A 72,089-nucleotide genomic window follows, 5' to 3' on the forward strand; every position below is an offset into this window, starting at 1 on the left:
GTGTGTGAAAGAGTGAAGAATGGGTAGTTAGGTTTGCATTTGAATTTTATAGGTTGTTATATGTGTAAGGTGAGAGTTTAAGTTAATCAAAGATTCAAATCTCAAGCTCACTTGGCCATATATATCCTTACCTTGACCCTAGCCCCATTACAACCTATGGATAAGTTCTCATGATAAATGTATGCATGAATTGAATAATTGTTGATTGTTATATGAAAAACAAATCTTAGAAAGCATGATTAGAGGAGAATTGAGTGAATCAACCCTATACACCTGAGCGACTAGAGCGGCTACACATCCGGTGAGGGTTCGATTGCTCAACTACATGTTTTCACCAGTTATTAATTTTTATCTTGCAAGTTTATAATTCTTTTCTAGGACTCAATTAAATTGTGGATTTGACTTGGTTGTGATTGCCTTAGCGCTTGTATTCATATATGTATTCTTGGAAATTGATTTATTTTGACCAAGTAGTTGCATTTAGATAATTTACTTGCATTGAATAAATGTTAATACCCCTTTTCTTGTCTTTCTTGAATTTAGCATGAGGAAATGCTAATGTTTAAGTGTGGGGAGGTTGATAAACCCCAATTTTGTGGTTTATTTTGTATTAAATTAGGTGGATTTTATCAACTTTTCTCACATTTATTCAATGAAATAGCATGGTTTTGTAATTCTCCCTAAATTGTGCTTAATGATTAAAAACATGCTTTTTAGGCCCTAAAATTGATAATTTAATTCACTTTAATTCCATTCAATACCTTGATATGTGTGTTGAGTAATTTCAGGCTTAGAAAGCAAATATTGGATTGAAGGAATGAAGAAAAAGTATGTAAAAATGAAGAATTCATGAAAAAATGAAGTTTTGGAAATCTACCATTCGAGGCGTACATGTCACTCATGCGTACGCGTGACCTAGAAATCGTAATATGACACGTACATGTGACCCACGCGTACACGTGACAAGCAACACGAGACCAATTTAATGAAACACGCTGGGGTAATTTCTGGGGCTGCAGAAGCCCAATCCATCTCATTTCTAATGTTGTTTGATGCAGAATTCAAGAGAGAATTAGGAGAGATTAATTAGGAATAGATAAAAAACATATTTTAGGTCATATTCTAGAGAGAGAAGCTCTCTCTTCTCTCTAGAATTAGGTTAGATTTAGGTTTAATTCTTGTTTTAATTTAGTTTTCCTTTCAATTTCTTGTTCTTACATCTTTGCTCTTCTAGTTTTACTTGTCATTCCCTTTATTTTGTTGCATTTATGTTTATGACTCTTGTAGCTTTCAATTTCCTTTAATACAATTGATGTTTTATGTTTCTTATTGTTTAATTGAATTGTTATTCTTACTTTTCTTGCATTGGGTAGTTGTAGGATTTACATTTCTTGCCAATTTACCATGTTTTTCTTTTATGCCTTCTAAGTATTTGATAAAATGCTTGGTTAGGTTTTAGAGTAGATTTTGGTACTCTTGGCTTGTGATTGAGGACTTAGGTCCCTTGAGATTATTGATGTCCAGTTCTATTGGTGATTTAGGGTTGTTAATTGGTTTTAGGACCAATTATGTCCACTTGACTTTCCTTCAATTGTTAGAGGATAACTAAGTGGAATTAATCCTTTGTAATCACCATGTTGTGGTCAATGATCCAAGATAGGATACCTTGACTCTTAATCCTTGCCTTGAGTAGCTTTTAGCATTTATATTTTTTTAACGGTTGGTTTTAATTTCTTGTTCATAAAACCCAAAAACCCAAAAATATACATCCCATAACCAATAATATGCACACTTCCCTGCAATTCTTTGAGAGACGACCCGAGGTTTAAATACTTTCGATTTTTATTGGGTTTGACTTAAGTGACAAACAAAATTAAACTTTGATTGAGGGTTAATTGTTGGTTTGGAACTATACTTGCAACGAAATTATTTTTGAAAATTCCTAACCGACGATTATCCCACATCAGTCCCCAAAAAAAATTAATACACAGATCAATTTCCAACATTTTTTTACGTTAGACATAATAGTCTTCTGTCCATTTTTTGGCATAATTCTAAATTTTTCAAGTATTTATTAGAAAAAGAATATTAGTAAATATTATAATCAAATTAACTTTTAAGATTAAGTTAAACCTATTTTATTTCTAATGTGGTATTTTTTTTAAAAAGAATATTATTAAACTATCCTCACTACATATCCAATTGTAAATCCAATAAAAAGAGATGTACTAAGTCTTATATTCTCTTTAATTAAAAATATATTATGGTGGATTGTTTAGTTTTATATCTTATTATTTATATGTTTTATTTTGTTATGTTGAGTATTCTCTAACTCCAAGTCAAATATATCTTTCATTAAAAAGTGGTCCAAATATTGATTATATTCATGTGGATGCACTATGTAAGATTGTAAGTAGATATATTCATACAATCATCATAATCAAATGTGCATTCAGTGACATTTATTAGTATCAATTACACCAAGTAAAAAAAATTAAATTTCTTATTATTATTATTATTAATTATAAAATAATATTGTACCATAATTTTTTGTATGATTTTAGACCAAAAAATAATAAATTTATTCATTAAATTATTATGTGTGTATTTATAATATAAAAAGAATTTTCGCATAAAATTGGCAAAAAGAATTTTCGCATATATATATATATATATATATATATATATATATATATATATATATATATATATATATATATATATATATATATATATATATATATATATATATATATATTTATTGTCACTCAATGATGATCTAAAAGAATTTTCAGCTTAAAATTATTTGATATTTTTGTATTTAATATAATTTAAATTAATGTGATAGGTAGGAATTAAATATAATCAAAGTTATTCTTTTATTTTCACTTGAATCTCAACTTGATCACCAAATCATTAATTAACTCAAAAGATAACTGAATTTCTACTTCATAATTAGACTAACTTAACATACACATCTATGTGATACATACATATTACTTTTCTTTGATTTATAATATGTGCAAAAATCATATTAACAAAAAAAAGTGTGTCAAATTTGCATTTTCTGTTGTGAGTTATATCGAAAAATAGACGGGTGATTGTTATGTCTGACAGAAAAAAATGTTAAGAATTAATCTATATATTAATTTATTTTAGGGACTAAAATGTCTATTTTTAAAATTTTTGAGTACTAATTTAAGTAATTACCCTGGCAAAAAATAAATAAAAACTGATCTATTTACCTAAATAAAATTTTAAAAATATTTTTGTGTATTAATTTTTTTGAAGACTAAAATATTTACTTTTAAATTTTTTAGGATTGATTTACATAATTACTCAAAAATATCTTTCAATGATTAATAACAATTTTTTTATACAATGCTTAGTCAACAGAGAGAGAAAAAGAGATTGATGAGTAGTTTTTAAAAATGATGCGATTATTAAACCAATAGGATTAGAGGTTCAAAAATTCAATCAAAATTATTAGAGTTAAATTAATATAATAAAATAATATATTATATATAAAATATATATTTTATTTAAAAAATTATTTTTATTTATTATTTTATACCATTAATTAATCTTTAAAAAACTCACAAATTAAACTATTTAATTATTTTACAAGTTCACCGTCAAATGGCTTTTATCTAAAATAAAATCGGTTTGATAGTCAATTTTTTATTAATTAGATCAAACTACTAATTCAATTTTATTTCCAGAACTATAACTATTGATATAATTATTTATATATTTTTTTATTTATTTAAATTTTTGAGATTATAAATTTTAAAATACATTAAAACTTACAAGATAAAGATAAGATTTTATTCTGTTCAAAATATTTATCATTAGAATAAGACAAGAGTAGATAGTTACTATTTTAATATTTTTATTTTTATTTTTTATACTTCATTTTTTTTTTTTATCTTTGACCATTATTCTGACTTTGTTGTCAAAGATGTAACTAATATAGTTTGAAGAAATTGTAATTATCCCTTTAAACACAAATGCTTTTTCCCTAAAAAATATCAATCTAGAGACAATTAAGATTGAAACAAAGTTTTCTATACTTAAAACTTGCTTAGTGTCTTGTTACACTACTACCAAACATGTAATAAACCCAAAAGGAAAGGAAAGGAAAGGAGAAGGAAGGTAAAGAAAAGTGGGAAATGGAATTGCAAGCGTGTGGGGTAGTAATTTGATGTGACTAAGATTTTGAAGGCAAAGATGAGGGACACTCAGAGAATTAGCCACGTGTGACACTCTCAACTCTCACTCACAACTTCACATTGAGGCAGCAACGCGGGGTTCGACGTGTGCAACAAACAAACCAAAATGCCTTCTCCACTCATACTCATAGTCATAGGCACCACCACCCATTACTATTCTTCAATCAAAAAAGCCCAATCTTCTTCACACCCCTCCTATTTGTTCATCTTACAACCTAATGGGCCAATAGATTACCATCGTTAAACACACACACACATACCACTCTTTTCTTTCGCCGCTTTCATTTTCTTTTACTTTTTTTTAGACCCTTTCAAGTTTCAACTCTCTCTCTCTCTCTCTCACTCTCTCTCTCTCAATCTAAATTGTTTTCTTCTATTTCCATGTTATACCAATTAATGGCCTTTATAATACTATGAATTATTAAATATATACTAATAAAGCAAAAGAAACTCAATTTAAAATTCTTGACTAATTTCTTTTATGAAAGTATTAAGTAAATTCATATCACATTATAATACCTAGGTATTAGTCCGTTAAACAAACCAAATTTACCTTGGTCTCTTGCCGTTGTTTTAATTTTATTCTCATCAATTATCACGTGTGATTGCTCTCAATTTAAGGAATTTTCCCTCTATATCATAAAGAAAAGTATAGATAAATAATTTTTAATTATTAATTTTAAATAATTATAATTAATAATTATTAATTCTATATTTTTAAAAATAAAATTTAAATAATTACTAATTAATAATAATTAATTAATATAAAATATAATTTAAAAATATTTATTAATTTGTTGTTAGTTAAATCCCTGTTAATTATCTAGTAAAATTAAGATTATAATCCTTATTGTTCCCCTTTCCTTTCTCTTGTTATTTCCACAATAAAATAAGCTTTTCTTTTGTAGTGTAGAGAGAGAAAGCGAAGTAGAGTGTTCGTGGCAGTGTATCATGCAGCTATGCCCCATATACAACCCCACCTTGTCTTGATCACTTATTGGCAATCCAACTTTTTTAATTTTCTTTTTTCTTCTTTTTTTTCATTCTCAATACTCTCTTTCCCTCAATTTCTTAATCCTACACGTGGTCTTCTCTTACATGTCTAAGTTGAACCTCCATGCCTCCAACCCCTTCTCCCCACTATATATATCCGGTCTCTCACTCCCCTCATCCCTCAACTTTCTCACTCACAAACCACCTCTCTCAAACAAAACATAGAAAAGCAAAAAACATTCTTAAACAAAAAAAATTACACACACACACACTAATCCAAATTCCAAATTCAAAACTCATACAACATTAATAGAGCAAGTTTTCAATATTCACCCCTGCTACTTACTTGCTTACTCTCACACTCACATCACTACACTTTCAAAATAGAGCAACCATGGCAGCAACTTCAAACACATGGATCAATACCAAACTTCCATCATCATGCTCCTCTTTAAAAGGTGCATCATGTTCACCTCAAACACCATCCTCATTCACTATCAGGAGTAACAAGAGGAGGTCTAATTACAATAAAATCAAATGCTCACTCCAAACACTCCACTTCCCAAAACAGTTACAACCAACCACAACAACAACAAAACCAAAACCAACAAAAGAAAATAAAACCGCATCCACAACCACAACCACAACCGCAGCTCCGGTTAAAGACTTGAACCTTATACAAAAGGCGGCCGCGATGGCAATAGACTTCGCGGAATCCGCCTTAGCCTCCCACGAGCGCCAACACCCGCTCCCAAAGACCGCGGATCCCCGCGTTCAGATCGCCGGAAACTTCGCACCGGTGCCGGAGCATCCCTCGACTCACTCCCTCCCAATCGCCGGGAAACTCCCGGAATGCATTGACGGAGTCTATGTCCGCAACGGTGCCAATCCGATGTACGAGCCCCTCGCCGGACACCATCTCTTCGACGGCGACGGCATGGTTCACGCCGTGAAATTCCACAACGGCTCTGCCAGCTACTCCTGCCGGTTCACCGAAACAAACCGCCTCGTCCAAGAGAAATCCCTCGGAAAACCGGTGTTCCCGAAAGCCATCGGAGAACTCCACGGTCACTCCGGAATCGCTCGCCTCCTCTTGTTCTACGCCCGCGGCCTCTTCGGCATCGTCGACGGTAAAAACGGAATGGGCGTCGCAAACGCCGGTCTGGTCTACTTCAATAACCGCCTCTTGGCGATGTCCGAGGATGATTTGCCTTACCACGTGCGCGTCACGCCAAACGGGGATTTAAAAACCGTTGGCCGTTACGACTTTAACGGCCAACTGAAATCCACGATGATCGCACATCCCAAAGTGGATCCAGTCTCAGGCGAACTCTTTGCTCTAAGTTACGACGTCATTTCAAAGCCTTACCTAAAGTACTTCAAATTCAATAAGGACGGAACGAAGTCGAAGGACGTTGATATTCCGTTGAAGGTCCCAACGATGATGCACGATTTCGCGATAACCGAGAATTTCGTGGTGGTACCGGACCAGCAGGTGGTTTTCAAGCTTGGCGAGATGATGAGGGGTGGATCACCGGTTGTTTACGACAAAGAGAAGGTCTCTAGGTTTGGGATTCTTGACAAGAATGCCACCGACTCAGACGGTATCCGGTGGATTGAAGCGCCAGAGTGCTTCTGCTTCCATCTATGGAATGCGTGGGAGGAGAAAGAAACTGATGAGGTTGTTGTGATTGGATCGTGCATGACCCCTGCCGACTCCATTTTCAACGAGTGCGATGAGAATTTGAAGAGTGTGTTATCGGAGATAAGGTTGAACTTGAAGACAGGGAAATCAACAAGAAAGGCTATAATCCGTGAAGAAGAACAGGTGAACTTGGAGGCAGGGATGGTGAACAAGAACAAGCTTGGAAGGAAGACACAGTTCGCATACTTGGCACTCGCCGAGCCATGGCCTAAGGTGTCTGGTTTCGCCAAGGTTGATCTGTCCAGCGGCGAAGTAAAGAAGTACATGTATGGCGGTGAGAAATTCGGCGGTGAGCCGATGTTTCTTCCTCGATCGGCGTCGTCGGAGAGGGAAGACGACGGTTACATTCTTGCATTTGTTCATGACGAGAAGGAGTGGAGGTCTGAGCTTCAGGTTGTGAATGCAATGACTCTGGAGCTTGAGGCTACAATTGAGTTACCTTCAAGAGTGCCTTATGGTTTCCATGGCACATTCATTCAATCCAAGGATCTCCGGAAGCAGGCTTGATTATTTTCCGTTGAGACCTTCCTTTCTTTCTTTCTTTCTTTATTTGCTTTTAGATCCTTCTTTCGTGTGAGCGAGGGGAGATTTTTACCTGTGGGATTGTTTGCAGATATGTCCCCGGAATCTCCATCCTCTCTGTTATTTTCAAGCAGAAGTAGAGGCTCATGTTTCTCTCTGCATTCTTTTTCCTTTTTTTTTTTAATTATTCTTAAGTTTGGGGAGTTTTGAGTGAGAGGTTTTGGGGGACCATAGCTTGTAGCTTTTGGGTGTAGTATAGCAAAATGAAAGCTCAGCTGGGTCTCTGCTTATTCTTTCACTTAAATTTTAGATGTCATGAAAAAGTCTTGAGGGAAAACAACAAGTTGTGTGTATATCACAATATAGATTATTATGTGATATATGATATTGTGTAAGGTGGATACTACAATGAAGATGGCATAATTGTCTTCATATGAGTATATTTCTTTTTGACCTTTGGATGATGGATTGTATGGTTAGATTTTGATATTTATAAAAGTGTTGTTTTTGTTTAAAGTGTGGCTAAATAAATAAACCACACTTTTAACCAAAGCATCTTCATGAGAAGATATTTTTGCCATCTTCATTGTAGTATCCACCATTGTGTAAATTTCTGTCCAGCACAGGTTTCTGTTGTAAATATATCAGAAATAACAGTAATTTCACTTCTTCTTTTAAATCCATGTTTGCTACCTGTTAGTGTCTAGAATATAATATCTTGATTTTTGACTTCCTTCTCGTCCTAGTGATGTGTAGGATTTTGAGAAACCGAACCCAGAACAGAAAAGGAAAATTAAAGAAGAAAAAATAAAAAATAAAAACAAATAAAAGTGAATGCAATGTTCACGACTTAGGTGCCTTTTTAGTTGATGTAGCCTATATTTCAGGAAAGGATACATTAAAAAAATCAGTCTCCAATTACAATAGTTTTGTGAATCTATTCATTATGTGGAGATACTCAAACTCAATAATGTCCCTTAGTATAAGGTTTTAACAATTTAATTTTTATGAAAGTGTAGAAAACAAACAATAATATATGGAGACACTAAAAAATTAACTCAAATGGTTTAAATTTATCTTATTTAATATTTATTAATTTTAGTGATAATTAATAATATTAAATAAGATAAAATTTAATTTATTTTTTATTGTCTCTTTGACATTATTGAAAAACAAATTATACATGTTTAATCATGTATGATTATATCAATAAATTTTTTTAATTTAACTAATTATTAATCAATAATGATAATTAAGCATTTAATTAGATAATAATTTAAAATTCTTTAAATTTATTGGTGTAAAACAGTTAAACTAAAAATTAAATGAAAATTAATTTTGCAATGTCTTCATCATCCGTTCCATTTAGTTTTTCAGGGTTTTTTTTATGATAAAATAATAAGTAACCAATCACATCCAAGCACCTGGTTAATAGCAACCAATACCACTACCACCCCCTCCCCATCCCCTAAAATTAGGTGAAAACTTTGTGAGCAAAATACACATGGCAATAATAATAAGTGTCAAAATCACATAAGAGAATATCAGCATGTAATTGATATTTAAGTCAACTTTTGCAAGTGATGATGCAAATTGGAAATTCCATGACAAGATTCTTAACTAGAAAATGAAGCTTTGATATTTGTTGTTGTTGCATGGTTATTTATTGGAGAAATGATTAAAAGAGCTTACAAATAAAAAGTCAAGGAAAAATCTTGGGGTTGGGGATTCTATTGGCAGATTCCGAACAAGTTGATAAGTTTAGACACACATACTACACATAGCTCTGAAATACGCGCAAAATGCTTAAAATTCTTTAAACTCAATAATTATGAAATAATTATATTAGATATATATCAAAATTAATCATTAAATAATTATTAGTATAAAATGTATATTACAATATAAAATATATATTAAAAATAAAATTAAATAATATATATATTTATATAATAACTAATTTTAATAATTAATTTTAATATACAAATAATATTTTTAATTACAAAAACATTTCTCCTCACGTGAAGAAAAATAATGTATATACATACAAAAAACGAATTTAAAAATATTATCATGAGAACTAATTACATATATAATATTAAAATATATATACAAATAAATTTTATAATATAAAATATATTATAAAAATATATTGATAAAAAATATATTTTAAAGTATAAAAAATATATGTATTTTTTATTAATAAAATGGTACATGTTAATTCTTCGTATAATAAAATTTATTATTAATAGAATTTGTGTGAAATCTTTTCTGTAATTTTTTTTTCTCAAATATAAATCAATAGATAATTAAAAATAAATTTATCTTTCATTTTATTTTTGAGTCAATTTTTCATAATATTCATAGCTAAAAAAAATTCTTTTAGTTATTGTAGTTGAAAAAGACAGTTAATACCAAACAAATCAAATGATCAATCAAAAAATACGTTAAAAATTTTTTTTAACTCTTGACATAACTTAAAAATTATGCACAAATTAATTAATTTAACATGATTAGAAACATCAAATTCATAATGTTGTGCTTGTATTTTAATGTAAAATTTCTCTTGATCACTAAAATTATTTATCGAATAAAGTCGTTCTACTAATTCACATATTTTATTGTGGCATTGAAGATCATAATATTAAAAATTATTAATATTTTGGTTAGATTTTTGTTTATACTAAACTAAATACTAAATATATTTTTTTAAAAAAATTAAATTATACTTAATAATTTACTACTATTAATTTTTTTTTGAAAAAACTGGAAGAAAGGCCTCCGCTCGCGCTCCCTGTATACATTTTCTCATTATGTTTTATGATGGAGTCTCTCATAACTATATTATAGTAACTATGATAATTATGTAATTTTGAAAATATTTAAAAAAATTACTAAAACTAGAATTATATTTTTTTATTAGTTGACAAACTTTTTATTTTTTATTTTTAATAATAAAAAATATGACTTTTAATTTAAAAAAAGAATTACGTGTTAACAAAATTACATTGCAACTATAACTACTACAATGATAATCATCATAACATGCATCGGATTTTATATATTAAGTCGATGTTTGACTCACAAGTTTACAATATTTAGATAAAATATAAAATTTTGATAAAATATAAAATTTTGATAAAATAAATCTCATATTCCTATTCTATTTTGGAAGGATCATGGATGTATGATGGATCGATAAAAGGAAAAAAGAAAAAAGAAAAAAGAAAAAGAGACGATGAATACAAATAAGGTACGCTTCTATGGTTGTGTCAATGTCAAAGTGCCAAGGTGCTTGGAGGTCCAACCAATGAAAATTACCCCATTAAGCAAGTTGTAACATGAAAGTTTCTCTAATTATATTATTTTGATCACTACTAAAATTATGGGCAATTCTGATAGTTAGCAATGTGATTCGGTATGTAAGGCATGTTCTTTGGTAATACTGTCTTTCAGTTGGTTATGCAATATTATTGATGTGTATAGTGCAGGTTGTCATGGTCTTCTATTATTTTTTTTGTTTCTATCTCGAGAAGAAGAAATGTGCAATTGTGCTTTGTGCAGTGATGTCAAACCCAACTTGAACTTTGAGTCAGACTCAGTCATGGTTTCACCATCATTCCACTCTAATAAGTGGACTTCACCTTAAATATTTTTGTATACATGAAACATTTTAAATATATCTTTTAAAATTTACTACTACCTAAACTTTCAATGTATAGCAGTTAAAAATTGTATTAAAAAAGTGAATGGTTATAATAATATTTTTTAGAACACCTATATATTAAGTATAATTTTTCAGTAAAACATATTATTGCTATATACAAAACATTGATGGTTGATTTTTTTCACTTAAACAATTCTAGGGAAATTATATAGATCTTAGACTTGATTTAGTAACATTTTTACTTTTCGAAAGCAAATTATTAAAGTTGACTTTCGAAAGATAGAATTTTAAAATTTGTAATATATATCTATGTTTGATAAATTAAACTAAAATAATTGACTTTCAATAAGTATAAGTAATAATAATTATATTTAGTAAAATAATTTTTAAAATTTTAAAAATATTATAATAAATATAAATATAAGAGTAAATTTAAATATTTATTAATACACGAAGTGATATTAAATTTTTTAATTTTGATAAATATAAATTTATTTTTAAATTTTTTTAAATGTTTTTAAAAGTATGTCTAATTTTTAAAAGTTAAAAATACAAACACATAATTTTTCTTATTCATCAAACATAAAACAAATTATTAGTATTTTTGAACAATATAAACACTTTAAAAAATTTTGCAAAGTCATATTCAAGTAAGAAAGAAAAAAAAAAGTTGTACCGAAAGGAATTACTTCAAGAAAGACATGTCTCTCTATGACTTCTTGCAAGTTGGTGAAATTCTTTTGTTTTTGGGTCCAAATGTTTGGATACTTGTTCTCCGTGGAAGGCAAATGAACCAACTATCACTGCCTTAGTGCTGAAAAGTTGCTCCCATTCTATATTTGGATTAGCACATGGCAACCACCAATTTGCCTATGTAGAAGGTGTAGTTTTCTATCTATGTCGGTTCTTCAACACAATAATTTGCTCTATTTAATTTATATATTAATATTTATCACAATTTCTTTCTCTTTATTTATAGACTAGTGATGCAAACAAGAGTAGCTTACCTCATTGCTATTATTGTATTCATGCATCACTATTAATTGGGTTACATTTTTGTTCATACTCATTTTGGTTGGTAAATTTGGACACATCTATTTTTAAATAATTATAGCTATATGTTAAAATATAAAATATCAATAGAATTGAGTTTAATAATATATATGTATATATATATATAATACAAGATGAAAGATTTTATATTGATTTTTAGTATATTCATAATATTTTTTATTTTAAAAGCATGCTCAAAATTTTAGGTTTATTTCAAGGTTTAACCCTTTCTAACCGTTAGGAAGGGTTAAACCTTGAAATAAACCTAAAATTTTGTTGTTTAAGAAAGTGAAAGTGAAAGAATTTTGGTAAGGATGAACTAAAACGATAGCTTGATACAGAGAAGCAAAGTAGAGAATTGAAAGAAATTCTCGTAGTTAATATTACTGAATGATAAGAATGAATTCTCAATTGCCTCTGCAACTTAACATGCTTATATAGCATTCTAACTAATTATGCTAAATAAAGGCAACCTAGCCAACTCTAAGAGAATCAGTTTTAAGGCTCTAATAAAATCAGTAGCAACCTAACCAATACTTCCTTTACACTTATTATTTCTTTATCTCTATTACAAAGCTATACTAATTTTTCTTAAGATTCAGTGAACTCCATCGTAATTTTTCTCTAATTGTCCAAATTACATTGACCTTCTTAAGCTTCCTACTTACTAATGAAAGGGAACCAAAACATTCAAAAAAATGTATTATGTATAGTCTAATCAGATAATTATATCAATATCTTTTTACGACTTGAACCCATAATTTTGATATCAATTAAAGATAATTCAATCGTTATTTTAAAACTCTCTTTCAACAGTACTAAATGCATAAAATAATGTTTAAATTTTACAAACTGACAATGTATACTTTTAAGTTTTAAAAATAGTTTTAAAATAGATAAAAACAAAATTATTTCCACTTCTCATATCAATAATATTAATATAAGATAAATTATATTATTAAGGACAAAAAACATATGTTTAAAATTATGAAAATAGACTCGATCTTTAAAATAGTAGAGTTAGAGATTTTTAAATATTCAATCAGGATCAAATCTGATATAATAAAATATTATATTTATGTATAAGATATATATTTCTTTAAAATATTATTTTATATTTTATTAATTTAAATCAATTAATTAATTGATAAAATCTAAATTGATTTGACTAGCTTACTAATGTTTTGACTGTTTTTTTCAGGTAATCCGATCGAAGAGATAGATTTGGTCCGGTTCTCAAAATCATAAGGTATAATACGTTATATATATAAAGAGAAAAGGGTGTGTGTATATTTTATTGAAAGTAAAATTTTGAAACATATCCGAAGTGTGGAGAGAGAAAAATCAAAGCACAAACGGTGTGTGTATTTTAGGAAGGAGCAACAGAATTGTTTCCATTCCGCGTTTCTTTTCGCACATATGCATGATTCATTTTGATATCCGCTTTGCATGTGATGGCTTTTGTTTAGTTGCCCAAAAATTATAGTTTCTGATGTTCTGCTTTTTTGAACCACATGTATGCATGTTTCTATTTGAAATAACTGTTTGTTGGAGGTATACTTTTTGTATTGAATATTTTCATATGAGAAGAAAGAGTAATAACTCTCATTTCAACTACCAAATGTTAGTAAATGTTTGTGCCAGCTTATGCACAAAATAGTTAGCTTATTACCATGTTAATATAATCTTATTTAATTACATAAAACTAATCTTTCATGCTCAAATATATAACTTGTAAATAATGACATAATATGACCGACATGTATATATAGCAGCCGTTAAACTATAATTATTCCTTTTTCAATATCAAGTGTATGTCATTGGCATTTACCAAGTCCTAATAGGATGCACTTAATTATCCAGCCTATTTGCTTCATTTCTTTTTAAATATTCATTACCTGTTGTAAGATGTATTTACTAATGTTAGTTATAAATGGGTTATGTTCAATAAATATTTCTCAATTAGAGTACTTGTGCATGGATGTAAAATGCGGCAAGGTCTTTTTCAATCCTCAACCATGGTCATGGCATTAATTACTTAGACCATCCCCCCCCCCCCCCCCCACATGTCTCTACATTTTCAGAATGAAAAAAAAAAATTGTTTACGAGATAATAAAAGTTAGTCTAAATTTATTTTATTTTGTATTTATTAATTATTGTCGTAATAAATAAGTAATATTAGATGTAATAAATATATAATTATAGATGTTACATATATAAAATTATAGATGTTTAATAAAATAAATTAATTTTAGATTTTTGTTTTTCTAGTATTATTTTTAAAAGCAGCTACGCCTAAATAATTTGACACAATTTTTTATTATTAACCTATATAAGCTAACTTTTTAGTGTAATTCTTTTATTAGCAAAATTAACTAAATTCAAAATCTTAAGAAAAATAAGTTTTAATACTTATTAAATTAATTAGTGAATATAATTAAATAATAATAATTATTACTATATTATTACTATATTACTACTACTACTGCTACAACTACTCCTACTACTACTATTATTATTATTATTATTATTATTATTATTATTATTATTATTATTATTATTAAACAAATAATGTTTATAAATTTATTTAAAAGAATCTTTTATAATTGGCCTACCTTATTTTCTGTGCTTTTTTGTATTATTTCAGGCCTTGTTTAACTATCAGAGAGTAAAATGTAAAATGTACTGGAAGTCTCCGATACGGGTTGAGAGATAGATCGGGAACTTGCGGATCGAGGTGGATGCCGCATTATTTGACTGGAGCAATGGGGGTGGTACCTGTAAAGACACTTCGACGCTCAAGTCAGAATAGATCTAAGATGTATAAGGTATGTAGAGTGAATGACATACCTGAGGGGCCTGGACTCCCCTTTATATAGGTGATGGTAATTATCTTATCTTATCTTATCTGGTTAAGATAAGGGAGGTATTTGAATTCAAAAGTTGGTTAGGAGCTTTAGTGGGCCGGTTTCAGGCCTTCTGGAAGGGTGAGGTGGTTCGGACCCGAGTAACTAGGTACGGAGGTCGTTCCAGGTGTGGAATCTGTGGGCCCGATCCGTAACAGTTGTCCTGCAGTGGGAGAGCAGCGAACAAGGTCGGTCTCCGTCGTTGGAGGATATGGTTTCGGCCGTTGGTGGCCTTCTTTGGTACGCCGGAGGGTTCTTCTGGCAGGTCTTGCTTATCGCGGAGGGTCGGCGCGTCGGGTCTTGAGATGGGTTAGCTCGTAGGCTCTGTCAGCCTCGTAGTCCGTGTTTTAGTTAGTGTGATCTTTCCGTCTTCCTGCGCCCGTTTGGTTTTCCAATGTGCGCTGTCAGTTGCATTTTAAAGAGGGCATTTATTGCGGGGGAAGCGCTTGGGCTGCCTTCTCAATTTTGCCTTTCTGTGTTTGTTGGTTGTTGAGGACATTTTTGGTTTTTTCGTTCTTCAATTGTTTTGGTTTTTTGCTTTCTCTTCCCTCATTCGTTTCATTTTTCCAGTCTTCTCAGTTTTACATCCTCTTCACTTTTTCCTACTTTGTTCTTCTTCTGCACGTTTTGGCTCTGCATTTGCACTGTCTCTCTATCCTGCTTCCATCTTTTGTCAGCGGCTTTTATAAGGTTGGTACTCCTTCTCTATGTCTTTCATTTTTGTTTTCCTGTATTTGAGTTGCATTTGGTCGTACTTTTGGCACTGTTTCTTCGAAAATGAGGGTTATGGTATTTGGGGGAGGATGAGCACCACTATAGGCTTAGTTTTTTATAGGTGGTGGAGTTTTTTCATTTCTTCCATAGTTTTTTGCCGTATAGTTTTTGGTAGGCTGATAGTGGTGCTCCTCCTATTTTAGGCATGTCTCAATGGAGAAGGGAGGGTGTGGTCGCTCTGGTGATTCCGACTGGGGGTGTCCCCCGCCTCTATTATTGGGTGACCTCCGATGTTTGGGGGACGCCGTCTCGGATTACAGAGACAGATCTCCAGCGGCTTCGCGACCAGGGGGCTGTGTTTGGGGGCAGTGATACCGAGCGCCAGTATGAGCTCGTCGTCCCTGGGGTTGACGAGAGGGTGTGTTATTTGAATTTAGACTCGCCGACCGTTCCGGACTGGATGTGAATGTACAAGTCTATGTTTACGAGGCTTGGGGTGCGGTTGCCATTTTCTCCCTTTGTTCAGGCGCTACTGAGTCAGTGTTCCGTCGCTCCGTCTCAGTTGCATCCGAACAGTTGGGCGGCCGTTCGCACTTTCGAGCTCGTGTGCGAGTATTTGGAACTTCCCATTTCGGTTAACGTCTTCCTTTTCCTTTTCTTGTGCACTCTTCCTACTAAGGAAGGAAAGCACAAAAAGGGATACATGTCTTTTAGAGCTCAGCCACATCGTCGTATATTTGGTTTCTACAAGGATTCCTTTCACGAATTCAAGAGGGGATTTTTTAAGGTGCACCCCGTTCAGGGGCAGCATCCTTTTTGGCTAACACTAGAGGGGGAGAGCCGGTTCCCGACCTACTGGAATTTTGGTGCTGGGCCGCCATACTTGACAAAGGTTACTTATGAGGGCTTGTCCGCGGAAGATCGGGATATCGCTAGTGTCCTTTGGCATCTTTTTGGGAGCGTCCTTTGCATCCTTGTGATGTTATGGGGGATCCCGAGGCTTGCCGTACTTTTTTCGGTGTGTTTTTATCTTTTTTATTACTTTGTGGCCGCTCTACCAAGCATGGGACTTATGCTTTTTCCTTTTCTTTCTTTTTCAGTTGAGATGGTTGGTGGTCTGACAACTCTCGCTAGGCTGAAGGCTCTGCTGACCCAGGGGACTCCTTCTGATAGTTCTCCGTCCATTCTCACTTCCCGCCCTGCCGATGAAACGAGGGCTGTTTCTGAGGAACTTATCTTGACTGAGGGTGGTGTCCAAGGGTCGGGTCACGGTTTGGGAGCAGGGGAAGACGATGAGGTGGTTGTCGTCTCGCCGGAGGGTGCTTCACGGAAGCGGAGGCGGTCAGAGGAGGTTGACAGTGAGAATCTAGTGGAAGGGGATACTGTGGTCCCGTCGGTGATGGATCGTCGTTTCGATGCTCCGGCCTTCATAGACCAGCACCTTATGCCTGGCACGGAGGAGTTCTTTCGTGAGTGTGATGTGACTTTCCAGGCGAAGTCGCTTTATCGCTCTCTCCTCCGTTCCGCCATGATTGTGCGGAAGGCCGAACCCGTGATGGCCCAGGTGGGTCTTCTGGATAAGAAATTGCGTCAGTCTCAGGCCAAGGTGGCGAAGCTGAAAGAGCAGCTTGCAGTTTCCGAGTTGGCAAGGGAGAGGGCGGTAAAGGCGTCCGAGGAGTCTAGTACTGAGATCCTTCGTCTGTCCGAAGTTGAGACTTCGCTTTTGTCTCAACTTGGGGAAGAGTGGAGGAAGGCATCGGACGCCGAATCCCGGGCTGCAGTGCTTCTTTCCGAGGTGGCACCTTGAAGACCGACATGGCGGGTTTGACGGCCGAGGTTGAGGGGCTAAAGGGGGAGAAAGCGGTGTTGCTGGCTGATGTGCAGGGGGCGATATCGGCGACTGAAGAGACGATGAAGGCTCAGGCTCGGGTGCTAGCTCCGGATGCCAATGTATCTGTTATGGGGGCTTTTAAGACCGTTCAGGATGGTCGTATTTTTGATTTGTAGAGCTTTGTTTATGTATTGTGTTATTCCGACTTAAGTACTCAGTACTTTTTTCTTTTGATGTTTTGGTCGTGTGACCGCGGTTTGTGACTTTGGATATTTTGCGTTTTCATGTGGTTGGGCCGGTCGAGCCGTTTTATCTTTATTGAGCCATGTTATTGACTCTTAAATTTTCGAGATTTTTGTTTTGGGCCGGTCGGGCTTTTTATCTTGTAAGCCGTTTGCATTGGCTTTCGTTAGTCATGCCTGGTAGGCCATTTAGTCGTGTATTATGGATATCCGTTTTTGGGTCTCGAGGGTGATCGGTCCTCGATGTTGGCCGTTCGTTCTTTCCCGTTACAAAAATATAGGGAGAAGCAGGATAAGTGTATTAAAGAACTTTTATTAAATTGGGCCTCGTTAAAACCCTCCGACGTGGCAGGAAAGAGTACCCGAAAATAACACTTATGAAAAAATAAAGCACAAGGAGAGGTAAAGCAAAAGAATAAGTGAAAGAGGAACTTAAAGGTCGGGGATGAGCCTACACATAATATCGTCGTAAGTTGGCGGCATTCCAGGTCCTCGAGATCTCGGCGCCGTTGAGTCTTTCGAGCTTGTATGTTCCTTTCCCTATAGCCGCCTTGATCCTGTATGGGCCTTTCCAATTGGGGGTGAGTTTTCCTTCTCCGGGCGTGAAGGTCCGATGTCGTTCCATCGTAAGACGAGATCCCCAGGTGAGAAGTCTCTCCGTATCACGTCGTTATTGTATCTTATCTTGATTTTTTGCTTCAAGGCCAGCTCTCGCATATGGGCTATGGATCTTATCTCGTCCGTTAGGTCCCGTTCTTCTTGTTCATCGTTACCTCCAATGGTTCTTCTGGGACTGGGGTCCTCGACTTCGACGGAAATGATGGCTTCCATCCCGTATGTCAAGCGGAAAGCAGTTTCCCCCGTAGAGCTCTAGGGGGTGGTCCGATATGACCAGAGGACCGACCCGAGCTCGTCAGTCCAGAGTCCTTTAGCTTCGTCGAGTTGTTTTTTGAGCCCTTTGACTATTATCTTATTTGCGAACTTTACATGTCCATTTGTCTGGGGATGTTCTTATAGAGCTGAAACGTTGGGCTATGTGCAGCCTTTCCAGGAACTCTCTGAACTTTTTCTCTGAACCATGTTATAATGTGTTTCCACAGAAACTTTTGGCATTGGGTTGACGTGATGGATGCCAAGGGCTCAGCCTCGATCCATTTGGTATAGTAGTCTATGCCGACGATGAGATACCAGAGTTGTCCGGGCGCCGTGGGAAATGGGCCTACGAGGTCGACGCCCCATGTTCCGAATGGCCGATCCGCCGTTATGGCGTTGAGCTGGTGTGGGGCGGCTTGGTGGAAGTCGGCATGTATTTGGCATTTGTTGCAGGTTTTTACCAGCTGCATTGAGTCCTTGATAACCGTGGGCCAGAAGTATCCAGCTCGGATAACCTTTTAGGCTAGGTTTTGCCTCCGACATGATGGCCGCAGCAGCCTTCGTGGATTTCGCGGAGTACGTACTCCGTGTCCCCAGGCTCGACACATTTGAGTAGGGGCTGCGAGAATCCTCGTTTGTATAGTCGTTCTGTTACGACGGTGTAGTTGGCGGCTTGTCTTTTTATCTGATTTGCTTCCCTGTGGTCTTCGGGTAGTGCTCCGTTAAGGAGGTATTGCAGGATAGGAGAGGTCCATGATTCTTGGTTGGAGACTGGTAGGACGGTGTCGGTTGTGGTTGATATAGACGGCGTTCTGATGACTTCTTGAATTAGCGACCGGTTACTTTGTCCTGGTTTGGTGCTGGCCAGTTTCGATAGAAGGTTTGCCCTTGCATTTCGTTCCCTGGGGACGTGTTGTATGGTGACACGATCGAATTCATCTTTCAGCTTGTTTACTTTGGTGAGGTACTGTAGGAGCAGGGGGTCTCGTGTTTGGTAGTCTCCGTTGACTTGGGAGCTAACCACCTGTCAGTCGCTGCATACTTCTAAGATCTTTGCCCCGACCTCCTTGGCTAGAGTCAAGCCGGCCAGGAGAGCTTCGTACTCTACTTGGTTGTTGGTGACTGGGAACTCATACCGAACGGATTGTTCGATTATGATTCCATTTTGGCTTTTGAGTATCACACCGGCTCCTCCGGTGGTGGTGTTGGATGAGTCGTCTACGTGTAGCTTCCAAGTTTGAAAGGTGGGGCTTCCTGGAGTCATTTCGACGATGAAGTCTGTCATGGCTTGCACTTTAATTGCATTCCTAGGTTCGAACTTGATCTGGAATTGGGATAGTTCGATGGACCATGCTAGCATTCTCCCTGCTAGGTCGGGTTTTTGTAGGACTTGCCTGACCACTTGGTCGGTTCGGACCGTAATGGGGTGGGCTTGGAAATATTATCGGAGACGTCGGGAGGCTGTGAGAAGTGCGAAGGCTAGTTTCTCGAGGCGTGAGTAGCGTGATTCTGTGTCTTGTAGGACTTTGCTTATGAAGTAGATGGGTTGTTGGGTCTTGTTCTCGTCTTCTCGGATAAGTGCTGCTGCGAGTGCTTCTTCCGTTATTGATAGGTATAAGTAGAGTTTCTCTCCCGTTTGGGGTTTGGCGAGGACCGGAGGTTTCGCTAGGACTTTCTTGAAGTGCTGGAATGCCTCCTCGCATTCTGCTTCCCATAGAAAGGGGGTTCCTTTCTTCATGAGTTTGAAGAAAGGGATTGCCTTTTGGGCTGACGCGCCGAGAAAACGCGATTATGCGGTTAGTCGGCCAGTAAGTTGCTGAATGTCCTTGAGGTCTTTCGGACATGCCATTTCGAGGACGGCTCTACACTTCTCGGGGTTTGCCTCTACCCCGCGTTGTGTGATCATGAATCCAAGGAACTTTCCCGCCTCCATCCCGTAGGCGCATTTTGTCGGGTTGAGGCGCATTCGGTGCCTCCTCAAGGTGTTCATTACGAGCTCGAGGTTACTGATGAGTTGCTCACCGGATTCGGTCTTGGCAAGCATGTCATCAATGTAGACTTTGAGCTTGGTTCCGGATAGGCCTTGGAATATCTTGTTGACGAGTCTTTGGTAAGTGGATCCGGTGTTTTTCAAACCAAAAGGCATGACTGTGTAACAGTACGTGCCGTCGGGGGTGATAAAGGCCGTTTTCTCCTCGTCAGGTTGGTGCATGGGTATCTGGTTGTACCCGGAGTATGTGTCCATGAAGCTGAGATATTGGTGACCGGATGCGGCGTCTACTAATCCGTCAATATTTGGGAGCGGAAAGGCATCTTTGGGACAGGCTTTGTTTAAGTCCGTGTAGTCGACGCACATTCGCCACTTTCCATTGGCTTTTTTTACTAGCACGACGTTAGCTAGCCAGGTTGTGTAGGGTAGTTCTCTGATAAAGCCTGCTTCGAGGAGGGCTTTGACTTGCTTTTTGACCTCGGCTGCTCAGTCGGTGGACATTTTTCTTCTTCTTTGTGTCACGGGCTTGGCCTTGGAGTCTACGGTTAGTCAGTGGGACATTAGGTCGGGGTATATTCCTGACATGTCGGCTGGTGTGAATGCGAAAAGGTCTCTGCTCTGTCTTAGGAGGTGTGAGAGATCTTCCTTAAGATCGTATGGGAGGTTCCTGTTGATGAAGGTGTATTCCTCTTTGTTTTTCCTATCTGTAGTTTCTCCATGTCTCCTTCTGGCTCTGGTCTGGGTTGTCCGTCTTATCGGGCGTCCAGGTCGGCCAGGGATATGCCGGCCGCGTTGTGGGATCTTTTCTGTAGGGCTAAACTAGTGTTGTTGCATTCTACTGCGATTTCCTGATCTCCGTGAATTGTTCCGATGGAGCCGTCATCTGCTGTGAACTTCATGAGGAGGTATTTTGTGAAGATGACGGCAGAGAGGTCGTTGATCCTTTTTCTTCTGAGGATGACGTTGTAGGCAGTGGAATCTTTGAGGACCACGAACTCGGATAAGATTGTCTTCCTTTGGCTTCCCGTCCCTATGGTGAGGGGGAGGATGATGGAGCCGTCTGGTTTAAGGAAGTTGTCTCCGAGTCTGGTGATCCCGTTGCGGTGTGTCTGGAGATTGTCATTGCGGAGTCTGAGTTTATCGAAGGCTCCTCTGAAAAGGATGTTTGAGTCTGCTCCTGTGTCCACCAGTATCCTCCTGACTAGCCTTGGACCTTTTTTTTTTCAATGCTGTTTCTTTTGTTTCAAGGATTAAATTTTTGTTTATTTCAGAGAAGTCATAATAATTCTCTAAATCCCTGTTCCTTGTACATCAACATTCTTTGATTCAAATTTAAATATGCACTGTTCATGTCATGCATTCAGAGTTACAGAAAATACCACCACATTTAAGTGAATAAGACTACTCTTCAATATAAACTCAATTTCTCATGCAATATATCACTTCTTTTTCTTTTTCTTTTTGGATTCAAGTTTAGTGAGCAGTACATGAGACATATAACAGAATGAAACTAATTCTAAGAACTGAAAGTACTAATGATCATGCAAACAAAACAACAGAAAACAGAAAACAACAAAATAAGAATGGAAGAGAAATAGAATGAAAGGAACTCAACCACCTTAGTTATGTTAGTGGCCATCTCATTCCTCCATGAAGAGCATTCATCTCCCTTTAGTGCTTTAAAAAAAACATCAGCGAAGCGACAACACCAAACTTAAATGCTTGTCCTCAAGCAAAGAATAACCGAAAATAAAAAAAATAGTAAGATGAAAGAATAATAAAAGGATAAAAGAACGAGAGAGAATTAGGATTGGGGGTGGATAATTTGAATTCAGGCGCTAAGGGGTTTAATTTGGACGTCGTATGTGACGTGTACGCGTAAGGCACGCGTACGCGTGGATTGCGTTAAGTTTAGATGATGCGTACGCGTCAGGGATGCGTACGCGTGGACTTGGTTTTGTGCGAATCGCGCGAAGGTGGCCGCGCGCACGCACAACTCTCTGCTCGCATGGTATGGGAATCAAAATTTTCATATGACGCGTGCGCGTCATGCACGCGCACGCGTGGATGGCCAATTGGGGAAAGGACGCGCACACGTCAGGGACGCGTACGCGTGATGGGACTTGTGCTCCCAGCACCACTCCTGCTCAACTCTCTGTCCAATTTAATTTTTCACATGCACACACATGACGCGTACGCGTCAGCGACGCTTGCGCGTTGTGTGCTCTTTTTTTTTTTTTGTTGCCTGAAGTGTTCGGTTCCTGTTATAAAATAGCTGCATCATCAGAAAAATAGTAAAAACTCAATAAAAATCAAACAAGTAAGAAAACTACTACTATGAAAAATAACTAAGGATACGAAATTATCGGGTTGCCTCCCGACAAGCGCTTCTTTACCGTCACTAGCTTGACGGTCATCTCCTCTAAGGAGGAGGATCATAGGGGCTCAGCTCTTCACCCCTTACTTTGAACTTCTTTTCTGTGTCTCCATAAATTAGCTCAATGTGCTCCAGAGAGAGAATTCTGTTTACTGTATAAATCCATACTGGATTCCTAGTCAACACCACCTTCATTCCTGGGGAGAAACCTTCAGTAGGGATCTTTTTGTTTCTCCATCCCCTGGGTATTTTCTTCTTTTTGGGAACCTCCTCCTTGGTGGATGATGCATTTTCGACACTAAACATAGGTTTGATATCAGGAGGAATTTTATTGATTGTCACCAAAGGAGGTTTGAGCTGCAGATTCTGCTGTCCGTCATCAGGGGGTTCTTGAAGGTTTGGATCAATAAGCTCAGTCTGCATGCACCTCTCTTATTTACCTGCTGAATGTATATCTTTGAAGACATGAAAGACCGGTTGATCATTATGCACTCTGAGCACTAATTCACCCACTTCTACATCAATTAGAGCTCTTCTAGTGGCTAGGAAAGGTCTTCCTAGAATTTAGAGGCATTCTCATCCTCGCCTGTGTCAAGAATCACAAAATCTGCTGGGAGGAAGAACTTACCTACTTTGACCAAGATATTTTCCACTAATCCGTATGCAGGCTTCATAGAATTGTCTGCCATCTATAATGCTACCCCTGTGGGTTGTGCCTCTTGGATTTGCAGCTTCTTCATCACAGACAAGGGCATTAAATTGATGCTTGCTCCCAGATCACATAATGCTTTCTCAAAGGTTGTGCGCCCAATGGTGCATGGAATTTGGAAGCTCCCTGGATCCGGCATCTTCCTTGGCAAGTTATTCTGAATGATGGCACTGCATTCTTTGGTCAGGACCACTGTCTCATCTCCCTTTAAAGGCTTCTTCTTTGACAACAACTCCTTCATAAACTTGACATAGAGAGGCATTTGCTCCAAAACCTCAGCAAAAGGAATATTGATTTGCAACTTTCTGAAGACTTCCAAGAACTTTGAAAACTGCTTGTCCTTGGTCTCCTTTTGAAGTCTCTGAGGATATGGCATTTTAGGCTTGTACTCAGGAGCTTTTGGCAATGTAAGATAAGTGTCAAAAGAGTCTGGGAATGGGTTGTTCGCACGCTTTGGAGGGACGTGCTCTACTTTTGAGGCCATTATTTGATTTTAACCCACTTGTCCCAAAAATAGCCTACCTTTTACATCACCTTTGTTAGCCCCCTTGAGTCTTTAAAATCCCTTTTTCTTATTCTATAAACCACATTACTAGCCTTAAGCAGAAAAACAAATAAAAATCCCAAGTTGAATCCTTGGTTAGCTTAAGATAGAAAATCTTGTATAGTTTAAAATGTGGGAAACCTATTGGGAACATGGATGACAAAAACAAAAGGTAGAAGAGTTGAAAAGAACAAAAATAAATCAAAATGACAATTATTGGGAAGGATGCTCATGAGAAATCAAATTGAAAGAATTACCATGTGCATTCAAAAAAAAAGAGTTATTTATTTCTCAAGCATATGAATAAGGGGATACAAAAGAATTCCCCAAATGCAAAAATAAAAGCAATGCACATGGGATAAAAATAAAAATTGAAACATGAGTATGTAACATCAAAAGTGGAAAAAGATGGGAAAATAGGTAAAGTAGCTTTGTTTTACTAAGTATGTATGTTAGGTGAGATCTTAGTCTAATTGAGGATTCACTTATTAGCTCACTTAGCCTTATACATATATCCTTACGTTTACCTTGGCTCCATTACAACCTTAATTAAAGACCTCATGATTTTTGGTATGACTATATTCTATAATTGTTGATTGGTTAGATGAAGAACAAAGTTATAGAAAGTAAGAATAAAAAGAAGAATAGAGTGATTAACCCAATAAACACTGAGTGACTAGAGAGTAAACACAAAATCCAGTGAGGGTTCAATAACTCATCAACATATATCTATGCTTAATTTACTAATTGTTTTGCAAGTTTGTAAAATATTTTTCTTTCCCATCTTATTTGCAAAAGTGCTTTATTATTTAAGGGTTGGCTATGTATATATATGATTTCTTGAGAATGTGAATTAATTTAACTACATGTAAGCTTTATATATGAGTGAATAAATTAGAATTGCATGACTCATTTAGGTAGTTGCATTTAGAATAGGTTGCATTGCATAACATTCCACCACTTTAATCTCACCTTACTCTTTACCTTGGATTTAGCATGAGGACATGCTATTGTTTAAGTGTGGGGAGGTTGATAAACCCATATTTTATGATATATTTTGTGCTTAATTTGAGTGATTTATTTAATCCTTCACCCACTTATTCATATTAATTGCATGATTTTACTTCTCCTTCCTTATTATGCGATGTATGTGAAAAACATGTTTCCTATGCTTTAAAATTAATTATTTTAATTACCTTTATTTCCATTCGATGCCGTGATTAGTGTGTTGAGTAGTTTCAGATCTTCTAAGGCAGGAATGACTCAAAGGATGGAAAGGAAACATACAAAAATGGAAGGAAAGCACAAAACGGAGTCCTTGAAGAAACTGGCATCCACGCGATCGCATGGACGACGCGATCGCATGCCAAGCGCGAAGAAGCAGTGACGCGGCCGCATGACTGACGCGACCGCGTGATAAGAAAAGCTCCGAATGACGCGACCGCATGACCCGCGCAGACGCGTGACAGAGGCCACGCACCAGAAATTGCAGAAAACGCTCATAGCGAATTCTGAAGCCCTTTTTGGCCCAAATCCAAGTCCAGAAGGCATAGACCAGAGGTTATGAAGTGGGGGAATGCATCCATTCAAGGGAGTTTGCAAATTTAGTTACTTCTCATGTTTTAGATCTAGTTTTGAGAGAGGTTCTCTCCTCTATCTCTCTGAGGATTTAGGACTTCTCTTAGTTTTAGGAGTAACTCTCAATCCCAGGTTCTTTATTTTTATTTATTCTTCCAATTTAGTTTATGAACTCTTCATGTTAGATTATAATTTCCCTTATTAATGTTAATTGAGGTATTTCAATTCATGATTACTTTCTTTAATTTATGTTATTGTTGCTTTACATCTGAAGGCATTTTTATTCCAGCAGATTTACTTTTTTCTCTTTTGATCTTGGTTAAGAAAGCAGTAACTCAGGAGTTATCTTATCTCAACATAATTGATAACTGTTATCTTTTCTAATTGAACTGAGTTTCAATAATCCCAACCTTTTCTTAGGAAATAATTAGGATTCGAAGACCAAACTAATTAGTCCCTTGACTTTCCTTTACTTTAGTAAAGGTTGACTAAGTGGAATTAAGATTCAACTTTCATTGTTATTGATAAGAATAACTAAGTCTGGACTTCCAATTTCTCATACCTTGCCAAAAGTTTGCTTTGCAGTTATTTATTTATTTTAATTGCCATTTAATTTACCCGCCATTAAGTTACTTGTTCCTCATTCTTGAAACCCCAATTTACAATCTCCATAACCAATAATAAGAACATACTTCCCTGCAGTTCCTTGAGAAGATGACCTAAGGTTTAAATACTCGGTTATCAATTTAAAAGGGGTTTGTTACTTGTGACAACCAAAACTTTTGTATGAAAGGACTTTTGAAGGTTTAGAAACTATACTTGCAACGAGGATTTATCTGCAAATTTCTAGACCACGCAAAAGTTTCTCTCATCAGTCCCTCCACCCAAAATTTGGGTGATTTCTCCACCCCTGGTTGTAGGTCTGAGAATAGGGATCATTGTTGGATTTCTAGGACCACTCCCTACGTAATCTGACCTATTCAGAAAAATATTGAGCATAATCATAATTCTCATTTTGTACAAAATTATCTGTCATGTCATAAGAGACCCCTTGAGGTGGATTTTGGGTGTTGATAGCTGAGACTTGCATGCCACCCATCTGCTGAGTAAGTAAATTTATTTGCTGAGACATAAGCTTGTTCTGAGCAAGAATAGCATTAACAACTTCCATTTCCAACACACCTCTCTTCTGAGAAGTCTCTGAGTTCACAGAATTCCTGTTAGATGAGTATAAATATTGGTTGCTAGCAACCAATTCAATCAGCTCAATAGTCTCCTTCGGTGTCTTCTTCTTGTGCAATGAACCCCCTGCAGAATTATCTAAGCACATCTTGGATATTTCACCCAAGCCTTCATAAAATATGTCTAGTTGGATCCATTTAGAGAACATGTTTGGAGGGCATTGCCTAGTCAGTAGCTTGTACCTCTCCCAAGCTTCATAAAGAGTTTCACCATTCTTTTGCCTGAAGGTCTGAACCTCTACCCTAAGCTTAGTCAGCTTCTTTGGTGGGAAAATTTTTGTAAGAAACTCAGTAACAACCTTGTCCCAAGTATCCAAACTCTCCTTGGGTCGGGAATCTAGCCATAGCTTTGCTCCATCCCTCGGAGCAAACGGGAAGAGCATGAGTTTGTACACCTCTGGGTTCACTCCATTTGTCTTCACAGTATCACAAATCTACAGAAAATTAGAAATAAATTGATTTGGGTCTTCGTGGGGAAGACCATGATATTGGCAGTTTTGTTGCACCAGGGTGACCAATTGTGGCTTCAACTCAAAGTTGTTCGTAGTTATAGGAGGCACCACAATGCTTTTTCCATAAAGATCTGCAGTAGGAGCAGAGTAAGAGCCAAGCACTCTCCTTTGTTCTTCATTCCCATTCAGATTTACCACATTAGCATTAACAGCATTATTGTGATCCATAGTGGATTCTGCAGCCTTGCAAAGTCTTGCTTGTTGTAAACGTCGCCTACAAGTCCTTTCAGGTTCTGGATCAAAGTCTAACAGAGGTTCCTTGTTTTTGTTCCTGCGTATAAATAGACAGAAAACAAGAAAAGATGGGATTCTCTACGTCAGAGTGCAAAGAAGTCCCAGTGAGGTATCATGTGCAAAATAATAAAATAGATATACTAAATAAATAAAACAAAAAATTTCGAAAATTAACAGGGAGAATAAACAGGAAAAAATTGAAATAAAAATAACTAGGAGACACCAAACTTAATTTCAGAAATTAAGGAAAATATTAATGCTATTTATTTTTTTTCGAAAATAATAAGCAAAATTTAAATAAAATTAAAATTAAAACACCTAATCTAAGCAATCAAACAACTAAGAGTTGTTAATCACTATCAATCCCCGGCAACGGCGCCAAAAACTTGGTGTGGTAATTTATAACCCACAAACTAACCGGCAAGTGCACCGGGTCGTACCAAGTAATACCTCAGGTGAGTGAGGGTCGATCCCATGGGATTGAAGGACTAAGCAATAATGGTTACTTGATTTACTCAGTTAGGCAAACAGAAAGTAATGTTTGAGATTTTAAAAGACATTAAACAATATAAAGAATATTAAAAGAGCAAGTAAAGAAGTTGGAAATAAAGTATGGAGAAAGCAGTTAAGGTTTCAGAGTTATCTATTTTTCCGGATTAACTTTTCTTACTAACTATTTTAATCATGTAGGATTTAATTTATGGCAAACTATATGTGACTAGACCCTAATTCCTTAGACCTTTCTAGTCTCCTTTAGTTTTCATCAACTGCCAATTCCTTGGTCAATTAATTCAAATTAGAGTGTGATGATCAAATTCCAGTTTATATGCCATAAAAACTCTAATTACCAAAAAATAAAAGGATTATATGTCATGTATCCCGTTAAATCCAGATAATTAAAATTTAGGAGAATATGTTTTCAAGCTGTTGTTCAAGTAAAGAGCTTTTCCAAGTTATACAAGAACTCAAATAGAAAGAGGGTCATACTTCCGTTCCACCCAAATTCATAAGATAAAGAGCGAAAATAATTCTTAAATTATAAATCCATACATGAATTAAAATAGAAAAAGCAATAAAATCAATCCATACAAATAGACAGAGCTCCTAACCTTAACAATGGAGGTTTAGTTGCTCATGGTAAAGAGTGAAAACTAGGATTGTGAATTGTGAATTGGAATAATGTTGTGTTGGAATCCCCCTGTTAGAATCCCTTTTTATATCTAATCCTAATTAATTTAAAATCTATCTTCTAAAACTAAAATAATATCTTTTTCTATTTTATAATAAAAATTAAAGTTTAAATCAGAATTAATTAAAGCAATCAGCATGTCTTCAATTGATGGATGGAGACCACTTGCTTTATAGGGTCCACGCCTAATTTGGAGTAGGCATAACCATTCTTGTGTAAATCTCCCTTGAGTCTCTGCTATCCCCTGGCTCTAGTCTGTGTTTCTGGGCCGAAAATTGGGTCGAAACTCGGCCTGAAATCGCCCCCAGCATTTTCTGTGTTTTCTGCATATCGCGCATGTCACGCGTATGCGTCGATAGCCTTTTTCCCGTGTCACGTGTACGCGTCAGGAACGCGCACGTGTCGCTGAGCCAATTCGCTTTTCACGCGTACGCGTCAGGCACGCGCACGCGTCGCTCCTCGCTGGTCAGCTCCTTGGTTTCTTCTCTTTCTCTGCAGAAACTCCATCAAATCCAACCAAATGCTACCTAAAATAAATAGAATTGCACAAGACTCAAAGTAGCATCCATAGTGGCTAAAAGATAATTAATTCTTGATAAAACTTAACAAATTACATGCAAATTCACTAGGAAAAGATAGGAAAGATGCTCCCGCATCATGTAGTTAGAGAATTTTCCAATTCTGGGAGGTCGGTATATGCCTGCTGGTTTGGGATGTTCCTTCTGGGTTTCTCTTGGTGGGGGTTGGTGGCGAGGTGTCATATTTCCATGGTGCGTGTTGCCGTGCTGCCGTTTGTTGGCGGCTATGACCTGACTTACTTCCTCGTCGTTTATGTACTCCTTTGTGACGCTCTGGATCTCGTGCATGGTCCATACCGGTTTGGTAGTGAGGTATTTCCAGAAATCTTCATTCATGAGTCCGTTAGTTAGGTAGAGTCTTGCGACCGAGTCCGTGAGTCCATCGATCGTTAGACACTCGTCGTTGAATCGGTCAAGGTATTTTCTCATGGACTCGTCCTGTCTCTGGGTAACTCCCAACAAGCTGATAGGATGTTTGGCTTTGGTGATTCTAGTGGTAAATTGGGCCATGAATTTCCGTGAGATGTCGTGGAAGCCCATTATAGACCCATTGGGAAGGGCGTTGAACCATTTAATCGCGGGTCCGGCCAGGGTTACCGGGAAGGCCCTGCATCGGACCGCGTCAGGGGCTCCTTCCAGGTTCATTCTTGCTTCGAAAGCCATGAGGTGTTCCTGGAGATCTTTGGTTCCATCGTACTTCATGTCTGTAGGTTTGTTGAAACCTTTGGGGAGTTTTGCTTTCAGGATTCTTTCAGTGAAGGGGTAGCTCCCATGATTACATGGTCGCTTCTCGTGTGTTTGGCTTCTCGATGCCGTCGGTTGTCGTCGGTGTCGTGTCGAGGACTCGGGACACGAGAGGCGCTACGGTTGTGCCTTTTGCCATGCCGCCGTTCGGGCGACCTGGCGTGTCTTCTGCCGTTCGTGTCATGAGAGGCGTTGCGATCGTATCTCCTGTTGTGTCACCGTTCGAGCGACCTGCTGTGTCTAGCCTCATTGCGGGACTTTGATCGGGACGTCGCGTGGCTTGCGTCCTCGACGTGGTGTTTTTCCTTAGCTGGGACTCGTCCCTCGAGTTCTTGTACTCGGAGATAGAGGTCTTGGATTATCTGAGCTGCTTTTTCTCCCAGGTTTTTGGCAATCGGTATCTCGGGACCGTTCTCCTTGTTTTGCGTCGAGGTCTGGGGAATATTGCTTGCTATCCTTCCGTGGGTTGTAGTCTCTTGGTGTTCGGGAGTCGGGTTCCTTGTTCGGGAGTTGTCGTGGTGGCTCGGGGATTGCTCTTTGAATCCGTCCACCATTCCGTCTCAACGTTGCGAGTTCCCCACAGACGGCGCCAATGTACTGGAAGTCTCCGGTACGGGTTGAGAGATGGATTGGGAACTTGCGGGTTGAGGCGGATACCGGATTATTTGACTGGAGCAATGAGGGGTGATACCTGCAAAGACACTCCGACGCTCAAGTCAGAATGGATCTAAGAGGTATAAGGTGTGTAGAGTGAATGACATACCTGAGGGGGCCTGGGGTCCCCTTTATATAGGTGATAATAATTATCTTATCTTATCTTATCTGGTTAAGATAAGGGAGGTATTTGAATTCGAAAGTTAGTTAGGAGCTTTAGTAGGCCGGTTTCGGGCCTTCTGGAAGGATGAGATGGTTCGGACCCGGATAACCAGGTACGGAAGTCGTTTCAGGTGTGAAATCTGTGGGCTCCATCCATAACATAGAGATATAAATTTGTTTGATAATAAAAATATAAAAATAAGTGAAATATTTTTGTTTAATTTTAGATAATATTCAATTTTCTGTCGATCTAAAATCTAAATAGACAAAAGTAGGCATAGAAATACATTTTTTTTATCTTCTCTATATTTCTTGTTTATATATATTTGTCCTAAGACACTTAAAAAGCCTAACATCACTTTATGGTTTTTCTTTAACAGTATAATTATTAGTACTAGCATATGTGTTGATGCATGTTAGTTCAAACAGAGTAATCTTGATTCTCTGATACTCGAATATGAACATGCATGAGATGTTCCGATAATAGTCTTATTTTTTTTCTCTTTTAAAAATTATTATTAGTGTGTTTATCATGAGAATTGGCAAAGGCAACTGAATTACTAGTATATTCGTATAAATGAATGATAAACAGATTTCATATGGATAGGGTGATGAGGGCATCCTAAAATTATTACAAATTCTTAAAATGAACAATATCGATCAAAATAGTGACTAAATATTGGAAATTTAGTTTACAATTTCAAATTGACAAGTAACCGCGTTTCTTATGCTTTTAAACCCACCAAAACAATTCTAAACTGAAGAGTTACATATTTACTTAGCTTATTTATTTATTTCGGTCCAATGCAATAACAGGTTGACAAGTATATATGGAAGTTTCAAACTTCCGGTTGGGCAAGTAACCACATACATATTGTAAAAACGATGTTAGTGGGAATTCAGAATTACATAACTTCAAATTGACAAATTAAATAAGAAATAAAATGCTTTAAATATTTTACCCAAAATATTAACAAAAATGAATCTATGAGACACGGAAAAATATGTTTTTGATTCGGTCCATACTTAATTAATATATAATTTACATTTTACAGTTGAAGTTCTAACTTTTAACATAATATCTTTTAGCAAATAATGTAAGGGTTAACATGAATGCACGCTATTGTTTTTCTTTAGTGCGTGCGTGAAAGCTTTGACCACTAGAAGCAGTAAAGTCAAACACAAAAAGTCCTGTGTTTTAATGCTACTAAATCGTCATGTCATTTAAACTTTAAATACTCAACGTAACTGAGGCTTAAACAAACCATAATATCTAATAGACTAATAATGGATTTTTTTCCCTATTACAAAATAAAAAAATTATTTCTAAAATAAAAAATTAAACTAACTTTATTTTCCAATCATTTTTTTGGAGTTTATCTGAAATTCATCCAACTCTAGACAAATTTAACAATTTATATAAAGTTCGTCGAACTCCCCAATAAACTTAACAAATGAGTTGAAGATCGTTGAATCTTTCGACGAACTCCATCATGCTTATCCACCTATATATGATGGTCCTACTAAATTAACTCTTCACTTCTCTTTTCTCTTGTCTTCTCGTAAAATTCTCATTTTTTTTATCTCTACGTACTAATTACTTTTTTTTTTCTCATTTCATCACACATGGAATAATTTTTTTCTCTTCTTTTTAAGTTAATTTGTTATTATGTTTTTTTTATAGTTTCATTATACTTAATTATTTAGAATAGATATGGTATAAAAATAGTTGTTAAATATTATTGAAATAATTATTTAGATAGATATTGATAGAATAGATAATGATTATAGTTAGTTTACATAATGTTATATTTAATTTATTTTATATTATATTAGATAATATTAAATGCTGGTGTATTTAAAGAGTACTAGATTAATATTTCATTCAAATTAGTTAAATAGAATTAATATCTTACAATTATTTTATTTAATGTTTTCAGTTTATGTTTGATGTGTCATAATAGCTTATCCTATTTTGTATTGAAATTTATGTTAGGTTAATTTGTTAAATTAATTTATTTTAATTATTGTTATGATTAATAAATTTATTTTAGTTCATTTTAAATTATCTTATTATATTTATTTTATTTTAATGTAGTTTAATGGGACAAAATTTGTTAGGCTAGAGAACACCTTATATAAATTATATTGGGTTAACTATATTACTGGCAGATTTGGAAACTAGTATAACATCTAACTTGTGTCGTTAATATATTTAAAATTTTTATTATTAATTGGAGCCTCAATTTTATATAAGTATGTTTTTTTTTTCGGGTTTTCGGATCTTATGGACGAGAAGAAATTTTTTGGCGTCGCGCAGTGAGAAAATATTCATGGTATTCACATGTATGCTTTGAGTTGAACTCAATAGCTTTTATTAGTGTCTGTGCGAATTAAACATCCACTTGATGTTGTGCTTGAGCCTCTGTGTGCTTCCTCACAGAAAACTCACCCAATCAAAAGTAAGTCGACTTGACAAGAGCGGTTATTGACAAATTGCGAGTAGCCTTTATGACAGCGTTGATGCACTCAAACATATTTGTTTTCATGTGTCCAAACTTGTGACCTTGTCAATATACTATTAACATGAGATTTATTTTATCCAGTTTGTAATTGCTACATTCACTACAAGAAAACTGAGAATTGTCGGATTTACCGTCGGATTTAGCGATGGGTCTGATGAAAAATTCTTTATGTAGAACAATTACCTGCGGATAGTGGCTACCGATGGTAAAACTGCTGGTAACCTTTGGCGGCAAACCATGACAAAATGGGTGCCAACTGTAGCGTCGAATTTACCGTCGGAAGAATCTGACAGTAGATACGTTTAATAGAAACGCTGTGTTTTGGTAATCCAAACTGCGTTACCGTCGAAAATATCTGCCGGTAACCATGCCCTAAATTGGAACCGCAAACCCCTCCCCCTTCATTTTGAATTCTTTCTCTCTCTCTCTCTCTCTCTCTCTCTCTCTCTCTCTCTCTCTCTCTCTCTCTCTCTCTCTCTCTCTCTCTCTTTCTCTCTCTCCTCTTAATCACTCTCCAGCCACTGTCGTCGCCGCCACCGCTACCCACTCTTTTTCCCACCCTCTTCACCGAATCATAGAACCCCTGAGCCGCCACTACCACCTACCCTTCTGCCACTACCGCGACACCCTCACTGCAGCCAGCTTCTTCATCATCTCCTTCAATTCCTCTAATTACATCCCTTGTCTCTCCATTACCTCCACGACAGTAGAACCAAAACAGGGCACCCCTATTCGAGCTACTCCAGCCCCTATTTCCCTATCATTACAGGTTTTTGTCTTTCTTTTTTTTTTTCAAATTTATGTTAAGTTAGATTAGTTTTATTTAGTTAGTTTGATTTTGATAATTAGCTTAGTTAGATTAGTTACTGTTAGTTGATTATATGGTGGTTACATTAGGATAATTTGCTTTAGATTATTAGGTTTTGATTGTTGTTGTTAAAAGTGTTTGCATTGTCTTGATGTATGATGGATTAATTGCTGCTGATTTGATGTAAATTGTGGAGCTTTAGTTAGATTAGTTGCTGTTAGTTGATTATAGGGTGGTTAGGTTAGGGTAATTTGCTTTAGATTATTAGGTTTGATTGTTGCTGTTAAAAGTGTTTGGATTGACTTGATGTATGATGGATTAATTGATGCTGATTTGATGTGAATTGCGGAGCTTAGTTAGATTAGTTGTTGTTAGTTGATTATAGGGTGGTTACGTTATGATAATTTGCTTTATACTATTAGGTTCTTATTGTTGCTATTAAAAGTATTTGGATGGACTTGATGTATTATGGATTAATTGCTGCTAATTTTATGTGAATTGCGGAGCTTAGTTAGATTAGTTGCTGCCAGTTGATTATAGGGTGGTTAGGTTAAGATAATTTGCTTTAGATTATTAGGTTCTGACTATTAAAACTGTTTGGATTGACTTGATGTATGATGGATTAATTGTTGCTAATTTGATGTGAATCGTTGCTGATGTTCATGTTATTAATTGTTTGATTGTGTGGTGATTTACTATGTTACTACTGTTTGCTGAATTTCTTTAACTAGGAATTGCAATTTGTTGCCTTGCTCATGCTGAATTTCTAAGACATGTTGGTTTTGTGCAGTTGATTAATATATTGGTGTTTATTATGTTATTAATATGTTGTTAATATATTCGTTGTACAGACATGACGACAGATAGCAGAAGTTGATCGAGTGGGACATATGGTCGTGGTAGAATATGGGCTACCACCGAATCCCCCAAGACTACCCAATCATCGCCCTATACCACGACTACCTCGTCAATCCCTATAACGTCATAGGAGGGTCCGTCAGACCAGAAATTTATCATGGTCTTAAACCAGAATTGGGTGCCTCCTTCTGCTACGCCCCCTTGCAGATGCAGCGACCCCGTCGACAGAGCCTGCGGTGGGTGATACCTCCAGTGCTCCTGAGCAGGATGCCCATAAGAGCTTCTTAGCTCATTTATGGGCGTTGGATGCCTAGCTTTCTCCTTATCTGGCGTTCAACGCCAGTAAGGGACTCTCCCCAAGGTGTTCTATTTTTAGTTCTGAATGTTTCTGTCACTGTTCTAAGCGCTGCACTTGATCACAAATGTCAAAAAGCAAAGGAAAAAGAAAACTATAGAGAATGAACTAAAACAAAATCAAATGACAATATACAAAAGAAAGGAAACAAGAGTATTCTAATGATGGTTGGGTTGCCTCCCAACAAGCGCTTCTTTACTGTCATTAGCTTGATGGACAGCTCCTTTACGGAGGTAAATAGGGGCTCAGATCTTCACCCCTCACAGTGAACTTTCTTCCTGTGTTTTCATGAATGAGCTCCACATGCTCTAGAGGCAGGATCCTGTTCACTGTATGTTGAAGGATTGGACTCTTAGTGAAGACAACTTTCATGCCAGATGAGAGGCCTTCAACAGGGATCTTCTTATCCCTCTAGCCTTTTTAGGGACCTTCTTTTGAGTACCTTCCTTCTTAGTGCTTAATGCTGGTTGTCCAACACCAAACTTAGAGTTGGTCTCTGGAGGCTCTGTAAAGCTCTGTATTGAGAGGGAAGGTTGAAACATTATGTGTTGCACAATGGTACCACCTCTGTCAGAGGGAGATTGAGGGTTAGGTATCTTGAACAAAATATAATCCTCATGTAATTTCAAGACTAGTTCTCCTCTTTCCACATCAATAATGGCCTTAGCAGTGGCTAGGAAAGGCCTTCCAAGGATGATGGATTCATCTCTATCCTCCCCATTGTCTAGGATTACAAAATCAGCAAGGATGTAAAGGTCTTCAACATTCACTGGGACACTTTCCACCATGCCATATGCCTTTTTTAGGGACTTGTCTGCCATCTCTAATGAGATCTTGGCACGCTGCACTTCTAGAATTCCTAGCCTCTTCATTATAGATAAAGGCATCAGATTGATTCTTGAACTAAGGTCACATAGTGCCTTCTCAAAGGTAATGGTCCCTATAGTACAGGAAATCAGGAAGCTTCCAGGATCCGACAGCTTTTGAGGGATCTTCTTCTGGACTAAGATACTGCACTCTTTGGCCAGTACCACAGCCTCATCTTCCTCCTCCAATGCTTCTGTATGAGAGGAGTTGGCCTTCAGCTTCCTGAGGATTGCTAGGAATCGAGTAATTTGCTCTTCCTTGGACTCCTCATCCTCATCTGAAGAAGTGTATTCCTCAGGTTCCTCTCCCAGTAAAGGGGCGTGTCCTAGTAGACTCCTCTTTGGGTTCGGTCATAGCTTCCACCATGAGGGCCTTGTACTCTTCCCCTGGATTTACCTCTGTGTTGCTTGGAAGAGTGTTGGAAGAGATCTCCGATATCCTCTTACTCAGCTGACAAACCTATATCTCCAAGTTCCAAATGGAATACCTAGTTTTAGCCATGAAACTATGCGTGGTCTTGGAGAGGTTAGAGACTATAGTAGCCAGGTCAGAGAGGCTCTGTGTGGGATTCACTGTCTACCGTTGAGCAGGATGGAATGGTCTGTTGTTAAATCGGTTCTGGTTCATTCCACCCTAATTATTGAAGCCTTGTTGAGGCTTCTGTTGATCTCTCCACCCAAAATTGGGGTGGTTTTTCCATTCCTGATTGAAAGTATTCGAATAAGGATTGTTGTTTGAGTTTCTGGAGGAGTTTACCATGTAGTTAACCTCTTCCATGGTGGTTCAGGCGTTATCACCTGCGTCTATCTCATAAGCTGTCTCTGGACAGTAAGCATCAGAGCTCTGCGTCCCACTTAAGTGCTGAGTGATCATGTTAATCTGCTGGGACATGAGCTTGTTTTGAGCCAAGATGGTGTTTAATGTGTCCACTTCCAAGATACCTCTCTTCTGAACTACCCCATTGTTCACAGGGTTCCTCCCAGAACTATACATATACTGGTTATTGGCAACCATATCTAAAGCTCTTGCGCCTCTTCAAGCGTCTTCTTGAATTGGAGGGATCTACTTGCAGAGTGGTCCAATGACATCTTGGATGCCTCAGATAGGCCATCATAGAAGATGTCTAGCATAGTCCATTCTGAAATCATGTCAGGAGGACATCACCTGATCAGTTGCTTGTATCTTTCCTAAGCTTCATAGAGGGATTCACCCTCTTTCTGTCTGAAGGTTTAAACTTCTACCCTAAGCTTGCTCAGCTTTTGAGGTAGAAAGAATTTGGTCAAGAATCTATTGACCACCTTCTCCCATGTGTCGAGGCTTTCTTTAGGTTGATAATCCATCCATAGCCTTGCTCTGTATCTTACAGCAAAGGGGAAGAGCATGAACTTGTAAACCTCTAGATTAACTCCATTGGTTTTGATAGTGTCACATATCTGCAGGAAGTCAAATATGAATTTCTTTGGATCTTCCTGTGAAAGTCCATGAAACTAGCAGTTCTGTTGTACTTGAGTGACCAGTTGAGGTTTCAACTAAAAGTTGTTTGCCCCAATGGCAGGAATGGAGATGCTGCGCCCATAGAAATCAGAATTGGGTGCAGTGTAAGATCCTAGGACCTTTCTTGTGTCAACCCCATTATCTGGATGAGCTACCATTGTTGTATCTTCAGCTTCTTGTTCTAGAGCTCCTGTGAGATTCCTTACGGCTCTGCTAGCTTGAGCGTGTTGCAGACGTCTTCTTAGAGTCCTTCCAGATTCAGGATCCGGATCAAAGAGAGATTCTTTATCCCTACTCCTGTTCATAAACAAGAGGAAAGAAACCAAGAAGAGGAAGAGAAAAGTGTCTCTATGTTAGAGTATAAAAGTCCTTGTGAGAGAGTTAGAAGAAGAGAAAAGAAAAGAAATATGTCTTTTAATTTAAAATGAATTTTCAAAAATAGAGAGAGAAGGAAGAAGAAAGTTTTCAAAAAAAAAGAAAAAAGAGAAAAGAGTTAGAGATTTTCGAAAATAGAAGAGAGAGAGAGAGAGAAGGATTAGAAAGAATCAAACTTTTAAAATTAAGATGAAATAAACATGCAACTAACTAGGAAAGATTTGAAAGAGATTTGATTTTTGAAAATATTTGAAATTTTAAAAAGTAAGAAGTTGGAAAAGAATCTTTGAAATTTAAAAATTAAAAAAGAGAAAGTTAGAAGAGAGAAACAAAATAAGATAAGATTTTAAAATTTAAGACAAAAGATTTGATTTTAAAAAGTTTTGAAATTAAAGAGAGAAAGTCAAAGAAAGATTTTAAATTTAAAAATTAAAAAAAAATCAAGAGAAAAGGGAGATAAGATAAGATAAGATAAGATTTTAGAAATTAAAAGATTTTAAACTTCAAATTAAAAAAGAAAAGATAAGATAACAACTTTTTGAAAATTAAAGGGAAAGATAAGATAAAGATTTGAAAAGATAGAAAAGACAAACTACAGAAACAAGAATACTAATCAAGACACCAAACTTAAAATTTTTGAATTTAAATTAAAAATTTTCAAAAAATTAAAAATTTAAAAGAAAAGAACAACACTAAATGGACACCAAACTTAAAATTTTTTTAAATCAAAGGCACTAATTTTTGAAAAATTGAAAAGAAAAAACACTAAAAGACACCAAACTTAAAGATTTTGAAATCAAACAAAGAAAAATACCAAGAAATTTTCAAACACAGAGAAAGAAAAAAACAAGAACAATTTTCAAAAAGACTCAAGAAAAGAAATGAAAACCAAAGGGATACCAAACTTAAGAATTGACACAAGACTCAACAAAAGAAAAAGATGACTAAGGATGAAGATATTTTTTTTTGAAAAGTTTTAAAAGGAAAACAAGAAATACAAAAAGAAAAAAAAGTAAAAGTACCTAATTTAAGTAGCAAGATAACCGTTAGTTTGTCAATCACAAATAATCCCCGGCAACGGCGCCAAAAACTTGGTATGCGAAAATTAAAATCGCACAACTAAACCGGCAAATGCACCGGGTCGTCCAAGTAATACCTTAGGTGAGTGAGGGTTAAATCCCACGAGGATTGTTGGATTGATCAAGCTGTGGTCATCCTGCAGATCTTAGTCAGGCAAATAGAAAGATAGTTGTTGTTTGTTGTAGGCACATAGACAAGCAATAACAATAGAACGTAGTAACAGTAGTGAGAAATCAGTTAGGACCTCGGAGATGCTTATTCTTCTGGATTAACACATCATACTAACTACTCAAACGATGAATGATTCCTTCAATGGAAAGGTTGTAAGTGATTAAGCCATTGGTCGTGGTCATTAATCTCCTCAGATCCAAACCAAACACCCGAACAGGCTAGATCAATCTGGGAGAGGGTGAAGCGTGCACAATTCAATCTCTTGATGATCCTACTCAAAACGCCATAGATAAGGTTGGATCTTCCGGATCAGAGAATGACACTCTATGATTCTAGCCCTTAGAGCCACAGGAACCTCAATTATCCTTGACTAACGGGATTTCATGTCACAAATTCCAATTAGCCCAAGTAACTTGTTGGAACTCGTGATGCACTCTCAAGCCATAGCTCAATACTATCCGGGTCAGGACTCGTAAAGAACTCATGTAGAACAGGGGGTCATACCCCAAATTCATAAGGATGAAGAACGACAATGCATCGTAGAATAGAATCAAACATAGATTGAAGTAGAAAAGTAATTGCATTAATCCATAGGAATCAGCAGAGCTCCTAACCTTAACCTAGGAGGTTTAGTTACTCATACTGTACAGAAAATAATGTGTGAAGTTTGAATGTGGTGGAGAAGATCCTAACCAATGGTGATCTTCTCTTATATAGACTAATACTAATCTTAAAAAGATATTAATCATAATTAGAAATTATAAAAATAAAATAAACTAAGCTAAAGTTGCAAAAATTCACTTCTGGGCCCACTTTGTGAATGTTTGGGTTGAGCTTGGCGTCCAACTTGAAGGAGTGGGCGTTGAACGACCACTAGGGGGTAGATATACTGCTTCCTTTCTCCCTTTGTGGCGTTGAATGCCAGTCTTGGGCATTCAATGCTGGCTTCAGTCCTCTTGGAGCATTGAACGCCAGAAAGGGGGTAGTTTGGGTATTCAACGCCCATTTTGGGCCATCATTTCCAAAGAAAAGTATGGACCATTAAAACCTATTAAAACATAATAAAACTTAACAAAATGTACTAAAAACACAAGGAAAATAGCATTGGAAAGCGTATAAAATATCTGCTCATCAGTGAGTTACCTGAAGACAGTGGCAGTTGGTGCACGAATCCCCATTCTTAGTACAGCTGAACCAGCAAGTGTATTGGGTCATCCAAGTAATACCTGAGCGAGTCAAGGTCGATCCCACGAGGATTGTGGTTTGAAGCAAGTGATGGTTATTGATAAACCCATATTTTATGATATATTTTGTGCTCAATGTAGGTGATTTATTCAATCCTTCACTCACTTATTCATGAAAATTGCATGGTTTTACTTTCCCTTCCTTATTATGTGATGTATGTGAAAAAACATGTTTCCTATGCTTTAAAAATAATTATTTTAATTACCCTTTATTTCCATTCGATGCCGTGATTCGTGTGTTGAGTAGTTTCAGATCTTCTAAGGCAGGAATGACTTAAAGGATGGAAAGGAAACATATTAAAATGGAAGGAAAGCACAAAACGGAGTTTTTGGACAAACTGGCAGTGACGCGATCGCATGGACAATGCAGCCGCATGCCAGCGCGAAATGGCAGTGACGCGACCGCGTGATTGACGTGATCGCGCGCCTTAAGCGAAACGCATATGACGCGGACGCATGACTGAAGCGACCGTGTGACCCACGCGGACGCGTGACAGAGGCCACGCACCAGAAATTACAGAAAACGCTCCTAGCGATTTTTGAAGCCCTTTTTGGCCCAAATCCAAGTCCAGAAGGCACAGATCAGAGGTTATGAAGTGGGAGAATGCATCCATTCGAGGAGAGTCTCCAATTATTCACTATTCATGATTTAGATGTAGTTTTTAGGGAGAGGTTCTCTCCTCTCTCTCTTAGGATTAGGATTTAGAATTTTTCTTGCTTTCATGATTGCCCCTTTTTATCAGGTTCAATATTCCTTTTTAATTACTTATTTTCTCAATTCAATTTATGAATTCTTCTATGTTACAGATGATTCTTTTAATTAACGTTATTTGAGGTATTTCAGTTTATTATTGCTCTATTTTATTTATGTTACTGTTGCTTCCAATCTGAAGACATTTTTATTCGAATAGATCTACTTTTTTTTTCTCTTTTGGTCTTGGTTAAGAGATCAGTAACTCAGGAGTCATCAAACTCAACATGATTGATAATTGTTACCTTGGCTAATTGAATTGAACTTCAATAATCCCAATCTTTTCTTAGGAAGTAACTACGATCTGAAGATCAAACTAATTAGTCGCTTGACTTTCCTTTGCTTTAAGTAAAGGTTAACTAAGTGGAATTCAGATTCAATTTTCATCATCATTGATAAGGATAACTAGGATAGGACTTCCAATTTCTCATACCTTGCCAAACTTTTATTTTACAGTTATTTATTTATTTATTTTACTTGCCATTTAAATTACTTGTTCCTCATCTTCAAAACCCCAATTTACAATCTTCATAACCAATAATAAAAATATACTTCCCTACAGTTCCTTGAGAAGACGACCCGAGGTTTAAACACTTCGGTTATTAATTTTTAAGGGGTTTGTTACTTGTGACAACCAAAACGTTTGTACGAAGGGATTTCTGTTGGTTTAGAAACTATATCTATAACGCGACTATTTTGATAAAATTTTTTACTAGCAAAAATCCTAACGTCAAAATGGCACCGTTGCCGGGGAACTGGAATCGTGTGCCTTATTATTGGTTATTGTAAATACTTTTCTTTTGCTTGTTTATTTGTCTTTATTTTCCCTTTTTTTATTTTTATTAGCTACTATGAATTCTCACCCCTCTCGCTTTGAGTTTGGTTCTAATATTGTTGAAAGGAGTGAAAGTTATAACAAGAACATGCATCAAGGTCAGAGCAATCAAAGATGGATGGAGCCAAGAGGATCTGATCAACCCTTTAGGCAACAACACCCTCCAAGATATCATGGACAAAGACCATTCTACAATGCATACCAAGCCAATAGACATGGTGGATAACCTTGTAGTTACCAACAAGCCCCACCCTGTGCTTATAGGCCATCCTCTCAACATAACTTCGAACCACCACACTCACAAGCTCCTTTTCACCATTCACCACCATATGATCCTCATTTACCCCAATTCCAATCCAATTACTCCCAAACACCACCACTTCCCCATGTGCCACGTCCAAATCCATCACCCCGAGAATCAGAGGTTCGCCTCAAGGAAACAGTAGATCAACTTCAAACAACCCTTCATCAACTGGAGCAAGCAGTAAGTCAATTATCTTTTAGACGTTCGAACATTCAAGGACCTCCCACAGCCCCATGTGGACAATCTAATGAAGAGCGTAGTATGAAGAAGATACTAGAAACTCCAGTAGACAGAACAGGGCATGACTTCGTACTGGAACAAGTAGAGGAAGCTATCATTGTAAAAAAAGAAGAGTTGGTTGAAGACTTAGGAGAAGCTGAACTTCCATGGGAATCCAGAATTGTGGAAAATTTTGTCAAGGACGTTACAATTGATGCTAAGGAGGATAGAGCACAACTCCCAAAGCAAGTCTTTTATGAAGAATTAGACGGTATAATCCAAGAAGCAAGTTTCCTTGATGATGATAATCTCAAGTCAAGTTCTCCTAGTAATGAACTTGCATCCGCAAGTGAATTCTCTGAGATCGAAGAATCTTCCCCAAGTGAATACGAAGATGATGCAGAGGTAGATTTCTCTCAACCTCCCGTTTATGACTTAAGTGACGAGGAAGACATAGAAGGCTTTGATCAGGACATGGATGCATTTGAAGCAGTCTGCAAGGAAGTGAAGAAATTCACAGAAGAGCACAAGGGAGTAGAACTTACAGAACCACTGGAAATACCTATCCCAAGGCCATTACCACCCAATACAAGCTTCAAGTGGGTACAATCCTTAACCTTTAGCTTTATTTTTCCACTTGAATATGGGTTGCTTGAAACAGATGGCCAGCTTAGAGCTCTCTGCAGCTTTAAGAGTAAGAAGGAAATGGCTCGTACTCAGAGCTGGTGCACAAGGTTCAATAAGGTTCTACGCTTCAACTCGAAGTGCACGGATTGGCATCGTGATCAATCGAATGGATCTCGAAAAACGTTTGGTCACCATGGTGAGAATCTACTTTCTAAACCGCCCGGATGGAAAAATATAGATCAAGACGGAGGCGGATTTAAAAGTAAAGTTTGGGATCCTGGAATCTATTTTGACATTCGCCACCCCGGAAACCTGAGAATCTGTTTGAAGCTGCTCAGAAGCTTTACATGCGTAGTTTGGGACCCCGGAGGCCATTGGCATTCCAAACATTGGTAGAGATTTCCGGATGAATTTAAGCATAAGCCGCCAAAACAGGAAGCTCATCCAAATGTCCAACTTAAGGACTTTAACTAAGAGTGCTAGGTGGGAGACAACCCACCATGATATGGTCGTTCCTTTTTCAGTTTTATTTCGTGTTATTTATTTTTATTTCCTTTTCAATTGAACCTAAATATTATTCACTTGCATTGCATACTACATAATTGCATACCTGCATAAAAAAAAAGGGCGCGCGACGCGACCGCATCACTCATGCGATCGCGTCAGTTGCGAAAAACACTTTCCACGCGTCTGCGTCATTCACGCGGCCGCGTGATCTGGAAATCGGCGTAAGGATCCAATGCCCAGAAAGTTGGACTGGAATCGTACGGCTGTTGCGCGTTTCGCACAAAATGACACACGCGGTCGCGTCCCTGACGCGATCGTGTCACTTGCACAACACTCATCCCACGCGAAAGCGTGAGCGACGCAATCGCGTCGCGTGGATTGCACAACACCCCAAAGGAGACAGAGAGTTGCGCTGAAACGACACTGGAATTTTGCATTTAGCACAATTTCCAGCGACGCAGTCGCATGCCTCACGCGACCGCGTCATTCATCATTTTACCCATTCCATGCGATCGCATCACTCACGCGATCGCGTCAACCCCCATTCCACCCCAGCCACGCGACCACGTTCCCCACGCAATCGCGTGGATTCAAATTCGATAACACCCATCCACGCGAAACCCTACCCATTCGCCCCCCCTAACCCCCTTCTCCTTCCTCCCTTCTCTGCAACCAACCACCACCAACTTCCAGCCACCACCATCGACCACCGCCCCACCGTCGACCACCCAAACCCCACCACAACGCCACCCCCTTCTTCCTTCCCTCTCTTTCTTCTTCTTCTTTCCTCTTCTTCCCTCCACCACTGCTACCCCCTCCGCGACAACCACCGCCCACCGCGCCGTCACCGCCGCGCCTCCACCCACCACCCACGCCCCCTTCCCTTCCTTCCCCCTTAAACCCTACCCCCATTACCCTACCCGAAACCCCCTGCCTCCGAACAACCACCACTGCCGCGCCAACCACCCTCAACTGCCGCGTCAGCCACCACCGTAGCCACCCCCTACCATCTCTCTGTCTCACTTTCATTCATACGCCTACCAGGTTCTGCCAAACGCCACCCTTCTTTCAATTCATAGTTAATACCATAATTTTTTTTGTTTATGTTCATAATTAGGCTAGTTAGATATGCATGTTATAGTGGATTCTAGGTGGTTAGGTAGCCTAGGATGTGGTTAGTGGATTTAGGCCTGTTAATTGCGCTGTTCATGCTACTTGCTTTATACTTTTCGCAATTCTGCTGTTGCTGTGCTCTACGTACTGTTCATATGATGTTCTTACTATTCATGCTGCTATTGCGAATGTTCCTTCATGTTCATCTTATTTATATCTATTTGCAGTTTATTTTAACTTATATGAACTATTCTGTTACTGTTCATTTTTCGGGAACATCCAATTTTAGCCGGAATGCTACCCAAATTTCTGTAAACCGTTTTGATTTTCATTCATATCTTGGTTTTGGCAATTTGCACTCTGCTTTACTCTGCTTTTACCAAACCATTGCATGAATGTCAGGGCAAGCTTTCTTATTCTTTTTAATTTCCTGGATAATAATCTGCATTTTTGATGTTTAGATTCCATATCTACTATTTCTGTATCCATATGAATCATCATCAACTTCCTTGTTTGAATATGAGTTGCCTGTAGCTTATAATTGTGAATCCTTGTTACTTAGATACCAATCATTATGCCGCTTACCTTAACTTTCTTTTTACTAACTCACTGATTTTTTATTTCTAACCTCTTTTTCAATTTCACACCACTTTTAACTTTCTAACAACCCCCTCTGCTTTTTGACTCACTCTTTACTTTTATTTTAACTCAAAGCATGTTTGTGGTTTTCCTAATTAACATGAATTCTATGGATCTTACATTTTGGATTGTGAATTTTTCTTCTCAGTTTTCTAACTCCTATACAATCCTTAATGCACATTTACTTAACTCATTTTCATCATTCTACTGCTCCTTTGCCATTATGTGCTTCTTTTGTTATTTGCCTCCTTGTTTTCCTGTTTTTATTATATCCTTGATTTCTATTTTTCAGGATGTCTGACACACCATCAGAGCCATCTGAAGAGGAGGCGGATGATCACGAGGCGGATGATCACGAGGCGGAGACCCATCCACAAAAAGAGGCTGCGCAGGCAGACATGGAGCAGGCTGCATCACAGCAGGAGTCCCCGCCTCAGATTCAGGCTGTAGACCCAGAGATCCCTATTCAGTTAGCACCCCCTCTGCAGCAGGCAGATCCTCAGCCCACCCCCACAGAGACTCCGGCTACCCATCCTTCCAGTGATGACACCCCTTCACACCCTGCTTGAGTGAGCATCAGGGACGATGCTTCATTTTAAGTGTGGGGAGGTCGCCATCTCTAGCGTATTTTTTTTGGTGAACCACTACAGACTCTTTTACTTTATTTTGCTACTTTTCTGTATTTTTCTGTTTATTTTTTATTTTCTCAGTACTTATACATTGCTATTTTCATGTATTTTTACTATATTTCTGCATGTTGCACTTTAGTTCATATTTTAGCCATTTAGTTTAGTTGCAATTCTAACTTATTAGTTATAGAAAATGTGGATTAATTAGTATAGTTTACCCTTTTTAGCATAAGATAACTTAGTTTAAATTGAAAATATAAAAAGGAAGTAAACAAGAGACTTTAACATAATAAAAACAATCCACACACCTTGTATATAGCATTACATGTTAGTTAGTTAACAACATTTCATCAAGGAGAAACACTAAAACTTTAAAGCCACCTTAAGATTTACATTGAGAATAATGGAAACTCTTAATTTTTACTTGCATGACATATATAACTGATATATGATTTTTGAGTTAGAGAACACACAGCCTGTGAGTTTTGAGCTTAATTGTATGGTTACATTCAAACCATAATTTTTATTCCTGTGTGTTCTGCCCTTCTTTTTTATTCTGGTGTTTTTTACTTTGTTTTAATCTATATGTCTGATTATAGAATATAGATACATACCAAGAAAGTGATTGAGGCCACTGTTTGATTCTAGCTCACTTATCCCAAATTAGCCTACCTTTTACATCACCCTTGTTAGCCCCCTTGAGCCTTTAAATCCCCTCTTATTCTATAAACCACAATACTAGCCTTAAGCAGAAAAACAAAATAAAAATCCCAAGTTGAATCCTTGGTTAGCTTAAGATAGAAAGTGTGTATTGTTTAAGTGTGGGAAACCTATTGGGAACATGGATGATAAAAACAAAGGGTAGAAAGTTAAAAAGAATAAAATAATTCAAAATAAAAATTTTTGGGAAGCATGCTTATGTGAAATCAAAATAATTGAATTACCATGTGCATTAAAAAAAATTATTTTTCAGTATTTGAATAAAGGGGATACAAAAGAATGCCCCAAATACAAAATAAAGCAATGCACATGGGACAAAATTAAAACTAATGCATGAGCATGTAACATCAAAAGTGGGAAAATTTGGGTGAATAGGTAAAGAAATTCTTGCCTTACAAAGTATGTATGTTAGGTGAGATCTTAGACTAATCAAGGATTCACCTATTAGCTCACTTAGCCTTATACATATACCCTTACCTTTACCTTGGCCCCATTACAACCTTAATTAAAGACCTCATGATTTTTGTATGCCTATATTCTATAATTTTTGATTGATTAGATGAAGAACAAAGTTATAGAAAGTAAGGATAAAAAGAAGAATAGAGTGATTAACCCAATAAACACTGAGTGACTAGAGAGTAAACACAAAATCCAGTGAGGATTCAATAGCTCATCAACATATATCTCTGCTTAATTTGTTAATTGTCTTGCAAGTTTGTAAAATATTTTTCTTTCCCATCTCAATTGTAAAAGTGCTTTATCATTATCTAAGGTTTGGCTATGCATATATGATTCCTTGAGAATGTGAATTAATTTAACTACATGTAAGTTTAATATACAAGTGAATAACAATTAAAATTGCATAATTCATTTAGGTAGTTACATTTAGAATAGATTGCATTGCATGAGATTCCACCACTTCAACCTTACCTTACTCTTTATCTTGGATTTAGCATGAGGACATGCTATTGTTTAAGTGTGGGAAGGTTGATAAACCCATATTTTATGATATATTTTGTGCTCAATTTAGGTAATTTATTCAATCCTTCACTCACTTATTCATGAAAATTGCATGGTTTTACTTTTCCTTCCTTATTATGTGATGTATGTGAAAAAATATGTTTCCTATGCTTTAAAAATAATTATTTTAATTACCCTTTATTTCCATTCGATGCCGTGATTCGTGTGTTGAGTAGTTTCAGATCTTCTAAGGCAGGAATGACTTAAAGGATGGAAAGAAAACATACAAAAATGGAAGGAAAGCACAAAACGGAGTTTTTGGAGAAACTGGCAGTGACGCGATTGCATGGACAACGCGGCCGTATGCCAGCGCGAAATGGCAGTGACGCGACCGCGTGATTGACGCGATCGCGCGCTTTAAGCAAAACGCATATGACGCGGATGCATGACTGAAGCGACCGCGTGATAAGGAAAACTCCAGATGACCACGCGGACACGTGACAGAGGCCACGCACCAAAAATTACAAAAAACGCTCCTAGCGATTTCTGAAGCCCTTTTTGGCCCAAATCCAAGTTCAGAAGGCACAGATCAGAAGTTATGAAATGGGAGAATGCATCCATTCGAGGAAAGTCTCCAATTATTCACTATTCATGATTTAGATGTAGTTTTTAGGGAGATGTTCTCTCCTCTCTCTCTTTAGGATTAGGATTTAGGATTTTTCTTGCTTTCATGATTACCCCTTTTTATCAGGTTCAATATTCCTTTTTAATTACTTATTTTCTCAATTCAATTTATGAATTCTTCTATGTTACAGATGATTCTTTTAATTAACGTTATTTGAGGTATTTCAGTTTATTATTGCTCTCTTTTATTTATGTTACTGTTGCTTCCAATCTGAAGACATTTTTATTCGAATAGATCTACTTTTTTTTCCTCTTTTGGTCTTGGTTAAGAGATCAGTAACTCAGGAGTCATCAAACTCAACATGATTGATAATTGTTACCTTTGCTAATTGAATTGAACTTCAATAATCTCAATCTTTTCTTAGGAAGAAACTAGGATCTGAAGATCAAACTAATTAGTCGCTTGACCTTCCTTTGCTTTAAGTAAAGGTTAACTAAGTGGAATTAAGATTCAATTTTCATCATCATTGATAAGGATAACTAGGATAGGACTTCCAATTTATCATACCTTGCCAAAAGTTTATTTTACAGTTATTTATTTATTTTACTTGCCATTTAAATTACTTGTTCCTCATCTTCAAAACCCCAATTTATAATCTTCATAACCAATAATAAGAACATACTTTCCTGCAGTTCCTTGAGAAGACGACCCGAGGTTTAAACACTTCGGTTATCAATTTTTAAGGGGTTTGTTACTTGTGACAACCAAAACGTTTGTACGAAGGGATTTCTGTTGGTTTAGAAACTATATCTACAATGCGACTATTTTTATAAAATTCTTTACTAGCAAAAATCCTAACGTCAGTTATCTTGTAGATCTTAGTCAGGCGGATAGAAGAGTTATTGGTTTCAATTTGGTTAAAAGCATAAAAGGAATAGTGTATAAAATACTTTGTGAATTGAATTATAATCAGGGACAAGAAGATGGTTAAGGCTTGGAGATGCTTTATCCTTCTAGATTAACTCTGGTATTACTGTCATCTTCAATTGTGAATGATTTCTTCTATGGCAGGCTGTATTTGATCAACGCCGTATGGCCGCGGTCATTAATCTCCTCTGCTTCAGATCAAACACCGGGTCAGCGGTCATTCAATCTGAATGGGGGTGAATCTCTAGCAGTCTATTCCCTTGTTGATCCTACTCAAAACGCCACAGACAATGTCGAATCTTCCGGATCAGAGAATGCTGCGCCTTTGCATTCTAGCCTCTACCACAAAGACCCTAATCTCCCCATACCTTGGCTGAACTGGTGTCTCGAGAAGTCCCCAACGATGTCGTGGATTAACCGTCTAAGAGATGTATAATCAAGCTAGTGGTTCAATGCTTTCCAGTCACGTATTCACATGAACCCAAGATGAACACGGGTGGTTGTCAGGTACGCGGTCTTAGTATAAAGAATGGAGCTGATTGTCACGGGTCATCCCATTCATCATGTTGAAGAATGAATATACATCTTAGAATTGGATCAAACACGGATTGAAAAGAAACAGTAATACTTTTATTAATTCATAGAACTCAACAGGGCTCCTCCCCTCATCCTAGGAGGTTTAGAAACTCATACTGATAGGAAATACAATGATAAACGAAATCTGGTGTGTGTCTCCTCTGGAGAATCCCCTGATAAAACGTGTAAAAGTCTTTAAATACTAACTAATGACTAAGGATTACATAAGAAAGGGTAAAACAGTCTTTTAGTGCTAAAATCTACTTCTAGGGCCCACTTAGTGAGTGTTTGGGCTGAGCTTTGATGAGATCCACATGTTAGGAGGCCTCTAGGGCGTTGAACGCTAGCTAGGGGTCCTCTTTGAGCGTTTGGACGCTAGTCTCCCCATTTGGGCGCTGGATGCCTGGAATGGGACAGGAGGCTGGCGTTGGACGCCAGTTTTGGACTTTTTAATCTGAAGCAAAGTATAGAAAATTATATATTGTTGGAAAGCTCTAGAAGTCAAATTTCTATAGCCATTGAGAACGCTGCATTTGGACTTTTGTAGCTCCAGAAAAGCTCTTCCGAGTGCAAGGAGGTCAGATCCGGACAGCATCTGCAGTGCTTTCTCTGTCTCTAAGTCAGACTTTTGCTAACTTTTGCTCCAGCTCCTTAATTTCAGTCAGAAAATACCTGAAATTGTACAAAAATACAAAAACTCATAGTAGAATCCAAAAATGTGAATTTAACACTAAAACCTATGAAAATATAATAAAAACTAAACAAAATATGCTAAAACCTATATGAAAAGGATGCCAAAAAGTATATAAAATATTTGCTCATCAGCAGCGCAAAGAACTTTTCTGGCGTGGTGATGGCAGCATGGATGACGTAGTGGGGGCAGTGGTGACCAACCTGCAAGGTTGCATTTAGGATTTTTTTTACAAAACCACAAATGAAAAATAGGAGAGAGAGAGAGAGAGAGAGAGAGAGAGAGAGAGAGAGAGAGAGGAAAGAAGGAGGCAACTCCAATGAGTAGCGGCTGCAGCAACAACAATAGCAGCGATAGTAGCGACTAAAGCAGTGGCGACACAGTGAACCACATGACGCAAGGAGTTCTAGCCTAGTCCACATAGTCTTTGGAGGATGTTGGTTATGGCTGGTGCTGGTGGAGGTGGTTTTGGGAGGAGGGGGCGGAGAGAGCGAGGATGAAGTTAGAGAGAGTGTCTGTTTCAAAAATGTGTGGGCAGGGTGCACGTTTTAAATTTAGGACAAGTTTACCGTTGAATTTATCGCCGACGGTAACGCATTGTGGGTCGCCAAAATGCTGCATTCCATTAATTGAGTCCGACGCTAAATTTTATGCCTATTTTTTTCATTTTTCCTCCAACTATTACTAGAGAATTTACCATCGAAAATGCAAATCCGGCGATAATGATTTGAACTAACGAATTCGTTGCCACGTCCGCCGGTAGATGCTAATGTGCGACGTTAAATCCGATGATATTCTGTGTTTTTCTTATAGTATTTTTTTAGTGAGTAAAGCTTCTCTCTCGATAATATTTATAGGCTTCACTTTTTACCGTTGCAGAGAACAAATTCGTCGAATGCCTGGATGAATCTTGTGATTCAAATGAAGTTCGTTGAAGGCCTAGGCGAACTTTGTATAATTTTCACAATTTTATCGAAAAATTGGATGAATTGTAAAAAAGTTGTTAAAGTTCACCGAGGGGTTGGACAAACTTCAAATAAACTCCAAAAAAAAACATCTTCAAAAATAAAGTTGATTTAATTTATTTTTTGAATTAAAGATTTTTTTTATTTTATAATAAAAAATTCGACTAATAATACTTGTTGAACTCAAATGGTTAGAAAGTTTCAAAATCAGATAGGTACAAATTTATAGACTAAGAGTCAATTTGGATAAACAACTTAATTAAATTTTAAAAAAAAAAAAAGCTTAAAATATAAAAATTTATATTAAAAACAGCTTATAAATAATAAATTTTTTTGTGTTTAGAAAGTTATCATAGAAGTACTTATTTTAAAGTTTTGTAATAAATATGAGTGATAAAATAGTTTTTGATAAAGAGAAAAGTCAAATTTTTTAACTTCTTCAAAAGCTCTTAAATAATTTTTTAAAAATTTAAAAACATATCTAAAAAACTTTACCAAACATCATTAGTATCATATTTATAAATCAAAAACTCAAAAAAAATTAATAGGATATTTTATACTAAATATAAAATCATTCATGTTCATTATTTCTTAAATATGTAAGCTTTTAGAAAAGATAGTTTGTGATATAATAGTATCAAAATTTATGAATAAAAAAACTTTAGAATCCAATTATTATTGCCACAGAGAAATATATATATATTGGGATATACTGCACAAGTCAAGTAACATTATTCTATTTGGGATCAGTTCTCACATTCACACTCACAACAACTTTACTGTATGAAAACTTCTCGAATTCCGGTCAAGAAAACAAATCGTTACAATATTAGTGTCATCTAACCAGTAACCAACATGTGCAATTCCCTTGTCTTTTGTTCCTTAAATTGAAAATTTACATTACTAGACAAAGTTCTCTACTTCTATTGCAGCATCCTTCGTAGACACGGTGCCACAAATGCTCGATCTGAATTAAATATATCAAAGTTAGTAAACTATACTGAACTTTTTCTTTTTAATATTGTATTACTAGAAGTGAAATCCTTCATCATGAACCAAACTATGTGTTGAGCACAACTATGGCCATTTACAAAACGTCAGTGACGTTTTGTGTTTCTTCAATTAAAATAATATTTTTTTAACAAAACGTCAATGACGTTTTGTGTTTTAATAATTAAAATAATATTTTTTATTACAAAACGTCAGCGACGTTTTGTTCTTTCATGATTAAAAAATTTTTTTTATCGTAAAACGTCAACGACGTTTTGTGTTACTACCATAACCGTGTAGAACACCAAAATGATCAAATATTTTTGTATTTCACATTAAAATTATTCATATATAAAAATTTTAGCCAAACTATACTACTATATTATATTGTTTCATATTTATTAATTAAATAACAAAGTTGGTAAACTATATACTACTAGAAGACTGCAACACAATTACCAACGTTTCCATGAAGCCACTCATCAGAGACGACCATGAAAAACAAGTTCTGGCTGTGCTTCAATTCAATTTGACAGAACCATATTTCATTTGGATGATGACTTATTAGAATACTATTTAGCCACACAATAACAAAAGAGCATTTTCAGAACTCATTATTAGTGTTATTGTTGTTATCAAAAGACTGAATTCGTAATGTATCATTATTCACATGTTCACTTATATCTGTGTGAATGAGAAATATCCAACACCAAAAAAAAAAAAAAAAATCTTTGTGCAAATTGTATTGTGTTTGTGTCACCTCATCTATGTAGAATGTATGCTAGGGTGCCACAAATATAAATCGACCTCTGGTTCTATACCTCATCAAATATATATTTTTAGAGATATATAATTATTTATATATATTTTTTATTAATTTAAACTTTAAAAATAATAATTTTATGACATAGTATTAGAATTTTTATGTCTGAAAAGTTTAGAATTCAATTTTTGTTATGTTTCAAAAAAATTGTATGAAACAAATAAAAAAAACCTAAGCAAAAAAAATTCAAGTAAATCCAAAAATTTTTATTTGAGGTGTATGTATGATGTAACGATTCATGTCTTCTATTATCAGCTTAAGTTTGCTTTTGAATTTATATATATAACTGTAATTAAAATTCATTTATAAAAATTATTTTAAAAAAATTATATGACCTTATATTTTAATTTTAAATGTTCATCTAAATTTTGATAAGGGAAAAGTAATTTTTATCGTAATACCACTTCTCACACAAATTTAACTAATAAGAGGTGAATAAAAATATTTATATCTCTAATACCCTTCACACAAGAGATTTCTTGAGTTTGCATGAATTTTTATAAACGTTTTTTTGTCTTATACTAATTTTTTTTTTGGATCCAATAAAAATTAAATTCTAGGCTTTTAAGTCATATAAATTCTTTTTGTTTTTTTTTGTTTTATCAAACAAAGGGAGACTCGAACGCGCGACCTTTTACATGAGTATGGAGAAATTATGTCATTTGAGTTATAACTCATTAGTAAATTATATAAACTCTTATATTACTTTTTCTAAAAGTTTAAATTAATAGAAAATGAGATAATTATATGTGATAACAGAATGTAAATATAACTGAAACTAAAATGTATAATTAAATATAGACAATAAATATTTATTTAAAAAAACACAAATTTTATATTTTGAATTCGATTTAATAGTCAAAATCGTCACTGAAAGATACTCCGATCTCCATTTTCGTCCCCAAAAGATAAATTTAATCAAAATCGTCCTCGAAAGATTTAAAATTAATCACGTTAGTCCCTCCGTCTATTCTGTCACTAACGACATTAACTTTGCTAACGTGGCACATTAGTTTTTTTTTTATCATGGGCTGTTAAGCCCAAAAAACAAAAACAGATCCTAACTACCCATAACCCGACCCACCAGTACCCACCCCTAAAATCCTTCCTCAACTGTCTGAGTAGCTTCAAGTCTCCATTCCCGTCTCGCTGCAACACAACCTCCGCCACCTATCAAGCGTCTTAGAACCCTTGCTCCACAGCTGTTGCCTCTCTCTACTATCGGTTTGGATTAAGTCTTTCACATTTGGAGAGAGATCTGACTTACTTTGGAGTTTGGATTTTGGAGGTCGTCTCTGTAAAAACGATTTTTCTTCTCTCTATCACTTTCGTTAGGGTTATTTAACAAATATTCTTGGTGCTTAAGCTTATATCTCACTCCTTCACCATACTGGTATGTTTTATCATTGTAGCTCCCTTTTATTACTACTATTTTATATCGTGTGAAATTTTCATTTTTTGAAGCTGTTGTGTCCAAAGATTGTGCCTTTTTTGGGGCATATTAGATGTGGTGGTGTGATCATTCATGGTACACTGATCATGCGCTTTTGTTTTTGTGTTTTTGATTCTAGTAATTTTTTGGTTTATCTTTGGGTTGCATTTTTGCATGCTTGGTTTTGTTCATAGAACGAGGTCTTATCTTTGCTTAAACATTAAAATTGAACATTTTCTCTTGGTTAATTATTTTGCATGTTTGAGATTGTGATGATGCTATGTTGATTCCTTTGTTTATTTTGACATGCACCGAATTGGATTGGGGGTGGAAAGCGAGCACTATACTATTGATGCGGCGACGGTGGCAGCAGCTGTGGAGCGGGGGCTCTAAGACGCTTGATAGGTGGCAGAGGTTGAAATTTAGGCAAGGCATGGTATCTCTGCAACATCCGGCGACGACTGTGGTGGTTACTGGAGACGGTGCGTAGCGTGAAGCTTGAAGAACCACATTGCGGGGGTTATGTTGCAACGGGTACGGGTGGGTCGGGCTCTGGGTAGTTAGTGTTTTGTTTCTGTTTTTTGGATGACCAAAAAGAAAAAAAGAAAAAAAACTAACGTGTCACATCAGCAAAGTTAACGTTGTTAGTGATAGAATAGACGGAGGGACTAACGTGATTAATTTTAAATCTTTCGAGGACGATTTTGATTAAATTTATCTTTTGATGACGAAAATGGAGATTTGGGTATCTTTCAGGGACGATTTTGACTATTAACTCTTTTGAATTCGCATCAAATTTTCTCATATCATTTTTCATGTAAAATATTTTCCTTCACTTGTGTTCTATATATATACGCGAGCACACAGACATTATTTATATGGGAAATTGCTCTTTTCTAAAAATAAAGAGATGCAAAGAACCTATTTTTGTTGCTAATTCCAGGTCAATCGAAGATCTGAGCACAATTTCCAATGCATTTTAGAACTCAAAAAAGACACCACTCCTGATATATATCCATCTAAACAATTTCTAGCTATATACTCGCTTCAATTGCTTTCCAATTTCTATTCCATACTTCATGAGTTCCATTTAGCCAGAGTTAGCTAGATAGAAAAATATTACTTTAATTATTATTTAGTATAGTATAATAATAACAATAATTATTGTGTCGTCATATGTATGTAATGTGATTGCACATGACAACTACTGGTGACACCTTAGACTACAAAATTTCGGCCACACAGAAAATTCTAACAAGGCTTATGTATGCTATTGGATAAGGTATACGCTGCTAGCTTCCATCCTATTATAATGAACCATTTTACAAGCAACCTTTGTGGCCAACATTGGTCCATTTAATTATTACTTGTTTAGCCGAACAAAGAATACCATAGGGAATGAAACATTATTATTATTATTGTTCATATGCATATGCATATGAATATAAATTATATTACCTCAACATTTTGAAGTCACGAATTTATTTGTTGAAATTCCTTTAGAAACAACTAGAAGCATGTAGAAGGCTGCTTAGCTTGTTGATGCATTTAATATCAAGAAGTGAGTAAATAATATGTGTCACTCAAATTGCCATTCTCATCAAATGCTACCAATCAAGTTGTGTATGTAACTCATTGCGGCTAGTTATTGTTAGTTATATACCGCCGCATATATACACCTGATTTCATTTACTTCACTCTAGTTTTCGTCATACACTTTATTTAAGGTATTGAAAAATTATTTAAAAAAGAGAAGCTGGAAAACCATCAACATTATTAATTAATTCTCTTGCGGTAAAAATGTTACATAGCTAAATAATACGCAGTGTATACAGTATGTATTTTTTCTACAATGAGAGTTGAATTTCCAGTTACATAGTTAAGGGATAAGTAAGGCGGTAGTACGTTATATGACATTCTATATAAGTTTGGTTGTTAGGCCACTCATAAATATTAAATTTTACCTGTAATTTTTAATATTTTTTATTATTATTTGATCACTATAAATATTAAATTGTCTTTAATATATAAATTTTATTAATTTATATATGTAAATTTTAAAAAATATGAATACAAATTGTATTGATTTATATGTGTAAACTCTGATAAATATAAATATAAATTATATATTTTTTGCATATAAAATTTTTGTAAATATAAGTATAAATTATTACTGATTAAATATTAACAAAAAATAATAATATTTACTGATTATGTAATATTATTCTTATACAAATTTTAGGTTGCAAATGTCCAATAATATCATCGAGGTAAGATAATCTCTCATAATAGGTTTATTTGATTGTAGCATATATTTTTGCTCCAGTTGGCGGCATCTCTACGAGAATAGAAGTATACTTGTAAGCAGATACAAATCCAAAAATTTTGATATGCGCAAATCGATTTTTATATGAATTTGTAATTATTTTTTATTTCAGGTAAGTGAGAGTCGATCTAATTAAAATTGTTAAATTGAGTAAGTAATAGTTATTTTATTAGACTTAATCAGACAAATAAGAAAAGAATAATAAAAGAAAATTATTGGTGTAAACACATAAAGTAATGAGATAAAAAAAACAAGTAAAAATTAGTGTAAAATCAATATAAAGAAGACAATTAAAACTTCAGAGATGTTTATCTTTTTGGATTAATACCTCTTACCGACTATTTTAACAATGAATTATTCATTCTATGGCAAATTGTAAGTAATTAATCCTAATCTTTTAGTGATTAATATCCTCTGATCCTATTAAAACGCCACAGACAAAGTTAGTTGTTTTGAATCAGAGAATGAAGTTCAGTATTCTAGTCTATACCACAAAGATCCTAATCATCCCATATCTCGGCTGAACAGGTGTTCTCATATCCCCAACGAGTTGTGGATTAGCCATCTAGGAGGTGTATTCTCAAGCTGTAGTTCAAGTGACCTTGGCCAAGTATCACAAGAACTCATGTAGAAAAATGGTCATACTTCCATTCCATCCAGTTTCATTAGTATTAAGAACGAGTCACACCTTAGAATGTCATCAAGCATATATTAAAATAGAAAAGTAATATTATTAATCCATAGAAATAAACAGAGCTCCTAACCTTAACCAGGAGGTTTAGTTGCTCATGACTTACAGAGAAAACGTAGAACTAGTGAGGAGTCCCAACGATGCAAAAAACTTGGTGCGCGAATTTAGAACTCGCACAACTTCATCGGCAAGTGTACCGAGTCGTCCAAATAATACCTCAGGTGAGTGAGGATCGATCCCACGAAGATTGTTAGATTCAATAAGCAATAGCTATCTTGTTGAAATTAGTCAGGCAAATAGTAGAAGAAGGTTGTTGGTATAAACGCATAAAATAATGAAATAAGAGAAGCAAGTAAAAATTAGTGTAAAATCAATATAAAAAAAACAATTAAGATCTTAGAGATGTTTATCTTTCCAGATTAATATTTTTTACTAACTATTTTAATCACTTATGGTTTTGTGTTATTTTTTTCATTCCATAAATACTTTTATGCATAATATGTAACTATATTAAATTATTTTAAAAAAAGGTTTATTAATATATAAAAAAAAATCATAAAGTTTTTTTTAGTAATTTTGTTTTTGACATGAGTTATATAAAAAAATATAACAATATCAATAGTATTCTATAAAATTACAAGATATTGGTATTTTTATAGTGTATTTAGTTAAAAAGTTATTATATATTTTTTAATTAAAAATAATTCTTTTAAAAATTTTAAAAATTTGAAAACAAATAATAAACTAATAATTATCTCTAATATAACAATGTAATTATCAAAACATAACGATGTCAGTTATTATTTCCATAGAAATAAGTATATAGAGATTAATTTAAAAAAGTATAAAAAGTTGAGTGTATAATATTTAATTAATTAAATAATCATACGACAAAAATGATTAGAACTTAAACCTATTATATTATTAAAAATAATTACATATAAAGTCACTAAATATTTTATATCCTATCAAGTACATATATCATATATACACTTCTTTAAAATTCTGAGGAAAAAAAATCACTACTTATTTTCTCTTAAATTCGCCTCTGCCATTAAAATATTCTAAAGTTTAAGTCGATAACAATGTATAAGAGATACAATAATTAGGAATAAAAAACATTCTTTAACCGTGTGTTAAGTTATTTATTTACGGTATTTAAAAAGTAAATCTGAATAGAATTTAAATAAATTTGTACAAAATATATACAAAATATGACGTAGATATATATAGTCTAAATTATATTCTTTATGGCCAGCATACTCTTAGAGAGAGTCCTCTTGGACTAATTACAACTTTAAGTCCAATATGGAAGTTGGACTCTAACAAATAATAATAAAAAAGTGTTAAAAATCTTATATTAGTAGATAATAATAGTATTAATACAAAAAATTTGATTGGTGGTGAAATTCGACTACGATAAAATAGAACAATGATTATTAATCAAGTCAAGAATGATCGGAGTTGAAGTTGGAGTAATTTCAAATTGACAGGATGATACAGAACATAGAAATTTGTTGGGGTCAAAAATAGATTCCACGACCAGGATGAGCTGCAACCACAGATTGTGTCAATCTAAAGAAAAGAATTAGTTGAAGCTAATAATAGACAGTGTAAGAGTGTTGAAATCGAAGATTTTTAACACATGAAAAACAGGTCGAAAAATAGTTATTGTTTTTCTTAAACATTAAGACTTTTGTTTGACCCTCAACTTAAGTTGAGAACATGGGCACAAATTTTAGGAAGCAAGATGAAGAGAAAAGATGTAGAATGACAAACTTGGATATCAAGATTCTTCATGGTCAAGACAAGGTCGTTGTTTGTGAAAAAGAAGGAAGCTAGATCATAGAAAGAGAAATACATTCCGTAGATCTATCCTCATGATCTATAAATAAAAGAAGTTTAGAAGGAATAAGGGACTTCAATCTAAACATTTTACCATCACACCAAACTCTATAAAAATCTAAGTCACACTAACACCAAGAAGAATCATAGAGTGCAAGTACATATAAGTTTCTCCATTTTAAATTTATTTCATTTGTTTTCTTTTCTGTTATTTTCTTTGTTATTTTTTTTCTTATTAATTTATTTTATCTTAATCTTCTTTGAGTTTTCTTCTTTTTCTTTTTTCGATCATTTTGCTTTCTTTAGATTTTAATTTTACTTTCTTGGTTATTCAAAGCTTTCATTTATTTTTACTGCAATTTTTTACATTATTTGCCACAGTTTAATATCAGTGAGCATTTTATACACATTTTGACACAAACACTAAGTAATTTCTGGGTCGAGCCCACTCTTTTTCAAAGGAATCGTATCTGCTCCCTTAACTGAGATCTTGATACAAGTTTGATTCGACATCCTGTTGAGGTTACCAAAAATCATGTGAAACAAATTAGCACGCCCAGTGAAACCCTAGGTTAAGTGACTTGTCAAACTTTGCATGCAATTACGCAATGACAAATTCATAATGTCTGATAGAACCTCTACTTCGATTGATACGTCAAATAATGATACCGGAGAACATACAAGAGGTCCCGAGACAGAAACTATCCCACAAATCAACACTTCAAGTTGAAGGATGAATATTGTGATTATAGAAAAAATTTCTTTGATTGTGATCACGATGTGGCCTCCATATAGTTTGCCTTCAAATTATTTTCCACTATTTGAAAATCCCAACACGGGATATGTGAGAGGCATGACAACTACAAGGAATAATCCTTTGTATAACCCTACATCTCCTCCAGGTTACCCTCCAGTGGGTATACCAACTAACTATAATCCTAATATAAAAAATTATAATGCTTATCAATATATGATGAATAGTCCACCATATTTAGGTTGGTACCCATGTCTTCACAACCCACCTTGATGATGCCAAATGTCTTTCCGACACAGGGTACAAGGACAACCCCGACAAGGTTGCCAACTGGTGGAGTAAGGACTTCTATATTTTAAAAAATGTCGAGAAAAATTTCTGTCGGAACGTCTCCTAATATGGTTAAATTTTTTGCTATGTTTAGACGATAGATTAAAGATAACCATCATGACTTAGTCAATATGCTTACTCAGTAGATGGCTACAATTTTAAACCCTACGATAGAAAATAACAATGCTAGAATAGAACAAGTTTCTCGATGAATCGATGATATTGCAGGAGCGATCAATCGAATGTTTGTACAACTCATAGGGGGAATGCATGCTAATAACTCTCCCTTAATAATAAATAGGGGATATGACCCAAACAGGATACTAAATGAGGCCAGAACAAACAATGGTGCTCAAGTCTGTGGTTAGAACATAACCCAAGTTGTCGAACAAATCTTGAATGGAGCAGGGTTAAATATAAGAAAGATAAATCAACCTTATTTTATTTATTTTTTCCAGACTATGGTTTGCAAGCCAAACTCCCCAGAGGAGTCAAGGCTCCAAAATCCCTCACCAAATTTGCAGGTGAAAGTGGGGAATTGACTATCGAACATGTAGCTCGATATATAATCAAAATAGGAGAAATTGCTGGTAATGAATGTTTTAAAATAAGATACTTTCCCTCTTCTCTCACAAAAAATGCCTTAACTTGATTTTTAACCTGCAACCTAACTGGATCCATAGTTTGGTTCAATTAGAGAGAAGTTTTAATAATCAGTTTCTTTAGAGATGAAATGAAAGAAACTTTGTCTGATTTATTCAAAGTGGAAAGGGAGAAATTTGAGTCGATCAATGACTATTTAATTAATACAATTCAAGAATATGAGAAACAAATGTTTCACTCCTATTCATGAACCTGAGATATTCAAAATGGCCATCAATGGTCTCGACTTCAATATTCAAAAGAAATTAGTAAACCAGCAATTCTTAGACTTGGCTCAGTTGGCTGATAAGGTTCAGCAAATTGAAAATTTGAATAAAGAAAAAGAACATGAATCGAGTAAAAGAAAAACTTTCTTTAATGAGAAAGTGAATTATGTTGATTGTATGAAAGAAGAAGAGTCGAATAACGAGTCTGCCTTTGTTGCAGAACTAAAAGATAGACTACCATATGTATGTTGATCTCTTAATCCAGGAAAAGAAACCACTCCTTTGTCAGGAAGAAAAAGTTATTCTCTCGATTTGACAAAAGCAAAACAAATATTCGACATGCTTTTAAAAGACAAATAGCTCGTACTTCCTAAAGGAAAACGAATGCCATCTATTTTGAAAATTAGAAATAAGAAATTTTGTAAATTTTATCAAGTTCTTGGTCATTATAATAATAATTATGTACGTTTTAGGGACTTGATACAATTGACAATCAAAGATGGTTGATTGAAGTTTGCAGAGAAACCTAAGATGAAAGTAAGAACTCGAACCCAAAGAATTATCTCACCATGGTTCAGGGGAAATACTTAGATTTTAGTCCGGAAAATGTGAGGTTGGCATTCAACTTGCCAAACATGGAAGAGAACGCACGCCCCTACACAAGGAGAGTCAACTTTGATCAAAGGTTGGACCAAGTCCTCATGGACATATGTGTAGAAGGAGCTCAATGGAAGATTGACTCAAAAGGCAAACCGGTTCAACTAAGAAGACTGGACCTTAAGCCTGTAGCTATAGGATGGTTGGAATTCATCCAATGCTCCATCATCCCCACTAGCAACCGATCTGAAGTTACTGTGGATCGGGCCATCATGATTCATAGCATCATGATTGGAGAGGAAATAGAAGTTCATGAAGTCATCTCTAATGAACTCTACAAAATAGCCGAAAAGTCATCCCCCATGGCAAGGCTAGCTTTTCCTCATCTTATTTGCCATCTATGTTACTCAGCTGAAGCTTTCATAGAAGGAGACATTCCCATTAAGGAAGAGAAGCCCATCACTAAGAAAAAGATGGAGCAAGCAAGAGAGCCCATTCATGGAGCTCAAGAGGCGTATGAAGCTCATCACTATGAGATCCCGGAGATGCCTCAAATGCATTTTCCTCCACAAAACTATTGGGAGCAAATCAACACCTCCCTAGGAGAACTAAGCTCCAACATGGGACAATTAAGGGTGGAACATCAAGAGCACTCCATCATCCTTCATGAAATTAGAGAAGATCAAAGAGCAATGAGGGAGGAGCAACAAAGACAAGGAAGAGACATAGAAGAGCTCAAGGACATCATTGGTTCCTCAAGAAGGAAACGCCACCATCACTAAGGTGGATTCATTCCTTGTTCTTATTTCTTCTGTTTTTCGTTTTCTATGTTATGTGCTTATCTATGTTTGTGTCTTCATTACATGATCATTAGTAGTTAGTAACTTTGTCTTAAAGTTATGAATGTCCTATGAATCCATCACCTCTCTTAAATGAAAAATGTTTTAATTCAAAAGAACAAGAAGTACATGAGTTTCGAATTTATCCTTGAACTTAGTTTAATTATATTGATGTGGTGACAATGCTTCTTGTTTTCTGAATGTATGCTTGAACAGTGCATATGTCTTTTGAAGTTGTTGTTTAAGAATGTTAAATATGTTGGCTCTTGAAAGAATGATGACTAGGAGACATGTTATTTGATAATCTGAAAAATCATAAAAAATGATTCTTGAAGCAAGAAAAAGCAGCAAAGAACAAAGCTTGTTGAAAAAAAAATTAGGCAAAAAAAAAAAAGAAAAAGCAAGCAGAAAAAGCCAATAACCCTTAAAACCAAAAGGCAAGGGCAATAAAAAAGATCCCAAGGCTTTGAGCATCAGTGGATAGGAGGGCCTAAAGGAATAAAATCCTGGCCTAAGCGGCTAAACCAAGCTGTCCCTAACCATGTGCTTGTGGCGTGTAGGTGTCAAGTGAAAACTTGAGACTGAGCGGTTAAAGTCAAGGTCCAAAGCAAAAAAAGAGTGTGCTTAAGAACCCTGGACACCTCTAATTGGGGACTTTAGCAAAGCTGAGTCACAATCTGAAAATGTTCACCCAATTTTGTGTCTGTGGCATTTATGTATCCGGTGGTAATACTGGAAAACAAAGTGCTTAGGGCCACGGCCAAGACTCATAAAGAAGCTGTGTTCAAGAATCATCATACTGAACTAGGAGAATCAATAACACTATCTGAACTCTGAGTTCCTATAGATGCCAATCATTCTGAACTTCAATGGATAAAGTGAGATGCCAAAACTATTCAAGAGGCAAAAAGCTATAAGTCTCGCTCATTTAATTGGAGCTATGTTTCATTGATAGTTTAGAATTTATAGTATATTCTCTTCTTTTTATCCTATTTGATTTTCAGTTGCTTGGGGACAAGCAACAATTTAAGTTTGGTGTTGTGATGAGCGGACAATTTATACGCTTTTTGGCATTGTTTTTAGTATGTTTTTAGTAGGATCTAGTTACTTTTAGGGATGTTTTCATTAGTTTTTATGTTAAATTCACATTTCTGGATTTTACTATGAGTTTGTATGTTTTTCTGTAATTTCAGGTATTTTCTGGCTGAAATTGAGGGACTTGAGCAAAAATCAGATTCAGAGGTTGAAGAAGGACTGCTGATGCTGTTGGATTCTGACCTCCCTGCACTCAAAGCGGATTTTCTGGAGCTACAGAACTCAAAATGGCGCGCTTCCAATTGCGTTGGAAAGTAGACATCCAGGGCTTTCCAGCAATGTATAATAGTCCATACTTTGGCCGAGTTTAGATGACGTAAAAGGGCGTTGAACGCCAGTTCTACGCTGCTATCTGGAGTTAAACGCCAAAAACAAGTCACAAACCAGAGTTGAACGCCAGAAATACGTTACAACCTGGCGTTCAACTCCAGAAAGAGCCTCTGCATGTGTAACATTCAAGCTTAGCCCAAGCACACACCAAGTGGGCCCCGGAAGTGGATTTATGCATCAATTACTTACTTCTGTAAACCCTAGTAGCTAGTTTATTATAAATAAGACTTTTTACTATTGTATTAGATATCTTTGATCAGTTGTATGCTATCTTAGATCACGTTTTGGGGGCTAGCCATCTCGGCCATGCCTGGACCTTTCACTTATGTATTTTTAACGGTAGAGTTTCTACACTCCATAGATTATGGTGTGGAGCTCTGCTGTTCCTCAAAGATTAATGCAAAGTACTACTATTTTCTATTCAATTCATCTTATTTCGCTTCTAAGATATTCATTCGCACTCCAACCTGAATGTGATGAACGTGACAATCATCATCATTCCTTATGAATGCGTGCCTGACAACCACTTCCGTTCTACATTAGATTGAATGAGTATCTCTTAGATCTCTTAATCAGAATCTTCGTGGTATAAGCTAGATTGATGGCGCATTCATGAGAGTCCGGAAAGTCTAAATCTTATCCGTGGTATTCCGAGTAGGACTCTGGGATTGAATGACTGTGACGAACTCCAAACTCGCGAGTGCTGGGCGTAGTGACAGACGCAAAAGGATAGTAAATTCTATTCCAGTATGATCGAGAACCTCTAAAATGATTAGCCATGCAGTGACAGTGCATCGGACCATTTTCACAGAGAGGAATAGGATGCAACCAACGACAAGGGTGATGCCTCCAGACGATTAGCCGTGCTGTGACAGAGCATTTGGACCATTTTTCCGAGAGGATTGAAAGTAGCCATTGGCACCGGTGACATCCTTACATAAAGCCAGCCATAGAAAGGAGTAAGACTGATTGGATAAAGACAGCAGGAAAGCGGAGGTTCAGAGGAACGAATGCATCTCCATACGCTTATCTGAAATTCTCACCAATGATTTACATAAGTATTTCTATCCTTCTTTTATTATTAAATTTCGAAAACTACATAACTATTTTATATCCGCCTGACTGAGATTTACAAGGTGACCATAGCTTGCTTCATACCAACAATCTCCGTGGGATTCGACCCTTACTCACGTAAGGTATTACTTGGACGACCCAGTGCACTTGTTGGTTAGTTATGCGAAGTTGTGAAGATATGTTTAGACCATGGTTCTGTGCATCCGTTTTTGGTGCCATTGCCAGGAAATCAATTTCGAACAATAATTCACAACCCGAGTAACAATTTCGCATACCAGGTATCAAATCGAACATGAGTCCCGCTTGCTAATGTGTCAAACAATAAGTGGGTATAGAACAATGCTCCAAACTACTCAAGGAACTATAACTTTAACGTTTCTAGAGGAGGTTTTGGAAATTGGGCTGAAATTCAGAAGAAATGTGCTTTTCAATGAGGGACATGCAGAAGAGGTGGTAGTCGAGAAAGATCTCGACGCAACTTTCAGGATAGAGCTCCCTTCATTCTAATTTGCACATCATCGTCTTCTTTCCCACGTTGTTGAGGTAAGTTTTGAATAGTTGCCATCCCAGAAGCGGAGGCAGTCGCCATAGAGGTGATGGCTAGAAGAGAAGAGGATGCTAACGCCATTGTTGGTGGAAGAATGGTGGAGGCAATATTCATAGCCATACCTATTGTGGCTTAAGTGGAAGAAGCAGTTGTAATAGACGGGGAAGAAGTTTGGTGCTGAGCTAATTGAGAATCCATGGAAATGGCAAAAAGCGGCTTCAGGAAAGAAAAGAAAAGTTTCGAAAGAAAGTAATGGTGAAGACAATGAGAGTGAATGGGGATGAACAAACTCCTAAGAGAAACTGAAGAAGTTTAAAAATAAAAAGGTCCATTAAAGCCCATGGAGAACGTTATGTATTTTTAGGAAAACATGCCAACCGTTTTAAAAATTGTGTAACTGTCTCTTTAAATTCTGAAATTTAAAATTTGGCACGTGACTGGCACATGATCAAATAGAACTTGTCATTTCATTTTCCGAAAAAACAAGTTTTAAGAAAAAATTTGTTAACATAAAAAAATTCGACTGGCGGTGAAATTCGACTATGGTAAAAGCAGAACAACGATTATTAATTGAGTCGAGAATGATCGGAGTAGAAACTGAGCAATTCCAAATTGATAGCATGATACAGAACGTGAGAATTTGTTGGGGCCAAAAATAGATTCCTCGACTAAGATGAGCTTCGACTACAGATTGTGTCGATCTAAAGAAAAGAATTAGTTGAAGCTAATAATAGACAGTGCAAGAGCATCGAAATTGAAGATTTTCAACACGTGAAAAATATGTCAAAAAACAGTTATTGTTTTTTTCTCGAACATTAAGACTTTTGTTTGACCCTCAACCTAAGTTGAGAACATGGGCGAATTTTGAGGAGTAAGCTGAAGAGAGAAGACGTGGAGTGGCAAACTTAGATATCAAGATTCTTCATAGTCAAGGTAAGGTCATAGCCTGAGGGGAAAAAAAGAAGCTAGATCGTGGGAAGAGAAATACATTCTGTAAGTCTATCCTCATGATCTATAAATAGGAGAAGTTCAAAAGGAATAAGGGACTTTAACCTAAATATTTCACTATCACACCAAACTCTGCAAAAATCCAAGTCACACTGACGCCAAAGAGAATCATAGAATGCAAGTGCATGTGAGTGTCTGGAGTCCATTTTAAATTTATTTTATTTTATTTTTTTTCTATTATTTCCTTTGTTCTTTCTTTTCTTGTTAATTTATTTTATCTTAATTTTCTTTGAGCATTTTTCTTTTTCTTTCTTCAAGTATTTTGCTTTCTTTTGATTTTGATTCTACTTTCTTGGTTATTTAAAGCTTTTATTTATTTTTATTGTAATTTTTTATATTATTTGCCATAGTTTAATATTATTGAGAATTTTGTATATATTTTGACACAAATACTAAGTAATTTCGGATCGAGTCCATTCTTTTTCATAAGAATTGTATCTGCTCCCCAAATTGAGATCTTGATATAAATTTAATTTGATACCCTAGCGAGGTTAAAAAAAAAATCAAATGAAACAAATAGTATGACATTAATAGTGTTTATAAGTATTTAGATCACTCTTACTGGCCATTAGAACTATGAAAATTGAATTAACTCTTTGCAAATTATACTATAACATTACAGTTATTGGGTACGTTGGTGGCCATTCAAGCACTCCAAGGCCAAGACTCCCAGAATTGAAAATGAAATTAAGAGTCAGCACAAATAAAAAAGTGTAGCATTCAGGATATTGAGAAGTGCCACTTGTCACTGGATTCACCCGTCAGGTATCTTACGTTTCATATCACTTTTAATTTGATAGAGTTTTCTGTTTCACTATTGAGATAAGAATTATTGATTGATTGATCAATCAATCGCTCTTTTAATTTATACCTTACAAGAATACCTCTGATATTTCTGCTGGACTTAGACCAAATGAATGATTTTAGGGATCGAATATTCAACATTCGAATATGAATTTCACATTTTATATATATGTCGTTCTATTTATACTCTTTTTTTCTTAAAACTAATTTTGCTTGTTAAAAAGCTTTTACAGAGAAAATAAAAAATTATTGAAAAAAATTCAGTTATTTGTTATGCTTGTCTATCTTAGAATAGAAATAAGATTAAGATTACTATTAGTGTTTGAATTTCTTATTATATAATTATCTATGTAAAGATGTTTTTATATAAAGATTAAAATTAAGATATTAATATATATTATATTAAATAATTTAATCAAAAGATATCAAATTATCTTACCGTTTTTAACTATTATATATATTTATATAAAAACATCCTAACGTAAATAGTCACCTTCATGCTAATGTATGCTTTCTCTGAATAAGGTCACATCTATTATGACAAGTTCACACCACACCCCCAATCAAAGAAAAATGTTACGTTGCATTGAAAGGTACATTTCAATTGTCATTATTTCCGTGAAAGCATAGAGAGACCAATTGACTGGGGCCTAATTAATCTCTGCATAATAACTCACTACACCACTGCTTAATTATCAAACACTAAATAAGTAAATTAAATAATATAAGAATGTGAAATTGAAGTGTTACATTATCGTATATATGTGAGGGCTACTAAATTAAATGAAGCCGCCAAAAAATGCGATATTATTAATTAATGGTGTGGTTGTTGTGAAAGATATATGTATGGAAGTGTTTAGGGCCACAAGTTGAGGGGAATTGGAAGAATGTGTATTAAGGCATCAAAATATACCTTTCTGGGTTTGGGGGGTAATAAGAAAGGATCCAAAGTGAGTGAAAGGGGGGGTCCTAAGACGGCATTGACAGAATTGACCAATATTCAGCTTTCTACACACAACACAAACCTCTTTGCACATGCACATAACCCAATTTTGAATTGACCTTTTTGGATTATTCCACACACCCAATGCAATACTTCATTTATCATTTTTGCGATGGACATTGGGTAATAATAATACAATATTGGTGTCGGATTGTGAATATTTTTTAATTTGTTTTTATCATTTTGATTTGAGTTTATTATTGTCACTAGAGATACTTCATTAAATTTTGATACGATTATATCATGATCAAGTTACAAGAATGAACAATGCTATAAGATCAAAATTTATTATTTTTTATTAGCAGTTAACTAATAATATTTAAAAGTATTGACTAAAATAAATTAAAATTATTAGTTTTTTTGTTTTACTTTTACAAGAATGTATATCGTCCAATTAAAATTTATTAAAGTAATTGTTTAAGATTTTGACAATTGAATCGATCATTAAATTGGTAAAATTAAAGATTTAAAGATTTAAAGATTTAATTAAAATTGAACCGAATATAATAAAATGATATATTTATGTATAAAATATATATTTTTAATTTTTTAAATATTTTATTATTTTAAATATATTAACGGTTAAAAAGCTAAACCAACTTGGTCAATTTACTGATTTTTTACTGATTCATTGACAATCGATTTTTTTTAATCGAATTAATCTAATAACTAATTGTTGATTATCGATTAAACTGGTTGGTTCGATTTGATTCTCATAATCATACATATTAATGTTGCAGTTACAATTGCAACTCTAGATTCTAATTTTAAACATTAAACTCTATAATAATAAAAATTTAGTTCTCTAAAATAATACAAAACCGTCTATTTCTGCATAAATATTTTTTATTTTTTGAATTAAAATTTGAGAACGCAGGACAAACTTATCCTTACTTAATTCTTCCTTGGTGGTCAATAATTGATATGAGCGCACTCCTCCGATAGAAATGGGTTCTGTTTTGTTAGAATATTCTGTTGGTATTTCACTATTTCCTTTCCTAGGCAAGTATATATCCAAATACGTTTTTAAAAAATTTTGTATAAGATATTTTTATTTTTAAAAAATATTTATTTTAAATTTTTAAATTTTATAAAAATAAAATATATAAATCTTTTTATTATATTTTTAAATATTTATTTATCTAAATAAAAATAATAAATTTAATTAAGATAAAGATTTATATTTTATTTTTATAAAAATTAAAAAATTTAATATAATAATTATTTTGTAGGAATAAAAATGTTCGACGTAAAATTTCTTAATGTCTTATTTTTATATTTTTGTTTGTTGTTGCTTGGACGAGAAAACCTTTTTTAACAAAAAAATAAATTTATTATCGCAAATCTCATTAAATAAAACGAAAAAATTAAAATTAAAAGAAGAATGTAGCAGGAGAAACCGAAATTGTTATATAACATCTTTGTCACAACAAAAAACGGCTCTGAATGGCTCCACATGTACCAATTGGTCTTCATTCAACTCTGTCAGGCTTCACTCAAATAATGGGATGGCTACTGCAGCATTTTGTAATTATCTGATTAATTTTTTATGAGAAACTAAAATTAGTGAAATATGCTATAGTTTTTTTGAGAATATATTAGATGAAATTTTTAAAGCGAAGAAAAAGTTCTTTACAAAAATTAGGCTGAAAGTGAGTCGAGTTGAACTGAGTTAGACCAAGCTTAAATTTGACTCACGAAAATTGAGTTTGGCTCACAGTTTGATTCATTAATAATTGAGCCTATTTCTTAAGCTTAACTTTGACTCACCAAAAGCTCACGAGCAAGCTCGAACTCATGAGCTGGCTCAAATAATAGGAATATAATCTATAATTTTATATCAATAAATTATAACTTATATGTTTTAAAAAAAAATATTTAAAAAATCAATTTAATATATTCTCTATTAGTAATAAATTATAAAATATTTATTTATATCCTATATCAGAATTATATATAAAAAATAAATATAATATTTAAATAATTAAGATCATTAATATATATATATATATATATTAAATGCATATAGTATATGTGTGTATATATATATATAATTGAGCCAGTTCATGAGTTAATGAGTTGAGTTTATCCAAACTCAACCTCGACTCATTTAATTTATGAGCTTATTTCTAAATTCAAACTCGACTTATCAGCTCACGAATTTAACTTATCAAATTAATAACGAGTCGAACTCGAACTAATTTATAAGTTGGCTTGACTTACTTCTAACCCTGACGAAAAGGTAGTTAGTATTTCTTGATATTTTTGTTCTAAAGATTGTAGAATATAATTTTCAGCACATGCTAATCAAGAAGAACAAGTACTAATTATATTATATTATATATATTGTTTTGCAATTTTATAACATTCAAACCTTATCAAATCAAATATATGGTGGCCGTACACACGCGCGTTCATATAAAATTGTTTAAATTTTTCAACTAAAATTTTTTGGTCAAAATTTTATTTTGTGAATTATGAGACAACATTACTAAGTTTTATATAGATAAATGTGTTATATGATCTAATCACCTTTTTATTTATATATTCAAAGTTTTATTTTAAAAAAATTAATTTTCATACACTATAAAATATAAAAAAATTTTACATCAATAA

The 72,089-nt window shown here is 35.3% G+C and overlaps 1 protein-coding gene and 2 non-coding genes across 3 annotated transcripts; all 3 read left to right on the forward strand.

Annotated features, from left to right (window-relative positions):
• Window positions 1-5,244: 5,244 nt before the first annotated feature.
• LOC112771106 (9-cis-epoxycarotenoid dioxygenase NCED1, chloroplastic) lies at window positions 5,245-7,847 on the forward strand. Its single transcript, XM_025815725.3, has one exon. It carries the CDS (start codon window positions 5,620-5,622, stop codon window positions 7,435-7,437), a length of 1,818 nt encoding a protein of 605 aa, XP_025671510.1. The 5' UTR covers window positions 5,245-5,619; the 3' UTR covers window positions 7,438-7,847.
• Window positions 7,848-27,322: 19,475 nt separating this feature from the next.
• Window positions 27,323-27,428, forward strand: LOC112774082 (small nucleolar RNA R71). Its single transcript, XR_003188590.1, has one exon. It is a non-coding gene; the product is annotated as a small nucleolar RNA R71 (small nucleolar RNA).
• Window positions 27,429-37,805: 10,377 nt separating this feature from the next.
• Window positions 37,806-37,914, forward strand: LOC112774064 (small nucleolar RNA R71). The gene has a single exon (XR_003188576.1). It is a non-coding gene; the product is annotated as a small nucleolar RNA R71 (small nucleolar RNA).
• Window positions 37,915-72,089: the final 34,175 nt, after the last annotated feature.

Source organism: Arachis hypogaea, chromosome 18 (genome assembly GCF_003086295.3).
Source record: "Arachis hypogaea cultivar Tifrunner chromosome 18, arahy.Tifrunner.gnm2.J5K5, whole genome shotgun sequence".
NCBI lineage: Eukaryota > Viridiplantae > Streptophyta > Magnoliopsida > Fabales > Fabaceae > Arachis > Arachis hypogaea.

What these genes read in the sequence shown, in the direction of transcription:
- LOC112771106 (XM_025815725.3), top strand. Translation starts at nt 5,620, where the DNA reads ATGGCAGCAACTTCAAACACATGGATCAATACCAAACTTCCATCATCA.